The sequence below is a fragment of the Amblyraja radiata genome, chromosome 17 (assembly GCF_010909765.2).
Source record: "Amblyraja radiata isolate CabotCenter1 chromosome 17, sAmbRad1.1.pri, whole genome shotgun sequence".
NCBI lineage: Eukaryota > Metazoa > Chordata > Chondrichthyes > Rajiformes > Rajidae > Amblyraja > Amblyraja radiata.
The window spans coordinates 34,786,327-34,858,415 of record NC_045972.1 but is presented as its reverse complement, the minus strand read 5'-3'; the positions used below and the strand labels follow the sequence as shown (position 1 = coordinate 34,858,415).

At 42.3% G+C, this 72,089-nt stretch overlaps 2 protein-coding genes across 8 annotated transcripts in view; both read right to left on the bottom strand.

Moving 5' to 3' along the window:
- glg1 (golgi glycoprotein 1) overlaps positions 1-6,225 on the bottom strand; it is a 102,336-nt gene extending 96,111 nt beyond the window's left edge. For 2 of the 6 annotated variants that reach the window (XM_033036120.1, XM_033036121.1), the window contains exon 1: positions 5,666-6,221. In XM_033036120.1, coding sequence (XP_032892011.1) covers positions 5,666-6,193 — 528 coding nt within the window. In that variant the 5' untranslated portion in view covers positions 6,194-6,221. Of the gene's footprint in view, positions 1-5,665 lie in introns of all 6 variants that reach the window. The other 4 variants (XM_033036125.1, XM_033036124.1, XM_033036122.1 and 1 more) reach the window with 4 other exon arrangements.
- Positions 6,226-32,098: 25,873 nt separating this feature from the next.
- Positions 32,099-62,987, bottom strand: rfwd3 (ring finger and WD repeat domain 3). 2 transcript variants are annotated; one of them, XM_033036117.1, is made up of 13 exons: positions 62,814-62,987; positions 60,694-61,045; positions 59,619-59,821; positions 57,445-57,530; positions 55,529-55,753; positions 54,609-54,700; positions 52,374-52,488; positions 47,522-47,750; positions 45,411-45,561; positions 42,767-42,943; positions 41,714-41,928; positions 40,944-41,161; positions 32,099-33,953 (listed from the first exon to the last, which is right to left on the bottom strand). In XM_033036117.1, exons 2-13 carry the CDS (start codon positions 61,041-61,043, stop codon positions 33,810-33,812), a joined length of 2,205 nt encoding a protein of 734 aa, XP_032892008.1. In that variant the 5' UTR covers positions 61,044-61,045; positions 62,814-62,987; the 3' UTR covers positions 32,099-33,809. The 2 variants fall into 2 exon arrangements, with proteins under 2 accessions (XP_032892008.1, XP_032892009.1); XM_033036118.1 differs by lacking the exon at positions 62,814-62,987 and adding an exon at positions 62,564-62,779.
- Between the last annotated feature and the right edge of the window lie 9,102 nt (positions 62,988-72,089).

The following is a 72,089-nucleotide window of genomic DNA, read 5'->3' as shown; positions in this document are numbered from 1 at the left end:
GATAAATGTTTCTTATTTTCACTCAATCGTTATCAAATAGCAGTTAACCTATCTCCCCTCTAATCCATTCAGACAGTTCCAGAATCTGGGGAATTTATAAGATCACTCCTAAAGTATCTACTGTCCATCTCTCAAGCATCTGTTCTAGTATCCTTGAATACTGGCCAACTGGCTCCACTCATTGTTCCAGTGCCTTCCCTTGACTAGTACTGATGACTAATTCCCTGATCATCATTGTGTAGGTAAATTAAACATGTTCAGCTATTTTTCCTGATGACAACTTCTTCATGAGACCTAAATTTACGCTTGTCACAGTTTTACATACTTGTAAAAGCTCTTACATTTAAAAAAATAATTTACTCTCATCTTCTTCATGATTGATTTTTTCAGTCATTCTGACTGATTTTTCAATCTCCCAATTCTCAAGTCGTTACTCTTTATAGCAACATTATAATCATAATGTAGAACAGTGTTGCAGCTGCAGAGAAAATGCAGATTTAAAAAAGCGCAAGTGCTGCAACGAAGTAGGGTGGGAGATCAAGAATTAATCTTAATGAGTGAGAGGACCGTTTAAGAGAATAACTGCAGGAAAAAATGTTCTTAATTCTGGTGGCACATGCTTCGATTATTTTGAATTTTCTGCCCGTTGGGCAGGGAGCAGGAGGTATAATTCGGGTGTGGTGGGATCCTTAATTATATTGGCTGGTCTCAACGCTGCAATTTCTTGCTGCCTTGGGCAAAGTTGTTGCCATAGCAAGATGTGACACATCTGGATACAATACTTTCTTTGGTACATCTGTAAAAGTTGATATGAGTCATTGGGGAGATGCAGAATTTCCTGAACCTTCTGAGGAAGTAGGGTATCAGTGTGCTCTCCCGACCGTATTGTCAATGCGGTTGGACCAAAACAAATTGTTCGTGTGATTACACGTAGGAACATGAATCACATTACCCCCTCTACCTTGGCACCATTGATCAGACAAGGGAATGTACTCAACCCCACTTCCTTAAGTCAATGGCCAGCTTCTTCGTTTTGCTGACATTGAGTGAGAGGTTGCTGTCCTACCACTATGCCTCAAAGCTCTCTCTATTCTCCTTGTATACTGTTGCACCATTGTTTGAGATCCGGCTGACTATGGTAACATATGCTAGCCTGTAGATGGAGTTGGGAGTAGAATTTGGCCACACAGTTTGGGAGTGTACAAGGAAGATAATAAGGGGCTACACAAAACATATCAATGCTCTGTCTTGCATTCCTAGTCTTCACCAAACAACCTATGATTCTGGTATTGAGAATACTGAAGTTGAGGAAGAGGAAATACCAAACCTGCATAACTGCCTATGAAACAGACTCTGCATCTACTGCCCTGACCAGTTGAATAAGACTGCCACTTCACTCATTTGGATTTACACAACATAATGATAATTTGAGTAAAATTCCATTAACATCCTCAAAAACAACCAGTAGTAGAGAGATGACAAAGTAAATGTAACTAAGGAAATCAAATTTTAAAAACCTTTAAAAAGCGAAATTCAAATTGTACAATCTATAACGGGAAAGGACCTACTTTAAAAAAAAACATTAGGCACACAAATTTTAATAAACCAGATGACAGAAAGAAGAGGGATGCAAAAGAGCAAGACAAAAAAAAATTCTTAAACATATGCTGACAAAGAGAAAAATAATAAATACAGAAGACCAGAAAGTGAAAGGTAGGCTTTGTATTTATTATGCTACAAAAATCAGAGCAGCAATTTAGTAGCTATACTCCTTGGAAACAGAAATTATTTTCCTCTATTAGATATCTATTAGAATGATTTTGACCATTCTACATTTAGAATGTCTGATATCTTTACGCATGCTGTTCACTCCACTACACAATGAAAGCAGAGACCGAATCTGTAGTTACACAAAATCTAGGACGTGCACATCAGTAAATTGAAATGAAAATTGATTCACCAAATACACCTTGGTTAAAGGATGCAAAATATGCATCAAACTTCATGTGAAGATATCATGTAGAAGAGAGCAACCACCATGAAGCTGCCTGCAAGTCAAAAGTCACAGCTAATTGGGAAAAGTTAATAGATGCAAGCCAATGCAAGTGTGCCCAAGCAAGCCTGGAAAAGACAGCCAGAGGCAAGAGATAAGAGGAAAAATATAGATAACAGAAACATTTTACTTTTACTATAATGAAAATATTGATGAAAATATCAGAGCTCTGATATACTTTCTTGTGTCCCCTGTCCTTGCAGACTAGATCTTGCTAAATCGTAAATCTTTTACTCAAGATCGACTAAATAACCACGTGCCTGGTTTCACTTATAGAAGATTACTGCCCAGTTCACAGATACAGGCGATCTGCAATGAAAAAATGTGTCCACTTCTCTTAACAAAGGCAAGCAGTCAACATTATGTGGAACCAATTACACAAATGTGTCTACAACCTGAATCAGCAATCCTATCTAGATAGTTCCACACTGTGTGCAGTTAAAGGAAGGAAATATAGGTCAGAAACCATTAGAAAATTGTTTGAGGTTCGCCGAGACTCTGTTAATGATCCAAGCGACTTGCTGGCATATCAAATTACCAGGTTTGACAAATCACAAGCTTTGTTCAGGTGAGAAGAAAGCTTTCAGTTGTGTCTATGGTTCAATTTCGCATTCATCCAGTTTAAAGTAACGACGCTGCTAGGGAGTGACTCCCTGGATATCACCGCCGCCAGGTCTGTTAGTAACGAGTCTGTTAGTAACTAGCTCCTCTAGCTTATAACTAGTCCGTTAGTAACAGTCTGATGGAGGGACTAGTCACAGTAGTCTATTGGTAACTAGTTCTTCCATTAGACTCACATGGACCAAGTAGAATGTTAACCATAAGAGTCAAGAACTTCATCTGAGAAATGTACAATCTGAACAAATTGGTCAAACCCACCCCCATGCAACCTCAAGTATGTAACTTCAGAAGTGAACTTTAGGACATGTAACGTGGCTTATACTTTCAGGAATCCATATCTATGAACATTTTATACCCATGAGAAAAAAAACATCAGACTGTGTAGTCATCAGGAAAATCTGAAATAGGATTTATGAGGAACGCCTGTACTTCTAACCTTCATTTTCTTTATATCTAACTCATATGGTCCTCAATCCCAGGGTCAACAGACCTCCATGCTTTGAGCCCAAAATAAAAACCATATGTCCGGCAGAACAAAAAAGTCTCAACAAACCCCAGCAGCAAATTCATCAGATCTCTCCCCATGTTATAGTGCACAAGATCAACAATGGCCTTTTTGACAATGAATTAATTTTTTACTCACAACACAGCAGAATAGCTAAGCCCAGTAGCTATAATATCAGTTTTATATATTCAGAATTGGGGTGGAATATGCATACCACAACAATGCTATTGAATCACATTGCAAATATTTTGCAGCAAGACATAGGTCAATCTGCACCAGTGCATACAGGTAATTAGAGAAACCAACTGAATGTCAGCCTAAAATCCAAGCAGTTTTTGACTGAGCCCTGCTACCTAACACAGACCTATATTTTGACATATTCCTCCAACAACTCAACAAGAATGTGAAACACTGCAGATATCTATATGCACAATTCAGGAAGATTATTATTAGTGGTTTGACCATGTGGTTGGAACAGAAGAAATGCTGGCAATTATCTGGGATAGTCTTACTGCCTAATCAATTAAAATGAAATTCTATCCAATCCCTTCTATTTCAGCACAGACAATAAATCTTTATTAGAAGGTAGACACAAAATACTGGAGTAACTCAGCAGGACAGGCCCAAAATGTCACCCATTCCTTCTCTCCAGAGATGCTGCCTGTCCCCCTGAGTTACTCCAGCATTTTGTGCCTACCTTCGATTTAAACAAGCATCTGCAGTTCTTTCCTACCTATAAATCTTTATTAACATCTATCGTTTCTCTCTGATAATATGTCTCAATACAACATGTAATAGCGACTTCAATAAGTGGGGTGGAGTACCTGCCCCATCTGTATCAATGTTGCTGAAGTGGAGATGGTCAAGAGCTTCAAGTTCTTGTGATTATGTTCTGACCCAACCATTGAAAGCACACCAATGCCTATACTTCCTCAAATGGGCAAGGAAAATTAGCATGGCTCCAATAACTCTTACACATTTATAGAAATGCACCATAGAAAACATTGAATCGGGATGCATCACTGCGTGGTTTGCTGAACCCAAGACTGCTTAGCCGTTACAGAGAGTTGTGAATGCTGCCCAGTCCATCACACCAGCCTCCCCCCTCCCCATCTATATTTCACGCTGCCTTTGGATAAGAGCCAGCATGGTCATTTTCTCATCACCCCTCTCCCGTCAGGCAGAAAATACAAAAGATTAACAACCATACCAGATTCAAGAGCAGCTTCTTTCCCGTTGTCCGCATACTCATGAAGATACGTCTCATATGCCACTGATAAATTCCCAATCTTCCAATATATCTCACTGCGGCCATTGCACATTTTCTGTAACTGTAAAACTATTTTCTACACTTTATTTTCTCTTTTGCACAAGTTGCTGCAATAATGGATTGTATGATTTGCCTGGAGAGCACGCAAAACAATATTTTTTATTTGTATCTTGGTAAACATGACAATAATAAATCAATATCAATATTAGATCAAAGTGCTGAGGACAAAAGCTCCTAGATCTCCTTTAAGATAATACCAGATTAATCAATTGGTACTGGTCCCAAGTGCTAACATTTCTCGTTCCAACTACATCATAGCAATTTAAAAAAAATCTCAATCCATGACAAGAGCTTTGCCTAAATAGCAGCTAACTTTCTTGCCGTTCAGGTTGTCCTACCCTCAATCAAAACATAATTCAAATTGCCACATTAATTTCACACTTCTAAATATCATAACTAGATTTTTTGAAAAATAAACAGGTTGCAATTAAGGGGATTTCTGGAAAAAAGTTAAAGAATGAGTTTTGAAGTCACCTATTCCATGGAGAGTACAACAGCTAAATAAAAGCATCTGTTGTTCTGAATTTACATAAGGTGTGACTCTAGATAAATAGTGACATTTCCAGATAGCGTACTGCGTCGGGAACTCGATAAACTTGAGGCTCATATTTGAAATATCCAGGTGAAACTATTTCAAAACAAACCATTCTCTTCTGACAACATGTTTACACCATACCGTTGTCATTGATATCTAATAGATAGGTTGAGCTGAATGAATGCATCTAACTACCCCACCCAGATCTACAGTTACACGTGGCTACTTAAAATTATAAACCGTGGGAAGTTAAGGACAGTTAACAGACAAATAAGGACAGATCATTTCATTTAAAATAGTGGCCAGTAATTTGACTGTAAAGCTCCACAATGTACCGCAATACAATCAACATTCGATGTTTCGATGTCATCTGCCCCGTATGGAATGTTTCGTTGCCTCCTCGCACCGGCGAATAACCATCAACCTGAAACTTCATTCCCCACAAAGGAGTGGGGCCCGTCAGCCAGTCGGATCTCCCCGTCTGGCAGCCACGCCACTCCCCCATTCTGTCCACACGGGGACCAACAGCTAGTGAACGCCACCAGCAACAAGCCCCAGGTGCGGTATTCCTGAAATGCAACTGCCCTCACTTGCCCAGTAAAGCCCGCGGCAGCTGCTCACCTCTCGCAAGTCTTGCAAGCATTCGAGGACTGCGAAATTGTTCTGCCAGGTGTGTTTAGGGCAGACCCGGAGCACATCTTCGCGACACGCTAGGTCCTCCGAAATCCGCCAGATGTTCTTCCGCGGGGGCTGGAACACAGGACGGCCCTGCACTTGGAACGGGGGGACCGGAGGTTTCCCCTGGCCCTGCGGTGGCTGCTGCTGCTGCTGCTGCTGCTGCTGCGGTGGCTGCTGCTGCTGTTGCGGCTGCGGTGGCTGCTGCTCCTGCTGCTGCTGTTGTTGCTGCTGCTGCTGCTGCTGTTGTTGCTGCTGCTGTTGCTGTTGCTGCTGAACCTGAGGCAGGTCAGGCCCCTCCGCCTTCTTCGGGTTCTGAGGACGATCCAGGTTTCTCGGTGCTTCCGCAACGCAGAGACACGAGCATAGAAAAGTAAGCGCCATTGTCGTTGCCAGCATACAATGCAAGGCCCGCAGCCATTGCCGGCCATCAGCCGCCCCCAACACAAGGCTCCCACGTCCACACGCCGCCATCTTGTTGTGGCCGCCGCAGCCTCTGCGCACCTTTATAACGTGCGGCGGAACGACGTCAACACGTTGGCGTCAATGCCTTGCGTCATACATTTCATTCCATCCCCGCCCCGACCTCCTACCTCTTGATGGCCGTTCTGCGGCGAACAGCGACCCAGGATAGGAAGGGGTTCAGCTCGTGGCCTGAGCAACCAGAATCAAAGATCCTGAAGGGTTTCGGCCCGAAACGTCGCCTATTTCCTTCGCTCCATAGATGCTGCTGCACCCGCTGAGTTTCCCCAGCAATTTTGTGTACCTTCAAAGATCCTATAGATTGCTATAGGATCTTTGACCAGAATTACCCTGGATTTACACAGAACTGTACAAGTGGTTGAGCTCCATATATACGTCTCTTTCACACCATTTCCACACTTCAGAATTCAGCAAAGGATAGCTTGGAAATTGATAAAGGAAAAAAAAGAGTGCAAACTCGTGAAAAGACATAAATACTGCAGGTACAGCAGGCAGTGAAGAAAGCTAATGGAATGTCGGCCTTCACCTTCATAACAAGAGGATTTCAGTATAGGAGTAGAGAGGTTCGTCTGCAGTTGTATAGGGCTCTGGTAAGACCACTTCTGGAGTATTGCATACAGTTTTGGTCTCCTAATTTGAGGAAGGACATCCTTGTGATTGAGGCAGTGCAGCGTAGGTTCACAAGATTGGTCCCTGGGATGGTGGGACTGTCATATGAGGAAAGATTGAAAAGACTGGGCTTGTATTCACTGGAGTTTAGGATGAGGGGGATCTTATAGAAACATATAACATTATAAAAGGACTGGACAAGCTAGATGCAGGAAAAATGTTCCCAATGTTGGGCGAGCCCAGAACCAGGAGGCCATTTAAGACTGAGGTGAGAAAAAACTTTCACCCAGAGAGTTGTGAATTTTTGGAATTCCCTGTCACAGAGGGCAGTGGAGGCCAAATCACTGGATGGATTTAAGAGAGAGTTTAGTTAAAACAAATGTAGGTCCCTTGCAGTCAGAAACGGGTGAGTTGATCATGGGGAACAAGGATATGGCGGACCAATTGAATAACTACTTTGGTTCCGTCTTCACTAAGGAAGACATAAATAATCTGCCGGAGATAGCAGGGGACCGCGGGTCAAAGGAGTTGGAGGAATTGAGTGAAATCCAGGTTAGCCGGGAAGTGGTGTTGGGTAAATTAAATGGATTAAAGGCCGATAAATCCCCAGGGCCAGATAGGCTGCATCCCAGAGTACTTAAGGAAGTAGCTCCAGAAATAGTGGATGCATTAGTAATAATCTTTCAAAACTCTTTAGACTCTGGAGTAGTTCCTGAGGATTGGCGGGTAGCAAACGTAACCCCACTTTTTAAGAAGGGAGGGAGAGAGAAAACGGGGAATTACAGACCAGTTAGTCTAACATCGGTAGTGGGGAAACTGCTAGAGTCAGTTATTAAAGATGGGATAGCAGCACATTTGGAAAGTGGTGAAATCATTGGACAAAGTCAGCATGGATTTACAAAAGGTAAATCATGTCTGACGAATCTTATAGAATTTTTCGAGGATGTAACTAGTAGCGTGGATAGGGGAGAACCAGTGGATGTGGTGTATCTGGACTTCCAGAAGGCTTTCGACAAGGTCCCACATAAGAGATTAGTTTACAAACTTAAAGCACACGGCATTGGGGGTTCAGTATTGATGTGGATAGAGAACTGGCTGGCAAACAGGAAGCAAAGAGTAGGAGTAAACGGGTCCTTTTCACAATGGCAGGCAGTGACTAGTGGGGTACCGCAAGGCTCAGTGCTGGGACCCCAGCTATTTACAATATATATTAATGATCTGGATGAGGGAATTGAAGGCAATATCTCCAAGTTTGCGGATGACACGAAGCTGGGGGGCAGTGTTAGCTGTGAGGAGGATGCTAGGAGACTGCAAGGTGACTTGGATAGGCTGGGTGAGTGGGCAAATGTTTGGCAGATGCAGTATAATGTGGATAAATGTGAGGTTATCCATTTTGGTGGCAAAAACAGGAAAGCAGACTATTATCTAAATAGTGGCCGACTAGGAAAAGGGGAGATGCAGCGAGACCTGGGTGTCATGGTACACCAGTCATTGAAAGTGGGCATGCAGGTGCAGCAGGCAGTAAAGAAAGCGAATGGTATGTTAGCTTTCATAGCAAAAGGATTTGAGTATAGGAGCAGGGAGGTTCTACTGCAGTTGTACAGGGTCTTGGTGAGACCACACCTGGAGTATTGCGTACAGTTTTGGTCTCCAAATCTGAGGAAGGACATTATTGCCATAGAGGGAGTGCAGAGAAGGTTCACCAGACTTTCCTGGGATGTCAGGACTGTCTTATGAAGAAAGACTGGATAGACTTGGTTTATACTCTCTAGAATTTAGGAGATTGAGAGGGGATCTTATAGAAACTTACAAAATTCTTAAGGGGTTGGACAGGCTAGATGCAGGAAGATTGCTCCCGATGTTGGGGAAGTCCAGGACAAGGGGTCACAGCTTAAGGATAAGGGGGAAATCCTTTAAAACCGAGATGAGAAGAACTTTTTTCACACAGAGAGTGGTGAATCTCTGGAACTCCCTGCCACAGAGGGTAGTCGAGGCCAGTTCATTGGCTATATTTAAGAGGGAGTTAGATGTGGCCCTTGTGGCTAAGGGGATCAGAGGGTATGGAGAGAAGGCAGGTACGGGATACTGAGTTGGATGATCAGCCATGATCATATTGAATGGCGGTGCAGGCTCGAAGGGCCAAATGGCCTCCTCCTGCACCTATTTTCTAAGTTTCTATGGATATGTAAAAAACGGAAATGACTAATGAGTGTAGTCCAGATTCAGATTACAATACAATACAATACCATTTATTTGTCATTTGAACCTCACATGAGGTTCAAACGAAATTTGGTTTCTGCAGTCGTACAAGAAAAGAACCAAGACACACACCAATTTACACAAACATCCATCACAGTGAATCTCATCCTCACTGTGATGGAAGGCAAAGTCTTGTCTCTCCCCTGCTCTCCATTCTTCTCCCGATGTCAAATTCAAAGCCCCCGGCGGGCGCTAGCAGGTCCGCGGCCATTTAAAGCCACGCCGGGCGATGTAAGGCCCTGCTCCGGGTCTTGATGTTGGAGCCCCCGGCGGGCGCTAGCAAGTCCGCGGCCATTTAAAGCCGCGCCGGGCGATGTAAGGCCCCGCTCCAGGTCACCCTCAACCCCGCAATTCGGGCGGGAGAAGTCGCCGTTGCCGGTGCCCCGCAAAGCGGTCTCCCACCGGGGACCCGCGAGCTACCGGTGTCACCATCCACCGGAGTCGGGTCGCAGCCGCGCGCCACCGCAGCTCTCCACGCTCCGAACTCTCCACGCTCCGAAGCTGGCCAGCTCCATGATGGTAGGTCCGCAGCTCCGCAAGCTCCTTGACTTGAGCCCCCAGGTCGTTCCGGTTGGAGGCCGCTCCACGGCGCCAGGCCCCAACGACAACGGAGACCCGACAGGGAAAAGGTCGGATCCCCGTGCAGGGAAGAGATTTAAAAGTTTCCCCCGCCCCCCACACATACACATTTAAAAGCCCACTACAAACTATACCCTCAACGGGACAGAAACATAAAAAAAAGACAGACAGACTGCAGAGGCCGCTGCGACATTGGTCGCGCCGCCCACCCACTGTTTATTGTCATATACACCAGGATATAATTAAATTCACTGCACAAACTCCATTGTATAGACAGAGATGAATTTATAATGGAAATAGCAGGGGAAGTAAACATATCGCAAAACATACATTTCTGGAGGAACATAGCATGCCAGGAAGTATCTGTGGAGGTAATGGACAGGCGACATTTTGGGTTGAGACACTTTGTAAGTCTGAGGAAGGAACTCAGCTGATTCGGCAGCAACTATAGTGGCAAATGAGTTGATGTTTTGGGTTGGGATCCTTCTTCATACTGACGAAGGGTCCTAACCCATAACATTGAATGTCCATTCTTTCTTCAGACGCTACCCGTCATGCTGAGTTCCTCTCAGACTTTGTGGTTTGCTCAAGATTCCAGTGCCTGCAGTTTCTCATGTCTCCAAAGTAAACATATACTTTGTGTCTGCGTTGAAGGAAGAAATCACAAGGTTAACATCCCAAAAATACTGGAGAATCAAGGGTCGGGTGCAAGACAACAACCTTTCTCTCAATGTCAGCAAGCCAAAGGAGATAGTGATCAACTTCAGGAAGCGAAGCAAGACACATAGCCAGTTTTGCATTGATGGTGCCGAGTTGGTTGAAAGCTTTCTTCTTATCGAGTCTACACACACGATTAGAAGTTGTTCAGCCAGAGCTGAACACGCTTCTCGGTATCTGCATACAATGGTGTCTGTCTTGCCGCTTCTTGTGTGTGGTGGTGGAAACAGGGCTGTGATGTGAACGCTATTTCCTTGACCCCGCTGAAAGCTTTAAGGAGTAAATATCACCAGCAACTTGTCCTGGACCACCTATATCAAAGCAATGGCCAAGAAAGCACACCAACATCTCTACTTCCTTAGAAGGCGTAGGAAGTTCGGCATATTTCCAACAACTCTCACTAACTTCTACAGATGCACCGTAGAAAGCATTTTATCGGGATGCATCACAGCATGGTTTGGGAACAGCTCTATCCAAGACCGCAAGACATTGCAGAGAATTGTGGACGCTGCCCAGATCATCAAACAAACCATCGTCCCTTCCATTGACTCCAGTTTACACTTCACATTGCCTCGGCCCAGTACATAGATAAGGAAGTGTAAGGTGTGAAAACAAGACAAAGGGATTGAAGTTCAAGGAAAATGTAGAATAGATCATTGTTAGTTGGGAAAAGGTAACAACAAAGCAAACAGAAATATAATGTATTCGGAGACAGTAAGATTGGTTGGAGAACTGAGAAAGGGGAGGCGATGGAGAGAGAGGGAAAGCAAGGGTTACTTGAAGTTAGAGGTCAATGTTCGTACCACTGGGGTGTAAGCTGCCCAAGCAAAATATGAGGTGCTGTTCCTCCAATTTGTGCTGGGCCTCACTCTGACAATGGAGGAGACCCAAGACAGAAAGGTCAGTGTGGGAATGGGAGGGGGAGTTAAAGTGTTTAGCAACCGGGAGATCAGGTAGGTTTATGCGGACTGAGCGGAGATGTTCAGTAAAACGATCGCTGAATCTGCGCTTGGTCTCACCGATATACAGAAACATAGAAATTAGGTGCAGGAGTAGGCCATTCGGCCCTTCGAGCCTGCACCGCCATTCAATATGATCATGGCTGATCATCCAACTCAGTATCCCATCCCTGCCTTCTCTCCATACCCCCTGATCCCTCTAGCCACAAGGGCCACATCTAACTCCCTCTTAAATATAGCCAATGAACTGACCTCAACTACTTTCTGTGGCAGAGAATTCCAGATTCACCACTCTCTGTGTGAAAAAAGTTTTTCTCATCTCAGTTTTAAAGGATTTCCCCCTTATCCTTAAGCTGTGACCCCTTGTCCTGGACTTCCCCAACATCGGGAACAATCTTCCTGCATCTAGCCTGTCCAACCCCTTAAGAATTTTGTACGTTTCTATAAGATTCCCTCTCAATCTCCTAAATTCTAGAGAGTATCCAAGTCTATCCAGTCTTTCTTCATAAGACAGTCCTGACATCCCAGGAATCAGTCTGGTGAACCTTCTCTGCACTCCCTCTATGGCAATAATGTCCTTACTCAGATTTGGAGACCAAAACTGTACGCAATACTCCAGGTGTGGTCTCACCAAGACCCTGTACAACTGCAGTAGAACCTCCCTGCTCCTATACTCAAATCCTTTTGCTATGAAAGCTAACATACCATTCGCTTTCTTCACTGCCTGCTGCACCTGCATGCCTACTTTCAATGACTGGTGTACCATGACACCCAGGTCTCGCTGCATCTCCCCTTTTCCTAATCGGCCACCATTTAGATAATAGTCTGCTTTCCTGTTTTTGCCACCAAAATGGATAACCTCACATTTATCCACATTATACTGCAGTCCACACCTGGAACAGCGGATACAGTAGATGAGGTTGGAGGAGGTGCAAGTGAACCTCTGCCTCACCTGAAAAGACTGTCGGGGTCATTGGGTGAGTAGAGGAGGGAGGTATACGGACAGATGTTGCATCTCCTGTGGTTGCAGGGTGAAAGTACCTGGGGAGGGGGTTGTTTGGGTGGGAAAGGACGAGTTGACCAGGGAGTTGCGGAGGGAACGATCTTTGCACAAAGCGGAAAGGGGTCTAGATGGGAACTCCAACCGGATCCCACCACTTACCACATCTTCCCATCTCCACCCCATTCCGCATCTATTCTACATGTTCCTTGATCTCCATTCACTTTGTCCTGTTTTCACACCTTACACTTCCTTATCTATGTACCTCCCACTACCCTGACATTCGTCTGGAGAGAAGGGTCGACCCGAAACATCACCCATTCCTTCTCTCCAGAGATGCTGCCTGTCCCGCTAAGTTACTCCAGCATTTTGTGTCCATCTTTGATGTAAACCAGTATCTGCAGTTCCTTCCTACATATTTAAATCTTCAGCTACTATCTACCTCATTAGAGACCCTCAGACTATCTTTAATCAGACTTTACCTGGCACTAAACATTATTCCCTTGATCATGTATCTGTACACTGGATGGCTCGATGGCAAACATGTTTAGTCTTTCCGCTGGCATAAACGTTTTTCACTGTACATCGGTACACTTCACAATAATCTAAACTAAAATGAGGATTCAAATAAATTAGTATTTGTAAAACAACGCTACTAGAAAATTGAATGAGTCTGAAAACTACATCCCTGAATTTTGGAAAAGGTAGCAATGGAAATGGTGAATACTCTGGCTATTATCGTCCAAAATTCTACAGATTCTGGAATGGTTGCTGCAGAGATAACATATAGACCCTTTGTTAATGAAGAGAGAGAACTTCTGACTTGTCAGGCTGACATTGGTAGTAGCAAAAATGCTGGAATCTATCAAAATGCATATGATAGCAAAACACATTGAAAATAAAGATATGGATTTACAAAAGTTTGACTAATCAAGTGGAATTCTTTTTGAGCGTATTTCCAGTAAAGTAGGTGATGGAGAAATGCCTGTGGGGTATTTGGAATTTTTCAAATGGCTTTCAACAAGGTCCCACGTGGCACATTGGCAAACAAGATTAAAGAACATGGTTGTTGGGATAATAAACTAGCATAGATTGAAAACAAGAAAAAACAAACGTGGAAAATCTCAACAGCATCTGTGGAGCCAAAAAGTGTAAGTCAATGATTCGGGTGTGCAGGCAACAATATGGAAAATGTAGAGTACAAAGAAAAGCAATGCTGAGTTCACTGGGATCCAGCATAGCACTGCCATGTGGAGTGCTGATTCAGTAATACTGTCTTAATACTGGAGTGCAAACACTCACAGGTTCATAAAGACCTGTACTTTTAAAAATGTCAGATCAGGTTCTGCATTCCTGCCAGGAACCTAGTGTAGACCCCTTCCCACTGATGGTACTGCCAAGGTCATGAAAGGGGTGTCACATTTGATGCAACGTATGGAGGCTGCCATTGAGAGCATGTGTTGGACATGCTGGAGTGAGCAAGTCAGCACAGTGGTGAGGGGTCAGGGCTGCACCTCAGATGACCTGGTGAGTGAGTGAGGGGCTGTTGCTTGGGTCTGAGAGCAACCAGATCCCATGGTCTCTCTCATCTCCTCCTATCAGATGTGATGAATACTACTGTCTTCCCTGTTTGGTTGCACAGTTCTGCTCATTGCAAACTCAACGATAGTGGCCACCTTTGAGCTTATTACTATGGAAGGATCAGCAGAAGACGCACCACTCACACTGGCCTGCCCTAAAGCAGCCCTCACAGGCAGTCTTTGCACATTGCCTGGTGGTTCAGTGCACCTGTCACCATAGCAATGAGTAATTGTAAGCATATAATTAGCGAGTTCGGTATTCCGTAAAATGCAAGGAATCATGGGATTTGTCCAAAGTCATTCGCGATAAAGAAAAAGCGAACAAAGCACTGGCTGTATAAAGTATATACATTCTTATCTTTATTCATAATTTATGTGTAAAAATATATTTAATCTGAGGAACAGGGTTGCCAGGTAGCGGGAGAGTGGGGTGTAACAGCGAGGAAGAGGGGGCAGATGCTATGGGAGACAGGAGGAGAGACTAGGCTGGTGGAGAGACATTCTCGGCAGCTGAACTGCTGCGTGTGTACAGACCTGCGTTTTATCCGTAGTCAGGATCGAACCCGGGTCTCCGGCGCTACAAGTGCTGTTAAATTGCTACTGGACCGTCCCCGTCCCTTCCCTAGTGTCCCATCCCTGTCCGGAGGCGGCCGGAGATGTCAGGGGTGACCCTGGCCTGACGGGACATCGGCCCGGAGCAGTGGCGGCTCCAGGCTTACAGCCAGCACGGAGAAGAAGCGCTAACTCCAGCTCAACTCTGCCTGTCCCGCCGGGTTAACCAACAGCCCTGGACTGACGGTCCGCGTTAGCTGTAAGCCTGGGGCCCCGGCACTGCTCTGGGCCAGTGTCCCGTCTGTCCAGGGTTCGATCTTGACTATGGATGAAATGCAGATCTGCATACACGCAGCAGCTGAGCTGCCGAGAATGTTTATCGCAAATGACCTCTGACCTGGGCATGCGCAGTCAGAATACCGAACTCGCTTATTTATGCAGAACAGCCAGGGAAGGGCTACATTCTGAACTAGGTTCCTGGTGCAGGAGCATGCAGCAGCTGACAAAGCATGAGTTCCAGCCAGACTTCCAGCGGAACAGTTACATATCTCTCCATATTTAATGCTATATATCTTTATATGTGTCTTTCCATATATAATGCAATAATTACCCTTTTTAGCTATGATTGCGTCAGTAGACCTATTCCTGGGAACACATCCAGAGCACATAACAAGTCACTGAATGATAACATGTAACTGCAACAGGCAATTAGGAAAGAAAATGGTACATTGGCATTTACTACAAAGGAGTTAAGTACAGCAGGAAATATGTCAGTGCAATTAAGAACCATATCTGGAGTGTACAACTTTGCTCTCCATTTATAAAAGGATATACATGCAAAATCGTGGAGCAAAGGTACACCAGACAGTTTTGTCGGATGGTAGAGAAGTTTAGTGAGGAAAGTCAAGAGTGTTTAATTGTCATTTGCACTGGCAATGGAATAATGAAATTCTTACTTGCTGCAGCTTTAATGACCCATTGACTCAATAACACACAAATAAATACAGTAATCAATAATATAATAAATTAATAATCAGTAATACTAGGTAATCACACCATAATAGTGCAAAACAGAAGTCCAACATGCAACCAAAACAAAATCCATAGTTAATCATAATTGCTTGGGTGTGAGTGGTGTTGAGCAATGTTTAAGACCATAATGGTTGCTGGGCAGAAGCTGTGCTTGAAACAGGTGGTCAGTTTTCTGGATTTTGTACTTTCTGTCCAATGGTGGTGGCGAGATCCAAGTGTGGCCAGGGTGGTGTGGGTCTTTGATGACATTAGCAACCTTTTTGAGGCAGCGCCTCCTGTAGATCCCTTTGATTATGGGGATGACAATATCTGTGATGTAATAACTACCACATTCTGCAGCTTCCTTCATTCTTGGGTGGTTGATTTACCACGCCAGTCCACGATGCAAGTATGTTTCTTACCACACACCTGTAGAACTTCAATAGCGTATTCGGCAACCTTTCAAATCTTGTCAACCTTAAAAGAAAGCAGAGGCGTGGATGAGCTTTCTTTGTGATTGCATAAATATGTTAGGCCTAGGACAGATCTTCAGAGATATGCATGCCCACAACTTGAAGCTGTTGACAATCTCATCTGCTGGCCCAACAAGATAGACAGGTTTGCGGATCCTCAGCTTTCCCTTCCTTAAGTTAACAATGAGCTCCTTGTTTTTGCTAATGTTGAGAGCAAGTTTGATATTCTGGCACCATTCATTCAGATTATCAACTTCCTCCTGTACTCCAATTTATCGATCCCCATTGTTTGTCCAACAATTGTGATATTGCCTGAAAATTGAAAGATAGCATTGGAATTGTTACAGAGTCACAGATATAAAGAAAGTTAAGCAGGGGATTTAGCACACATCCTTGAGATTCTCCTTTGCAGAGGAAGTGTTATTGCCAATTCATGTGGTCTATTGGTGAAGAGGTCAAAGATCCAATTGCGTAGGGACAAGCAGGCTCCCAGTTCCCCGACATGATAGGCTTATCAGAGATGGTGTTGAATGCCAAGCTGTAGTCACGAACAACAGATGGATGTGTATATTTTTATTGTCCAAATGGCCAATGCAGAGTATTGTCTTGTCTACCTTTGCACTAATGGTTCAGATTAATACTTCACATGTATAGTTCTATTTCACAAACATCTATCACCCTTCAACAAACAATACCAATACATTAAAGCACAGAGTACAATCTAAAAACATCTGATTCAAATCGCACCATTTTAGTAATGATCACAGTATAAGGTTACAATGTGGACATGCATCATGAGTATTATGTGTCCTGACAGAATATCTGTTACAGGCTTTTATTTACTAATCAATGAAACACGATGACTCCCAATTAGGCACAACAAGGTATTAATATTGAAGACAAGCCTTCAGCACGTCATTTTATCAATCATGTTACCTTTCTTCCTGATAGATTCCCTAAATTACATGAAACTCTGTAACTTATCTTATTGTTGCTATTTGATGGGTTTTTTCCCCATGTTAATTTTATTTATTCATTTTACCTTCAGTGGGTGGTGGAAAGCTGCCTTCTTTACTGCAATGAAGACACTGCCATAATGTAATTGTTATTTATTAATAAGTTACATGTGCTATTCAGTCTCTGTTCTAGGTAACTTCACGTAATATTATGTCTCAATTCACAGCTGACAATATAAGCTAACTTTTACACCAAGAGACATAGAAGTTTCAAGAATGCAGGCATATAATTACATTGGGATAGAATACTTAACAATCCTTTTGCTCCACTTGAGGTGACCGTGCAGTTGAAAAACACTTGTAATGTGGATGTTGTTTTTAAACAACCCCATTCTGGATAACTTATTAAATTCCTCAACCCTGTTGCCCATACATTGAAAATGATTAATTTCATTTCAAGATTCCTTTTCTAAGTTTCTCAAATCAATTCATTGATCTCAATGGTTTTCAATTGCAGCATAACGCTTTCAATCTATCAATGTTAGAGTTATTTTGCTATCTGTTTTACCAAATAGCAACACCCACCAAAACTAATCTACAAATCTTTAACTGCTCCTTCTGTCTCAGTTGTTTTCCCTACATTACTGTCAGTAAACTGATATTTGGTTTCAATACCAAGGTTATTAAATGTAGATTAGAAACAACAGGAGTTCAAGTGACACTCAATTAGTCCTACAGTCTGACACTTTACCTTTTACAAATACTCATTGTTCTTTATGTCTAGATCAAAATGTCCCTCATTAATTTTGACAAAATCCTTGCCAGGATGAAAAGTACCTACTCCGAAAGCTAAACCAAGTGCAAACTCTGTGTTATCAAATGGAATGGGACGCATAAACAATGACATAAAATCACGTTGTTGGCTATTGTAATGCACAGCTATATTTTTATGCAATAGCAAAGTACTGCAGATGCAGTAAGCGTGAAGTAAAAATAAATAAACTGGAATCATGTAACATCATGGAGAGAAAATGAGAATTAAAGTTTCAGATCATTGGCCATTCATCAGAATTAGGAAACATTAGAAATGAAGCAAGTTAGAGAGGATGGAAGGCATGAATGAACGTTAAAAATAAGAGAGTAACCAGGGAGAAGGTAGGACCACTCAAAGATAAAGGAGGGAGTCTATGCTTGGAGTCAGAGGGTTTGGACACACTAGAGGCAGGAAACATGTTCCCGATGTTGGGGGAGTCCAGAACCAGGGGCCACAGTTTAAGAATAAGGGGTAAGCCATTTAGAACGGAGATGAGGAAACACTTTTTCCACACAGTGAGTTGTGAATCTGTGGAATTCTCTGCCTCAGAGGACAGTGGAGCCGGTTCACTAGAAACTTTCTAGAGAGAGCTAGATAGGGCTCTTGAAGATATCGGAGTCAGGGGATATGAGGAGAAGGCAGGAACGGGGTACTGATTGTGGATGATCAGCCATGATCACATTGAATGGCGATGCTGACTTGAAGGACCTGCTCCTATTGTCTATGAGAGGCATAGTTAGGGGAGGCAGAACCTTTTTCCCAGGGTGGAAATGTATTTTCTTTCATTTTCTATTTATTTTTTGGTATTTCAGGTTCCATTCATCTCCTCCTATGTACCCCCTTCCTACCCTCTCAGCCATCATCTCCACCAGTGGCATTAAACTGTCTTGTTGCAGGGTTGACACGAAACGTCAAACATCCTTCTGCCTCCACAGATGATGCCTGATCCACTGAGTTCCTCCAGCAATTTGTTTTCTGCTCCAGATTGTAGTATCTGTAGTCTCCGATCTTCACTCTTTCTCTCCCCATTCATTTTCTTTCTCTGCAGCTGAAACCTTGTTTTATTTCTAACCTTTCCCAATTCTAGTGTAAGATTATTGATGTGAAAATATTCACTCTGCTTCTCTTTTCAGTCGTGCTGTCTGACTTTTAGTGTAGTTTAGCTGCTGAGCATTTACAGCATTTTCTGTATTTATCATTTGATAAGAAAATAAGAAACAATAAGCAGTACGCTGCTCACCTGATGACCAGAAACGTCACCTATTCACTGTACCTTGGTTGGTGCATGTGACGAATAAATTTGACTTTATTCATTTTCTCGAGATGCTGCCTGACCCGCTGAGTCACTCCAGCATTTTGTGTATCTTCAGTGTAAACCAGCATCTGCAGTTCTTTCTTACACATGCGACTCAAAGTTCCTGTGTATAAATCAGACTTACTGTAGTGTCCACTCATGCTGTTGAATATTGTGACAAGATCCAAGGCAACGACCAGAACAACTTGGGAGGGGGGGGGCTACTAGAGTAACTTTTGAATGTAAAATTATTCTCATGGAAAGAACACATTTCATCCAGGTACTCGGTGGAATTCAGTAAGGGCATAAATAAGAAATAGTACCTCGAGTAGGCCAGTCAGTCCCTCGAGCCTGCTCTGCCATTCAACAAGATCACGACTGATCTTCTAAGTACTCTGGTTTTCTTCCACATGTCAAAAATATGTGGGTTGGCAGGTCAATTGGCTACTGCAGATTATCCCTAGTAAATAAGTGAATAGTAGAATCTGGCAGGTGGAAGAGAGGGAGGGGGAAAATTAATGGGAATGTGGAAAGGATAAATGGGTTAAGGCAGGATTAGTGCAAGTGGGTGCCTGATGGTTAGCACAAACTCAGGGGGCCGAAGAGCACTATTTCCATGCTGTATTTCTTTCTATGACTGATTATTTTCCTAGCCTATCTCTCCAACCTTTGATTAATTTAATTTCAGAAATATGTTGATCACTGCTTTGAATGAATTCAGTGACTGACTTCCGACAGGCCCGAGGAAAACCAGCGTTGTGGCTTGTGGAAGAGTCAGAAGTTAACCATCAGAGCTTGGGTTCTGCTGATGAGACAGGTGGAACATGTGCAGTCCATTCTTTTGACGAGACTGTATACTGGGCCAAACAAAACAGGTCTCAGGTTTTATTGACAGTCTCTTTTCAGTTGACAGAAGTGGTGCAAGGCAAGTGTAATTGGCCTCATGGAGTGCCGAATGTTCAAACTATGACTCAGCATTGGCTGAAAATATGTATTGAGTTTCCCGTTACCAAATACATGGATATATATATATATATATATATATATATATATATATATAAAAATATCAACTGCTGGAAGAACTCAGTGGGTCCAGCAGCATCTGTGGAGACAAAGGGTTGCTCAAGGGGCTGAATGGCAAACACAAGCACCTATTCCTCACATGCTTTTATTGAACTTCCCTGAGTGTATGGACGAAAAATGTTCTTGCACTTTAAGCAATGGAACAATTTTATAGCTAAGTCTTCCTCTACTTGACCTCCATGATCTTGGTGGTCTTATTCTACTTATCCTCCATGGTCCAGGTGTACGGTCTTGACCCGAAACGTTGACCATCCCTTTGCCTCCCGGAGCCTTGCCAATCGTAATCCCCAGTATAGTATTGTGAAATGTGGCATTCAGTCATTGAGTCAGCACTTGTTCAAATATCTCCTCTGGCAAGAGCATTGAATGTTTCTGCCTGAGACTACATCAAAGAGCAAAACTACTGCAGAAGCTCCAAATCTGAAATAAAACAGGAAATATTGAGGATACACAATGTCAGGCAGAATCTGTGAAAAAACAGTTACAATTCAGATCAATGACCTTGCATTAAAATCCCCTATAAACATTATCAATTTGAAACATCAACTTTCTGTTTACAGATCTTGCCTGACTGGCTGAGTAATTGAGTATGTTCTGTTTTTCCATTTTGCTTCATAGACAATATCCAGACATTGGACACAAGAGTAAATGGTCTTTCCGGCCATTCTTACAGTGCCTTTTATTGGCAGGATTCCAATGCAGGACTGAAGGAACGGATATTTTTTAATCCTGCTAGTATCATATATACTGTAAGAAAGCTCAGAAATGCCTACATTTATCGGTGACCAAAGTATCAAACAGCAGCTACTGGTAACTGGGTCAGCAGCCTGAATTTATTTCAGGGTCAAGCATAATAGTTAATCGTTCAATATTTGACGCAAGTATCTCAGAGGCCTAAGTTAACACCTAAGGCTGTGAGTGGAAGTTTCCACTCATCTGTGAATTTAGTATGTACTTAGCAACAGGAGCTGGCTACAAAGTCACACAGAAAATAAATGTAATACGAGTAATAGATTGTGAAATTAGATTCCCTGATGTTAAACAGAATAATTTAGACAGTGAAAGCATCTAAGACAATGAAATGAGTCATGCAGTCTGAAACTCAAATTGAAAACTCATTTATTGAAAAAAGTACCCTGTTAGAGAGGTGTATATTTTTAATTTATTTGTCACTCCTTTTATATTTCTCACTTTCTCTTGTAGCCTTCCCTTTGTTACGATTTCTCTGTACCCACAATGTGTATATTTAGACCTTCTGGGCTGCCATAGCTACTGTCTCCAGTTAAAAATACTTGATAGACTCATTATGGCTACGGCATGTATGAAAATACACTCTCTGCTTCCTGTGATACCATGTTTAGTAGCCCGAGTGTTTTGGAAGATTCAAGAGTTTATTGTCATATGTCCCAGATAGGACAGTGAAATTCTTGCTTTGCTTCAGCACAACAGAATATAGTAGGCATAAATAAAAACAGAACAGATCAGTGTGACCATATACCATTGAATAGATATATACACACACACACACACATAAATAAACAGATAAAGTGCAATCGGCTATTTAACGATCAGAGTTTTGTTTGAGTTGAGTTTAATAGCCTGATGGCTGTGGGGAAGCAGCTATTCCTGAACCTGGATGTTGCAGATTTCAGGCTCCTGTACCTTCTACCTGTAGGCACCATCGAGATGAGTGAGTGGGCAGGATATGGGTCTTTGATGATGCTTATTGAGGCAACGACTGCGATAGATCCCCTCAATGATGGGGGGGGGGGGGGACACACACGCGCGCGCACACACACCCTTGAGGATGCTGGCTGCCTTTGAGGCAGAGCCTCTTCAAATGGTGGGGAGGTCACCTGTAGAAGTTCAAGAGATTATTTCTCAACATACCGAATCTCCTCAATCTTCTAAGGAAGTAGAGGCATTCATAGGCTTTCTGTATGATTGCAAGGTGCTAAGGCCAGGACAGATATTCAGAGATATGCACATCCAGGAACTTGAAGTTGTTGACTTTCCCCACCACCGACCCATCGATTATGTCAGGTGCGTGGATCCTCAGCCTTCCGTTTCTAAACTCAATAGTCAGCTCCTTGATTTTACCGACGTTACGAGCAAGGTTCTTGTTCCGACACTATTCAATCAGCCAATCAATCTCCCTCCTTTACTCGACTAATCATTATCCGTAATTCATCCAACAGGGGTGACATCAGCGAATTTAAAGATGGGAGTTGGAACTGTGTCCATGGTTATATGGGCATGGAAGATAGAATACAAATTAATGAACCAAACAGGCTTTTGAGAATTAATTTTCAGAATTACATGGAAATTACCTGTCATTTGACCCACTTAATAAGCAAGTCATTTGACCCACTTATGCTCTCCTTGTATCCCCTCCTATCTTTCCTAATCTAGGTCTTTCTACTTAATCCTTGCTCTCTAGCCTCCCTTAATTGAATTAAACAATTTGCCAAAGACTTCCTTGCTGTAACGAGTTCCACATCTTACTAATTCTGTAAGTAGTTTTCTGTTTAATGGGATGTTTAATTTTGACAGCGTCATGTTCTATTCTTCCTCAGTTTCCATCCAAATACATTAACTATCTCCATAAAAACATTCATGATGTCGAAGTTCTATTAGATCACCTCTAATGCTTCCCTTTACAAGCCGAGTTGTAACCTTGCATCTTTGGTATTATTCCCAGAGCTTCTTGGCATTTTCTCCAGTGCCATGGTCCAGTGACCACAATGGTGCCCCATAGTTCAATATTTACCCAAGGTTCAAAGTGATTTCAGAATAACCTTCTGATTTTATGTTGGTATTTCACTGGAAAGTAAAGTCTAATGCTTGCTTATTTTGTTTGATTAAATTGTGTCTACTTATGATAATTTCTGTACGTGTTTCTAGATCATTTTGCTGCTGGGATTAGTTTGAATGGCATCATGGGCAGCAGAGACATGGTAGGACAAAAGGCCTGATCCTGTGCTGTAAATGTTTTACGTTTCTCCCTGCATAATACACATTCTTAATGTTCTTTTCAGAAGGAAATATCATACATTCACCTGTGTTGTATTTTAGTAATAAGCTTGCAGAATAGACAAATAACTAATGTTTCCCTTTTAATTATTACAATCTCCTGTCATATTAAGTTGTCTCCCATAACTCAATGTGATCTGCAAATTAAGAAATTGATGCCTTCGATTCTAAGATCAATATTTTATACTTTAGGAACAGATGCGTCTTGGCACTAATCCCTCTAAATTCCACCTGTTTTCTGCTTCATTGGGTTATGCTTTAACCCTTTTCTCCAATTTCTATTGAAGCTGTCTGGTTATCCAATGGTCCTCAATTCAGATGCTCAGCCTTTACTTATTAACCTATCAAGTGGCACTTTATTGGGAATCTTCATTCGTATCTATTCTCTTGTTACTACAGGTACTTCAAAAAATTTAAAGCGATTATTCGTGCAAGACCTTTCCCACTGAACATTGACCACCCCGCTCTACTGGCAGCACTCAGCTCACAAAGGATTAACCTTGACATCCTCATCGTATCTGCTGACATGAATAGTGCAGTAATGACTTGGTAAACTGACCTCTACCCCACAGAGGTCAAAAATCAGATATCCGAGACCACCTTATACCTCCCTCTGGGAATTCATCACTGAACATCATACTATTGTCTGCCAATCAATCCCATTTTCTTTTCGAAGAATTTCCCTTCACAGCCTCCAATCTCAGGTCTCCAGCCACACATAGTCCACTCCTATATCTTTCCCATGATCCATAAACTGAATTATGGTGACACCCCCATTGTTTCAGCCTGTTCTTGCCCCACAGAATTTGCTCATCTTTATCACTCCCTTCCACTTACATTCAACACCTCCGATACTCTTCGCCAATTTCCAGTTTCCAAACAGAATATCTTCACCAGTTCCTATACATCTCAATTACGAAACAGGATGGTAGGAGGACACTTAATTTCTTCATTGAACAGAAGCCCAACATTTCCCTCCACCATACTCATTCATCTGGCTGAACGTGTTCTTAAATTGAATAACTCTTCCACTTTATTCAGGTCAAAGATGTAGCTAAGGGCCTAAGCTATGCTTGTCTTTTTGTGTATATATAGAACAATCTGTTTCAGATCTATTGAGATCTCCTACTGCAATTTTACCCCACTCCACTACATTATGATTGTATCAGCAATGCTTCCTTCACTGATACAGAATTCAAATTTATTTACTATTGCTGCTAATTTCCACCCTACGCTTTCATGCGGTCCATAACTATTACATCCCTTTCTCGTATCCTGGGATTATGCTATGATGCTGTCTGACCTATTGATTCTACAAGTATTTTGTTTTTGTTTTGGGCTTCCAGCCCCTACAGTTCTAAGACAATTCCCATATTGATTTTTCATTTTTAGAATCTAAGTATGACTATATTTTCACCTTGTATAAGGGATCCAAGTGTAGTTGCTACTACCAATGTTAAGATGACCGGTCGATGGTTTCATGAGCACATTTATTTTCTACTCTTAATTGCATCAGCTTATTCTTCGGTCTTGGCACATACCATTTTCTTGCAAATTAACCAAAGTGTGTAGTAGTGCTCCGAGCTTCTATTTAAAACGCACAGATGCAATTTTCCATAACAGATCTGCTTTTTCTTTTAGACACTGGCAATTATATCTAGTCTTTGTATCAGACTGCGTGCATTTGCAGTTATTTACAATAATGAATGGTGCAGTCATATACTACCGTACTGGTACCAAGCGTGACGCACGCAGAGTTCTTGCAAAAGCATCCACCTGGAACATTAACTAATTTTTCTTTCGGATCCTGACTTGTTCATTTCCAGTATAATCTGATTAAAAATCACGCTTGACATTGTTTCTGAGTTTCACTGATTAAATCTCAGAGGTCTCAGGTTTAATTAACGTTTAATTAACTCAGTTGGCAATGCATCTTGTAATATGGATAAATTATTCCAAATAAACATTTTTTCCTTGCCAATTATTCCTTTCTTCCCCACACCGAGTTGACTTGTATTATTTCCATAATACCGATGCCCAAGAAGAGTAAGGTGGCAGGCCTCACTGATTACCGACCGCTGACACCAACGTCGGTGGTGTACTTTGAGTGGTTAGTTGGGGTGGTAGATTACAACCTTCACGTGGTCCGCCCTGATTCGACTAATGCAATCAACTCGACGTGCACAAACGGAAGATCAAATAGAACAAGTTGTCCAACAACTTTAGGCTGTGCATGCCACATGTAAGAAGAAGGAGTAGTTAGTTATGACGTAGTTCAATATCTGCTTTAGTGGAGCTTAACGTATTACAATTCGCCATTGCCACAACAGATCAACAGGGAATGCAATCTCACTGGCTCCCTGCATTGCTCTGGACCATTTGGACAGCACATTAGATGTAGCTCAAGTTAGATATAGCTCGGAGGGCTAACGGAATCAAGGGATATGGGGAGAAAGCAGGAACAGGGTACTGATTTAGGATGATCAGCTCAAAGGGCCGAATGGCCTACTCCTGCACCTATTTTCTATGAACACATACATCAGTCAGATTTTCATCAACTACAGCTCGGCATTCAATACCATCATTCCCAATAAACATGCTAGCCATTACGTAGGGAACTGGCTGTCTGCTCATCCCTACATAATTGGATCCTCCTCTTCAGAAGACTGAATGGTGCCTGAACAACAATCTTGCTCTCAACTTTAGCAAGATCAAGGAGCTGATTGTTGACTTCAAGAAGGGAAAATATTGGAATCCATGAACCTGTCCATCAGCGGTATTAGCAGTGCATAGTCAATAGCTTACAGTTTCTGGGCATGCACATCTCTGAAGATCTGTCCTAAAAAATTATCACATTGGTGCAAACACAAAGAAAACTCATCAATGCCTCGACTTTCCTAGATTGAGATTTTTTTATTTTTCCCGAATACTCTCTAGAACTTCTACAGGTGTACAGTAGAGAGCATATTGACTAGTGGGATCATGGCATGAACATTGGAAGCTGCAGTAAGCAGTTCATCACAGGTACTGATCTCCATACCAATAAAGAGATTTGCAGGAAATGCTGCATCAAAGGCAGCCAATACCAAAGACCACGCTTTGATCTTGCTGCTACCATCGGAAAGGTACAGGTTGCCAGAAATCTCGACTTCCCATCAATTATCAGGCTCTTGAACACTGCACAATACTAACCACCATCTCAGCAACTATGATCTACTGGGGACTTAGTTTTGGATGCACTATAGACTTTAGTTTTGCACCATCATGATCTGGTTTGTATTATTAATTATTGCATATTAATGCAATAGCATAAATAAATAAGTCTGTTAAGCTACAACAAGAATCACATTGTTACATTGCTAGTACATATGACAATTAAATTCTCTTGATTTCACCAACACAGTTACTACTTCACTCAAACCCCTTCAAATGATATTCAAGGGCAGCACGGTAGAGCAGTGGAAGAGTTGCTGCCTTACAGCACCAAAGACGCGGGTTCAATCCTGGGTTTGGGTATTTGTACGTTCTCCCACACTCCAAAGACGTACAGGTTTGTAGGTTAATTTGCTTGGTATAAGTAAATGGTTTTTTTAATTGTCCCTAGCGGAGGACAGTGTAAATGTGCGTGGATAGCTGGTCGGCGCGGACACGGTGGGCCGAAGGGCCTGTTTCCATGCTGTATTTCGAAACAATAAACAACAAAAGTGAATTGATGGGGGGGGGGGGGGGGGGGGAAGACATAGAACAAACTTCACAGCCAGTCCAACCTGGTCTTCAGTAGAGCATTGGATTGCAAAGGAAACAAGCTAAATTTTGCTGCCCCTGCCATGAGCCCAAAGACTTGCACGGACATTTACCTGGAATGACAGTAGCAATCCTTTAAGACCAGTGTCCCAAACCCGGGGATGGATAGAACATGAAACCGATTTTGTTTTTTATGATAGAACTAGTGATCGAACTAGAACAGAACATTCTGTCAATATCATCAGCACATACAGAGAAAAGTTAACATTTTGGAGTCCAGCCCTTCATCAGATATTATCTTTGCTCTGCAGGTGGCCATTGAATAGGCCTATGCTGAACTTTAATTTCAGACTTTTCCGATTTCAATATACAGTGCCCTCCATAATGTTTGGGACAAAGACCCATCATTTATTTATTTGCCTCTGTATTCCACAATGAGATTTGTAATAGGAAAAGAAAAATCACATGTGGTTAAAGTGCACATTACCAGATTTTATTAAAGGTCATTTTTGTACATTTTGGTTTCACCATGTAGAAATTACAGCTGTGTTTATGCATAGTCTCCCCCCATTTCAGGGCACCATAATGTTTGGGACACATGGCTTCACAGGTGTTTGTAATTGCGCAGGTGTGTTTAATTGCCTCCTATACGAGAGCTCTCAGTACCTAGTCTTTCCATCACCTTTGGAAACTGTTATTGCTGTTTATCAACATGAGGACCAAAGTTGTGCCAATGAAAGTCTAAGAAGCCATTATGAGACTGAGAAACAGGAATAAAACTGTTAGAGACATCAGCCAAACCTTAGGCTTACCAAAATCAACTGTTTGGAGCATCATTAAGAAGAAAGAGAGCACTGGTGAGCTTACTGATCGCAAAGGGACAGGCAGACCAAGGAAGACCTCCACAGCTGATGACAGAAGAATTATCTCTATAATATAAAGAAAAATCCCCAAACACCTGTCCGACAGATCAGAAACACTCTTCAGAAGTCAGGTGTGGATTTGTCAATGACCACTGTCTACAGAAGACTTCATGAACAGAAATACAGAGGCTAAACTGCAAGATACAAATCAATGAATAGCTTCAGAAAATAGTATGGCCAGTTTACAGTTTGCCAAGAAGTACTTAAATGAGCAACCACAGTTCTGGAAAAAGGTCTCGTGGACAGATGAGATGAAGATTAAATTATATCGGAGCGACGGCAAGAGCAAAGTATGGAGGAGTGAAGGAACTGTACAGCATCCAAAGCATACCACCTCATCTGTGAAACACGGTGGTGGGGGTGCTAAGATCTGGGCATGTATGGCTGCTGAAAGTCTGGCTCACTCATCTTCATTGATGATACAACTGCTGATGGTAGTAGCATAATGAATTCTGAAGTGTATAGACACATCCTATCTGCTGAAGTTCAAACAAATGTCTGAAAACTCATTGGCCGGCAGTTCATTCTACAGCCAGATATGATCACAAATATACTACTAAAGCAACAAAGGAGTTTTTCCAAAGCTAAAAAATGGTCAATTCTTGAGTGGCCAAGTCAATCACCCGATCTGAACCCGATTGAGCATGCCTTTTATATGCTGAAGAGAAAACTGAAGGGCACTGGCCCCCAAAACAAGCAAAAGCTGAAGATGGCTGCAATACGGGCCTGCAGAGAATCACCAGAGAAGACACCCAGCAACTGGTGATGTCCATGAATCGCAGTCTTCAAGCAGTCATTGCATGCAAAGGATATGCAACAAAATACTAAACATGACTACTTCATTTACATGACATAGGGGAGGTAAGGTCTCACAAGTTTTTTCAGGAAGTAACCAATTAGAGCAAGGCAATAGATGTATTCTATATGGACCAGAAGTCTGCTTTGAAAGATTAAATTGATCTAGGGGCAGTTTGCTAACTGGATACAGAATTAGTTTCATTGTAGGAGGTAGAGGTGGGTGGTTCAAGATTGTTTTACAACTGGAGGCCTGTGATTAGTGGAGTGCCTCTAATGCTGGACCCATTGCTGTAGGTAATCCATATCAAAGATTTAGATGATAATGTACAAAGGATGATTAGTAAGTTTGCAGATGACACTAAAATAGGCGATATCATAGTCAGTGAAGTAGGTTATCAAGAATTACAGCAGATACAAGGAACTGCAGATGCTGTAATCTTGAGTAGAGCACAAAATGTTGGAATAACTCAGCAGGTCAGTCAACATCTTTGGAGGGCATGGACAGGTAACAGTTCAGGGTCAATTCTGAAGAAAGGTCTCAAATGTCACTGTACCTTAATTGGTACATATGACAATAAACTGATCTTGAAACCTTGACACAAAATGTTGCCTATCCATGTCTGCCTGACCCTGCAGTATAAAGATGCCATTAAGCTGGAAAGGATGCAGGGAATATTTATGAGGATGTTGTCAAGACTTGAGGGCCTGAGACACAAGAGCAGCTGGGACTTTATTCCTCAGGGTATTTTTCCCTAGGGTAGTGGAATTAAGAACTGGAGAGCATAGGTTTAAAGGTAATAGAAGTCAGATCTAATAGAAACCAGAGGGGTATCTTTTACCACAGAGGGTAATATTGAACGAGCAGCCAGAGGAAGTAGTTGAGGCAGGTACAATAATAAATTTAAAATACATTTGAACAGGTACATGGATAGGATAGGTTGAGGGAGATATGGGCCAAATGCAGGTAAATGGGTCGAGCTTAGATGGGGCATCTTGGTTAGCATGGATGAGCTGGGCCAAAGGCTTTCTTTCCATTCTGTGCAACTTTAAATGAGTTGCAGTTGGGATAGGGTACAGTAGGTGCTAGAGTGACATGGGAAGAGGAAATACAGTATGGATTACTATAGGTACAGATTAGGACAGCTACACCTGGCAGTAAAATGTGATAATAATTGTATCTGTAAATGCAATAGTTACAGGGAATCAATGCAAAGGGGATTGTAGTTGTACAAAATATTATTCTTGGAGAAATATGCATAATGCCTTGGCACAATTCTGCAGTAATGTTTTCCAATTGATACTTCATATTTCAAAAATTGCTCAGCTGATTGGCAATCATGCACAGGTTCTCCCCAGTGAACATGCTGAACAAGTGAGCCTCCTCATTTGGACGTATTCATATTTTCACAAACATCCTAGTTGATTTGCGAGCCAAAATGGTCAATGCGACATGTTCTGCTTAGCTTAGATATCAGATTAAGTGCAACATTTAAACAAGTTGACTTTCAGACATGATTAGTTGCTGATCCCAACTTGTAATCAACCTTGAGCTGTTACTTTACGTGGAAGGGAAATGCATGCAGTTTAAGTAAAACTCAACTCCTATTGTATAAAGATACTCAATTCCCTGCTGTGTCTCCCTCAGTATATAGAAATTACATGCTACTCATCAGATTATTGAAAAATATCAAAGCTTTACGGTAGGGGTCCAGTTTAATGTCTTAGAAATGAAAGCTGGTTCAGGTGTAACTGGTTCAGAGCCATAGATTCAGGTGTACTATCAACTAGTTTCAAATGAGACAGCTGCAATAACATGACAGTGTGTTCATAGTGTAATTGATCTGTATTACAGTACTCTCATTTTACAGCATGCTGTTTACAGGAAGTGCTGCCCACTTGCTGCATGAACTGACCTTAGGCGTTTGAAGTCCCAGTGGATTACAATACCCTTCAAATTGTTTTGTTATCAACTTTCAGTTCTGCGCTGCACTCAAAAGTAGCAACTGTTCATTCCAGCTGGCTGACCAAAATTCTGAGAATCAGTATTTACTTTGGCTCAGAATTAGAACTTAACTCATCATTTTTCTTCTACCATCACGCTCAACCTTAGGCTCTCTGCCATCCCCACTGGTTCAATTTCAAGTGGGGCTTGCTACCATGTGTCTGATCCACTGGTAGTCTGGGGGGAAAAAAGCTCTCATGCTCACCCAATCCTTTCCACTCTCACTACATCTATACTCTCTTCATCTATATTAATTCTGCCAAGGATTAGCTTCCTCTGCACTTGGCTTGCTTCTACGTGGCAGTGATTAAATTACTGGCCTGATGACCCAGAAACCTGGATTTGTGATCAAGAAACACAAGTTTAAGTCCCAGCGCAGAAGCTGGAAAATTTAAGAGTCATAGAAGTGAACTGGAGTAAAGCCAGTTACCTGTTACTAAAAGAATTTGTAACAGGTAACCACTAAACTACTGGATTGTCATAAAATTCCATCTAGTTCACTAATATAGAGAGAATAAAAACTGATGTGCCTACCTGATCTGGCCGGTATGACTTTAAACCCAAAGCAATATTGCTCCATCTTTCTGCTCTTTGAAATAGCCACTTTGTTTACAGAAAAGTAGAGGTTTAGCTTAGTTTATTATTGTGTGTACCAGGTACAGTGAAAGGTTTAGTTGCGTGCTATCCAGTCAGCAGAAAGACTATACATGATTACAATCAAGCCATTTACAGTGTATAGACATATACTAAAGTAATAATGTTTAGTGCAAGGTAAAGCTAGCAAAGTCCGATCAAGTATAGTCCGTGGTTCACCAATGAAGTAGATAGTAGTTCAGGACTGCTCTCTGGTTGTGGTAGTTGAATGTGCTTAGCCGATAACAACTGGGAAGAAACTGTCCCCATATCTGGAGGTACAGAAGATACAAAATGCTGGAGTAACTCAGTGGGACAGGCAGCATTTCTGGAGAGAAGGAATGGGTGACGTTTCGGGTCGAGACCTTTCTTCAGACTCATCTGAATCTGGAGGTGTGCGCTTTCACACTTCTATACCTTTTGGCTGATGGGAGTGGGGAAAAGAGGGAGTGGCCGGGGTGCGACAACTCCTTGATTATGGTGCTGGCCTTGCCGGGGCAGCGCGAGGTGTAAATGGAGTCAATGGAAGGGCAGTTGGTCTGTGTGATAGTCTGGGCCCCATCCACAATTCGCTGCAATTTCTTACCGTCTTGGATGGAGCTGTTCCCAAACCCAAGGATGGAAGTAAATGGTAATCTTGTCAGAAATCAACACATCCATGAAAAATTTCCAAATAATATTTCCTTTTACAAAAATTCTAACCACTTATCACTCGCATCCTTGGTATGAGTTCCAGTGCATCAATGCAAAATCATAACTAAAGTTCTACCCTGCCCCAACACATTTATTCTGGTGCTTCTGGAGGCTACTTATTATTCTTGGTTATTATCTGCACCATCCTAATTGGCAAGGCTTACAGACATAGTAATGGGCACAGTTCTGTTCACCATTTTATTAGAAGAATAAACGGGTTTGGGAGAATGAATAGAAAAGATTTACAAATATGATACTAAATCCAAGAGATTACAATAAATCAGAAAAAGTGGCACATACTATGGACATTTCAGTACAAAATGAGGGAGATTAAACTGAGATCTTTAAAATTATGGGTTTGATAGGATCAAAGATGGTTCCACTTAGGCATATTCCCCAACAGTTCACTAAGAAAGATTCATATCCCCAAAATATTGTCTTCATTTATTATTTTCCAACTTTTTGTACTTTGTGCAAGTAGGTATTATTTATACAACTTCAATTTCATCCCCAGATTGATCAAAAATCCAACGCAGATGACCTATTGCTTTAATGAACAAAATTAACAAAGGATAAAATCTTTTGATGCTGAGAGTACTCAAGCTATTTGCTGCCAGAGATTACTTCAAAAAAGTTATCTCTGGAACCCATAGGCTCACCCAATACCAAACAGAAAGTGCTAATGGTTAAAGCCCAGGTTGAAAATTCCAACACACAGATTTTGCTCACGACCAGATCTGATGCAACATGGCAACAACCCAGCTATCACTTAATCAGCAATTATGGAGAGTAAAACATCAGGATTTCACATGCAGTTAATTTTTTTATTTCAATGTAATAGTAATAAAATGACATTTATATACAAACTGCAAGTTGTTATTGCATACGAGCACATTTTCATTCAAGCGCAGAACCAGAAATCGGCTTCCATATCTCCCATCATGGATTTTCCAACTTTGTACATCAAATTAACGATCAGATTCTCGTAACATTCTTGGGCCTACAGACTCAATCATGGTTACTTCCCGTCAATCATTATGTTATCAAAATCAACTTTCAGGTCTCATGCAACAAGTCAAGTTGCTTTTGTCCATGAGAATCAACAGATCCAAATATTTTTCCTCCTCAAATCAAGTGATATTGGCTGTGCAATCTTAATCATTCTCTGAAGATCCAGCATTCCCGCTGGTGGGAACTCACATTCCTGTCTGAACAGGTGGAATTTTGAATGTTGGTTTTAAATAGCAGTGCTGGGGGGCGGCGGCCCATAAGCAGGTGACAGCGATTTCCCACCCTACTGAGAGTTCCTTCACTGTTGCCCTTGTGCAAATCAGTAAAGGGGAGATTATAAATCCTCCTCACCTGAAAGCAGGGAAAGGCGAAGAGATAAAGTGAAGACACAGGCTGCAGATGCAGAAAAAAAGATAAAGCGAGTTGGAGGAGCTGCTGCAGGCCTCTTGGGGTCTCCAGGCAACCAGAATCAGATGTGCATCGATGAAAAGCAAACAACACTGTAAATGCCATGCAAGGAGAGGTATAGTAAAGGGGGAGGGAGGGTGTGGGGGGGGGGGGGGGGGGGGGGGGGGGGGGGCAGGAAAGAGGAGGAGAGATGGTACCAAAATCAAGTTCTTATTCTTATTCAAAGATTATCTTGTTGGAAATGTCACAATTCTTAATAGTAACATTTGTCAGCAATGGAATAAATTAAAGGCCACAGCTTGTAGCAACAGGAATATTTTGATAATTAATTGAAATGGGTAGATCTGGCACACATCAAGACCTACATACGACGAAAGTTTTTATCAGGTGTCGTGATTCATACCTAACAGCAGATTTGGCCTTACGAGTTCCATCCTTGCCAAGTTAATGTAAAAAAGGTCACAAATACAGTTCCATCAGGCCCACTTGTAGATCTTCACCATTTTCTCAGTCAGAGTTCCCAGGAAACTGGTTTGATTCACCTCGAACGGACAGATATCCAGTATTGGTTGGTCGGCTTGAAGCTTCTGGATGAGGGAGCCAGTCCCCGCATTCCATAACTGTTATAGCAAGAGAATGAAAAGAATTACTGAGTCTCAAATTTGTGATTAAGGCTTTTAGAGGCGTATCCATAAAGTGGCGATTTTTAAAGATCCCTTAGATCTTTGAATATTTTAACAGAATGGAAGGAAGCAAGTGTGACATTACTGTTCAAAGACAGAAAAAGGGTAATGAGTAATTGTAAACTAGTCAGGCTGACAGGCAAACGCGTAGCTGACAATTAAAGACATGGCAACAAATAAACATAGAAAACCATTACATGATTAGGCAGCAACAAGTTAATGATGGGCATAACATATGACAAATCTGATTTTTGAGAATGTAACCAGCAAGGCAGATAAAGGAAAATCAGAGCATACTGTATCTTTAGGGTTGTTACATAAATCATGATCATGCCGTGTTCATTAAATGACAAAACAGGAGTAAATGGGTCTATCTTCAGAACGGCATATTACTCGTGGGTTGTCATCAAGATCCTTTTCACTTATTAGCTATTCACTCATTGGGTTTGTGACATATCAAAAGAAAGTGAAACATATCTAAGATTACTGCTGAAGCAAGATCATGTGGGAAATTGTACCAAGGATAATACAATGAGTCTACATGGGGAACAGACAGGTTGTGAGAGCAACTAATGCAGCAGCAGATGAAATATGTGGGAAAATGTTGAGGTTACCCATTTTGGCAGGAAGGATAGGAAAATTATATATATTTTAAATCATGAGAGATTAATAAATAAGAATGTAGAGAGAAATCCCAGTGTGCTGTTTCAGGCAAAGAATGCACGCATATTCAGAAAGTAATTATAAAGGTTGACATGTTGGCCATAATTACATAAGAATTAGACTGCTAAAGATAGAAAGTCTTGCTGCAAATACTATACAAGGATTTGGTAAAATCATAACTAACATACTGTATAGTTTTTAACTTTTTTCCAACTTGCTTGCAGTTGGTGCAGTGTAATTAACTAGACAGATTTTTGGAAGGTGCGGTTTGTCATCAGAAAACAAAACAAGGCTCACTGGATTCCAGAAAGAGATGATTTCATTGAAACAATTATGATTCTGAGATTTAGACAAGGTACCTAGAGAGAGACTGTATTCTCTGGGTGCAGAATCTAGAACAAGGAGACAAAGTATCAGCATGCAGGGCCAGCATTTGAACGGGTTGTGGACAGTTATCTTTACTTTGGTTGGAATTTCTGAACCCAGTCAGCTATAGGTGCTCAGGCTCAGTAAAAACTGTTAATCCAATATGCTTAGGACTTTTGTTCCGCCAGACTGACAATATACTCCAGTTATTCCAATTAATACTCCAACACTCTTAAATATCTACAAGACGTTCACCATACAGTCATTCTCTCTACGACTCTATAATACATTTTTCAGTATCCCATTACGTTTAGAGGGAACAGGGGAACTGGGGCCCTGATGCATTATATGAGGTGCAGGATCTGGGTCTCCAGTGAGCCAGATGCCAAACCATTGGGGTTTCCATTCAATCAGGGGTTTTACATATGATTTTTTTTAGAAACAGTATTTAATAATATGGTTCTCAAGTGAAAGAGTGGGGAACAGGATCAGCCACCGTCATAGCATTGTTGGAACAGGCTTGAGGGGTTACAGGGCATATACCCATTTAATTTTTTATATTCTCTTGAAACGACGCAGTTTACAGTACTTCAGAGATCAAACAACCAGCATGTCTGTCTTTGTTCGCACCACTCAGAAACCTTGCATTGTCAAGTTCGTCACATATCAGGAGGGTAAAGAGGAAAGAATGCATACAAGTATCAGGAACTAAAAATTAAATAAAGGAACCACACTGAAGATTCATTATCGTCTGGTAAATAAAAAGGTGCAAAATTCCTTTTCATACATTGAAAGGATCAAACACATGAACATTTAATTTAAAAATTCTGCCTAACATCTGAGTCATACAATCCTTTCTACCAGGATATCCTTGTGCAGGCTTCTCTTCACTTGTCAAAGCCAATTTCTACTTCTATACCCTTCTCTCCGTTCATACAGTGATTATCCCCAGCACCCAAGGCTCACATTTGCCTAGTACTCTGTAGTCATAGTTTGCTTTTCATATGTCATTCTCAGCTGACAAACAATAGAAACTGCAAACCACCAAGCTCTTTGGCCAAATAAAAAAAAATATGGAGGCATGCTGGTGTAATGGAGATGTTAACAACTTAAAAATGAAGCTTACTGGAACAGCAGTTTTCACTATGCTTTCATTTAAATCCAGTTTACAGAGTCTGAAACGCAGATATAATTAGAGGAGGAGGATACATGATACCTTAATTGAGCTGACCAAGAATTAATAGCCACGTCTATTCCCTGGCAAAGCAGACATTTCAAAGATACCTGCTGCCATCATGTGGGTGAACTCAGCAACACGCACAAATCACTAAAATAGGGTCACATATTTTGAAACCTTATAGAAACACAGACAAGACTTACTCGCCCATCCAGCATCAGCAGTCTAAAGGGCCTGTCCCACCAGCATGCGATTGCATGCGTCTGGCGCGACAAAACGTGGTCGCTTGAGGCATACGGCCTCGCGGGGCCGGTCCCAATTCGAACTGCTGAGGCGTATGGAGTTGTGCGGGTCTGGTCCCGACATCATACTCACCAATCAGCTGGGCAGGAGGCGGGCCGACTGAATTTGGACGTCGCATGGCGTCGGGCGGTGACGTCATCACGCAACGGCACGCCGGGCGGTGACGTCATCGCGCAACGCCACACGATAGGCATACGCTGTCAAGACGCTGCGTACGAAGTGAAGACGCTGCGTACGCCCTCAATGCGCCTGCAGGCCGTTGGCGCACGGGATTTTCAGACAGTGCAAGATTTTTGGAGCCCCACGCGATGTCGGGACCAGCCCCGCACAACTACAAATGCCTCCGCCGATTGAAGTGGGACCGGCCCCGCGAGGCCGTACGCCTCAAGCGACCAAGTTTGGTCGCGCTAGACGCATGCTGGTGGGACAGGCCCTATACAGTGGCTTGCAAAAGTATTCATACCCCTTGAACTTTTCCACATTTTGTCACGTTACAACCACAAACGTAAATGTATTTTATTGGGATTTTATGTGATAGACCAACACAAAGTGGCGCATAATTGTGAAGTGGAAGGAAAATGATACATGGTTTTCAAATTGTTTTACAAATAAAAAACTGAAAAGTGTGGCGTGCAAAAGTATTCAGCCCCCTTTACTCTGATACCCCTAAATAAAATCCAGTGCAACCAATTGCCTTCAGAAGTCACCTAATTAGTAAATAGAGTCCACTTGTGTGTAATCTAATCTCAGTATAAATACAGCTGTTCTGTGAAGGCCTCAGAGGTTTGTTAGAGAACATTAGTGAACAAACAGCATCATGAAGCCCAAGGAACACACCAGACAGGTCAGGAATAAAGTTGTGGAGAAGTTTAAAGCAGGGTTAGGTTATAAAAAAATATCCCAAGCTTTGAACATCTCACGGAGCACTGTTCAATCCATCATCCAAAAATGGAAAGAGTATGGCACAACTTGCAAACCTACCAAGACATGGCAGTCCACCTAAACTGACAGGCCGGGCAAGGAGAGCATTGATCAGAGAAGCAGCCAAGAGGCCCATGGTAACTCTGGAGGAGCTGCAGAGATCCACAGCTCAGGTGGGAGAATCTGTCCACAGGACAACTATTAGTCGTGCACTCCACAAATCGGGCCTTTATGGAAGAGTGGCAAGAAGAAAGTCATTGTTGAAAAAAATCCATAAGAAGTCCCGTTTGCAGTTTGCCACAAGCCATGTGGGGGACACAGCAAACATGTGGAGGAAGGTGCTCTGGTCAGATGAGACCAAAATTGAAGTTTTTGGCCTAAATGCAAAACGCTATGAGTGGCGGAAAACTAACACTGCACATCACCCTGAACACACCATCCCCACTGTGAAAGATGATGGTGGCAGCATCATGCTGGGGGGATGCTTTTCTTCAGCAGGGACAGGGAAGCTGGTCAGAGTTGATGGGAAGATGGATGGAGCCAAATACAGGGCAATCTTGGAAGAAAACCTGTTAGAGTCTGCAAAAGACTTGAGACTGGGGCGGAGGTTCACCTTCCAGCAGGACAACGACCCTAAACATACAGCCAGAGCTACAATGGAATGGTTTAGATCAAAACATATTCATGTGTTAGAATGGCCCAGTCAAAGTCCAGACCTAAATCCAATTGAGAATCTCTGGCAAGACTTGAAAATTGCTGTTCACAGTCGCTCTCCATCCAATCTGACTGAGCTTGAACTATTTTGAAAAGAAGAATGGGCAAAAATTTCAGTCTCTAGATGTGCAAAGCTGGTAAAAGACATACCCCAAAAGACTTGCAGCTTAATTGCAGCGATAGGTGGTTCTACAAAGTATTGACTCAGGGGGGGCTGAATACTTATGCACGCCACACTTTTCAGTTTTTTTATTTGTAAAAAAATTTGAAAACCATGTATAATTTTCCTTCCACTTCACAATTATGCGCCACTTTGTGTTGGTCTATCACATAAAATCCCAATAAAATACATTTACGTTTGTGGTTGTAACGTGACAAAATGTGGAAAAGTTCAAGGGGTATGAATACTTTTGCAAGCCACTGTACATACCACATTTTTTGTTCTTGTGCAGGGGAGCAAAATTGATAAGAAACAGTGTACAGAAAGGAATTGTGCATAAAAATGAGTGTAAACCTCCAATTAAAGTCAGAGCAGGAAAAATAGCACAAAGGCGAAATTGGAAGCACTTTATCCACGTGCACGCAACATTTGCTACAAGGTAGGCATGTTAATGGCATTGATCAAAACGAATGAGTATATGGGTATATACAACTAAATGTGTGTAAAGTAATAAAGATTGGGAATTACGTATTCCAGGACATTTACAGTGCATTCAGAAAGTATTCAGGCCCCTTTACTTTTTCCACATTTTGTTACGTTACAGCCTTATTTTAAAATAGTTTAAATTATTTTTTTTATCACCAACAATCTACACACAATACCCCAGAATGAAGAAGCAAAAACAGGTGTTTAGAAATTTTTGCAAAGTAATTAAAAATAACTGAAATATCACACTTACTTAAGTATTCAGACCCTTTTGCTGGGACACTCGAAATTGAGCTTAGGTTCATCCTGTTTCCATTGATTATCCTTGAAATGTTTCTACAAATTGATTGGAGTCCACCAGTGGTAAATTAAATTGACTGGACATGATTTGGAAAGGCACACACCTGTCTATATAAGGTCCGACAGTTGACAGTGCATGTCAGAGCAAAAACCAAGCCATGAAGACAAAGGAATTGTTCGTAGACCTCTGAGACAGGATTGTATCGAGACACAGATCTGGGGAGGATATAAAACAATTTCTGCAGCATTGCAGGTCCCGAAGTGCACAGTGGCCTCCGTCATTCTTAAATGGAACCACCAGGACTCTTCATGGAGCTGGCCGCCCGGCGAAACTGAGCAATCGGGTGAGAAGGGCCTTGGTCAGGGAGGTGACCAAGAACTCAATGGTCACTCTGACAGAGCTCCAGAGTTCCTCTGTGGAGATGGGAGAACCTTCCAGAAGGACAACTATATCTGCAGCAATCCACCAATCAGGCCTATATGGTAGAGTGACCAGACAGAAGCTAATCCTCGTAAAAGGCACATGACAGCCTGCTTGGAGTTTGCCAAACAAGATTCTCTGGTCTGATGAAACAAAGATTGAACTCTTTGGCCTGAATGCCAAGCGACACGTCTGGAGGAAACCAGGCACCGCTCAACACCTGGCCAATACCATACCTACGGTGAGTCATGGTAGTGGCAGCATCATGCTGTGGAGATGTTTTTCAGCGGCAGGAACTGGGAGTCTAGTCAGTGTCGATGGAAAGATGAACGGAGCAAAGTAGAGAGATCCTTGATGAAAACCTGCTCCAGATCATTCTGGACCTCAGACTAGGGCGGAGGTTCACCTTCCAACAGGACAATGACCCTAAGCACACAGCCAAGACAACGCAGGAGTGGCTTTGTGACAAGTCTGTGAATGTCCTTGAGTGGCCCAGCCAAAGCCCGGACTTAAACCCCATCGAACATCTCTGGAGGTACCTGAAAGTAACTCTGCATCGACGCTCCGCATCCAACCTGACTGAGCTTGAGAGGATCTGCAGAGAAGAGTGGGAGGAATTACCCAAATACAGGTGTGCCAAGCTTGTAGCATCATACCCAAGAAACTTGAGGCTGCAATCGCTGCCAAAGGAGCCTCAACAAAGTATTGCGTAAAGGTTTTGAATACTTATGAAAATGTGATATTTCAGTTATTTCTTTCTAATTACTTTGCAAAAATTTCAAAACACCCATTTTCGCTTTTTTATTATGAGGTATTGTGTGTAGATTGATGATTTTAAAAAAATTAATCCATCTTTAAGAGAGTTAGATGTGGCCCTTGTGGCTAAAGGGATCAGGGGGTATGGAGAGAAGGCAGGTACAGGATACCGAGTTGGATGATCAGCCATAATCATATTGAATGGCGGTGCAGGCTCGAAGGGCCGAATGGCCTACTCCTGCACCTATTTTTTATGTTTCTTTATCTTAGAATAAGGCAGTGGAGGCCAATTCTCTGGATGTTTTCAAGAGAGTTAGATAGAGCTCTTAAAGATAGCAGTCAAGGGATATGGGGAGAAGGCAGGAACGGGGTACTGATTGTGGATGATCAACCGTGATCACAGTGAATGGCAGTGCTGGCTTGAAGGGCCGAATGGCCTACTCTTGGCCCAATTGGCTATAAGACAAAATTACTTGAAACGCTATTTTCAGGTTTTTATATGGAACATAACAACATGATAGATGTATCCATTATCCTATCCAGCAGCGTGGTTGCAATCTTTGATCACGGACATGCATTAAAATGGAAATACAGGAAGAGGGATGTCCAAAATACAGTCAATGATAGGATGAATGCATCAAACTGACTGGCATCACTCACCATTGCACTGTTGGTTGCTTCATCTCCTGCGCACACCAAGACAGTGCCATCTCTCTCAGGACTTGTGAAAATGGCATTTTTCGTTAAAAGTTTGCATGTAGGGCCAGCGTTGAACGTTTGCACCGGGTAACAGGTGCAGATGAGATTCTCAAGCGACTCTGGAGAGGCACTGCTTGACAACTCCATCATGATACACCGTAAAGAACTGTGCGTTTTACCTTTAAAAATAAACAACTTCGATTAATGCTACCTGGGAAAGTTTGTGATTTTTGCCACAAACAAATGTCCATCTTACAAGTGAGGATTTTCTGAGATCTAGTTCCATAATCCCAACAACTACACAAGTATAGGAAAACATACATATAGGCAAATGTGACCCAGGATTATCCTTTATATTTCCTCATTTACGCTATACATGCCAGCCCAGCCCCTCACGATTGAAGATAATTTATTGAAATTAATAGGATTGCTCATTCGAATGGTTAAATTACACGTTAATCAATGGAACTTGATGAATTTTTGCCTTTAATCATTAAACTGGAGTCAATTTTGTGACCACTGCAATTTACCAGCCAAGCCAGACTGTCCAGTGAACATATTAAAAAGAGAAAATGCTGAAATACTTTCTCTACAGATGCTGCCTGATCTGCTGGGGTTTTTCCCAGATTTCCAGCATCAGCAGCTTTTTGATTTTATATTATCGTTCAATACCCACATTGTGCCATTAGATATGCATTACCATCATATTTCCCTCAAGCTCATCCACATACCTGGCCTGTAGGTAACAAGGCAGTGTCGCATCATGGGTTCGATCTGTATATCTGTGCAACTCCCAGCCTCCAGAGGCAGCAAATGTGCCTTGTAGCTGTTTGTAGATTTCTGTTCCCAAAAGCAACCCCCTTCCAAAGTGCCAGCCACTAGTCCACCACATGGAAACGCTGCAGATGCCGTTCGAGGGAGATAGGAAAGTGATGTCACAGGACACCTGAACAATAAAAGTACAAGTGGAGTTGGGAAAGAGGTTGTTGCAGGAAGAACTGGTCATTGTCTGCAGCAATCTTGCAAGAGGCAAGGGAAATAAATACATCTCCACATTTGTTATTGTAGTACGAGGAGGAAGAATGTGAGATACACGGATTACATGACTAAAAATAACCGAGGAGGATCCAACTGATGTGTAAAGGACAGTTTTTCTAGGATACTAAATACGTTGCTCACCATTTTACCTGAAGAGATTAAGAAATAGCTATCCAAATCTCTCTTCCACTTCCTGGTTTCTTGACCTATCCAGTCTAGTTTAGAGATACAGCACGGAAACAGGCCCTACAGCCCACCGAGTCCACACCGACCAGCGATTCCCGCACATTAACACTTTCCCACACACACACTGGGGGCAATTTACACATATACAAAGCCAATTAACCTACAAACCTGTACGTCTTTGGAGTGTGGGACGAAACGGAATATCTTGGAGAAAACCCACGCAGGTCAAGGGAAGAACGTACAAACGCTGTACAAGCAGCATCTGTAGTCGGGATCAAACCGGGTTCTCTGGCGCTGCGATTCCGTGCCATCACTATCTTTCAATCCAGATTTCAGACACATTTTAATTGACCAAATTGCTGCTGGTGGAACAGGCGAGAAAGATTTCTCATTGGTCCATTAGGAAGTGTCATCCATCAGTTCCCATAAGAACTTGACCACAATGTATGTGCTGTTGCTGAGGAAGTGGCCAAGCATTCAGGTGACAGAAGGGACAAAAGGTGGTGAAGAGTACAATAGCAAAGAAAACAACAGCTGCCATGTGTTGAAAAATACCCTACCTAGAACCCTGTGGCGGGAGCTCCTGAACATGTGTAGTGGTGTCCCTCATGTCGTAGATCAGGATAGAGCCATTTATCAATCCAGCATAGATGTAGTTGGTGTTATCCATGCACCAACAGCAACTCCATACAGGGCGACCAGTGTTGTAGGTCTGCACCACAGTATTGGCAAGCAAGCTAGAGAGATTAAAAAAGGGTTAATTTTCAATGTAGGTTAGGTCATGCACAGAGTGATGAAGAATGATATGGCTAACATTCCAGGCAGTTAGGACCAAGCAGCATTAGAAAGCACTCAGCATCACCTTTCACAAGAATGAAATCAAAAGTCAATTCAGCTGATGAGACAGTGCAGCAATTCATGATTGCTCCCCCAATGAACCAATGCTAGCAAAGTAATTGGCTTTGAGCACTGGGCAATTTCAAACTGAAACAAGTTAAGAGTCCTGCAAATTCCCCAAGCTACTGTCTGCTGCTATGGCTTACTGGGTTGTCAAATGTTGACAATACCATGCAAAATTAAGATGATACTTCGCTGCCTTTTATACACACACGCGTGCGCGCACACACACACACACACACACACGCACACATATTTTGCAAGATAATTCTCAGAGCACATTAAGTATTTAAGCAACAGTTCCACTTTAGATTCAAGATTCAATTTAATTGTCACATGTACCAATTAAGGTACAGTGAAATTTGAGTTACCATACAGCCATACTAAGTAAAAAAGCAACAAGACACACAGCACATAAAATAAAGTTTAACATAAACATTCACCACAGTGGAATCAACATTCCTCACTGTGATGGAAGGCAATAAAGTTCAGTCATCTTCCTCCTTGTTCACCCGTGGTCGGGGCCTTTGAACAGGGTCGTTGCCGACGGTCCACTGTTCAAGCCCCCTTGTCGGGATGATCGAAACTCCGGCAGCAGGACGGCCCGGAACGCTCCGCGGCATGGAGCTCCCATGTTGGCCGCTTCTTACTGGATACCACTGCTACACGGTGTTAAAGTCCACAGGCCAGCTCCTCAGCAAAAGATCCCAGGCTCCACGATGGAGACTGGCCCGTGGCTTTAAGCTCCGGGCCGGTCTCCAGGAAAGGAGGCACCACTCCACATTGTAGGCCACGTTGCAGGAGGGGACGGAGATGCGACATGGAAAAAATCCCATCTCCGTCGAGGTAAGTGACTGAAAAAGGTTCCCCCCGATTCTCCCCACCCCCCATACCCTCTCCCATAAAACATACCAAGAAACATTAAAACAAATATTCAAGACATACTTAAAATAATAAAAACAGAGAAGGGACAAGACAGACTGCTGGCGAGGTGGCCATTACCTCATCATTTATAAAATTATTATAGACAATTACAAGTCGTGGCTTTGACTGGACGGTAAACCAGGTAACCATCCCGCAACTTCTTCCCAACTAGCAACACATTGCACCACTTACCCAACCAGACTGTAGGAGTGCTGCTACAAATTTTAAATGGCCAATTACATCTTGGTCTATTGCCCTGCTTCTCTAACATATTCTTCACCACACATCTCATGTTGTTCCACCCCTCTTGCCGCCAGTTCAAAATGGCTATTCCCCATCACCTATCTAGGTACAAGAGGTCTGCACATACCTTCACCGGTTTTCTCATTTAGTCCCTATTATGCCATTCACCTTCAGAGATTTCAGCTTCCAATTTAATCTGCCTTATTTTTGTATCTATCAGTGCATCATTCTCCTTTCTTCCCCAATCACGCCCTTCACATTAATTGCACAACTCATTCTTGGTTACCTGCTTGAATTTGTCATCTAACTTGGTCTCAAAACTATGACCTCAATCACAGACTGTAGAATCTTTAATCATTTTATTTCTCCCAATCTCATGTTCACATCTTCGGGAAAAATGTATCTGCCAATTCACCCACAGTTACACAACAAAACATTCAACTGTCAGCCTTGCTTTCTGCATAATTTTGCAGCTAAATATCTGATCAAACTTATACCACCACCTTTGTTACCCTGATCCGCATTAAAATGCATTACTCTTTCATGCCTAATGGATGCGAGAGATCCATTAATCCTAATGGATAAGGACTTGAATGGAACAGACTCGAAATCAACGTATGCTGTTCTCCATTTCTCATCTGCATGCTATGGTGCATATAGTGGCAGCACCTAGGTTTCCCTCACCAGCTGTATTCTTAAACCCTCCTCTGTCTGCATGTTATCAGAATGCTAACCACCCAGGATGGGATGAACAGAATGCTCCCGAAATTATATAAGGAGACTGGCATGATCATTTCTATGTCCCCCAGCCCTCCACCTTGAAGACTTTATTGCCTAACTACTGACTCCAACACTTCCTCGCATTTATCTGGACCAGGAGTGTATACCAAGCTCAATTTTTAACCTCATACCATGTCGTCTCAAAAGCATACAATTTCCAATTCGCTCCCCATGTTAGATCATCTACGTTGGAAGAACTCAATTTTAAAATCTCAATCTGATTATTTCATTTGGTTTCTCTCATTCAACATTGCCATAAATTTAAGGTTGTCCAAAACTTTGCTACTTGTGTTCATGTTCCCAATGGACAAGTTTGGAAGAGGTGCATGTGAATCTTCATAACCATCAATACTCATTTACCTGGTTAGTTTGATAGTGTTGTCTAGTGACGCAGATAAGAGCACACTGTCATGTCGATCACTGAATGCCAAACCTCTGATTTGTTTAGAATGAATTGGGATGTACTGGGTACTGCGGAAGTTCACTCCACTTATCTTCTTCACGCCACATCCTGTAGGCCAGACAGGAAAAGGTGAAAGAAAGTTAAATCATAGGGACTTTCATTTAAAATGCGACAGAGTTACAAGCAAACATGACTCCCTGCCCACCCCGCCCAATCACAAAACAAAACTCATGTCCTGATAAGGTCAACTCTGGGAGTCAAACGATGCACAAAAGAGTACAAGTTGTCAACAGATGAGAAAGACTGAAGAAATAACAATGATCTGCTGCCAATGTGATTAAGTGCTGAGTGAAAAAAAATTATTGATCATCATTGGTTTGTAATTTCTGGTCTAATGTTATACAATCTCCTTAAAACACCTATAGATTGCATTATACAAGAACACCTTCAAAAGTAGTGAGATATCTCAAAGCATCAAAGACAAAAAATGTTTTTAAGATGCTGCAGTTATTCAGCGAGTCAGGCAGCATTTTGAGAGATCATGGGTGAGGTGATGTTTCAGTTCAGAATCCTTCTTTACACTGATTGTAGAAGGGGAAGAAAGCTGAAGGGGGGGGTGTGGTGGGGGAAGAGAAGATGAAACCAAACCTGGCAATGGAAGGGTGGATACTGGCGAGGAGGGCTTGATTGACATGGCCTCCACAGTTTCACCACCCTCTGCTTTGACTGAAGAAATCCCTCTTCGTCTTCTATCTGAAGGTATGTCCTTTTATTCTGAGGGTTTGGCCTCTGGTCTTACAAGTTCCCGCTAGCAGAAATATCCTCTTTACATCCACTCTATCCACGCCTTTCACTATTCAGTAAGTTTCAATGAGGTCACCCCTCACCCTTCTAATCACCAGTGAATATATTTGCAGTGCTGTCAAACGCTCATATGTTGACCCAATAATTCCTGGATCATTCCTGTAAACCTCCTCTGGATCTTATCAAAACGTCAGCACATCCTTCCTATATAATGGATGGGATTTATATAGCGCCTTTCTAGAATACTCAAGGCGCTTTACATCGCATTATTCATACACTCCTCAGTCACACTCGGTGGTGGTGAGCTACTTCTGTAGCCACAGCTGCCCTGGGGCAGACTGACGGAAGCGAGGCTGCTAATCTGCGCCTACGGCCCCTCCGACCACCACCAATCACTCACACACATTCACACACAGGCAAAGGTGGGTGAAGTGTCTTGCCCAAGGACACAACGACAATATGCACTCCAAGCGGGATTCGAACCGGCTACCTTCCGGTCGCCAGCCGAACACTTAGCCCATTGTGCCATCTGTCGTCCCAAATGTCGTATATGGGGTCACAAAACTGTTCGCGCTATTCCAAATGTGGTCTGACCAGTGCCTTATAAAACCTCAGCATTACATCCCTATTCTAGCTCTCTCTAAATAAATGCTAGCATTGTTTTCACCTTATTTACTAGCGATTAAACTCGCAAATTAACTTTTTAGGAATCCTGCCCCAGAACTCCCAAATCCCTTTGCATCTACGATTTCTGAATTCTCTTCCCCCATTTACAAAATAGTCTACGCCTTTATTCCCTTTATGATGAGTGGTTAAAGGATAGAAATCAAAAGGGTGTAAGAGAAGAAGGATGAAATGTGAAGCCATAGGGAGGGATAGTGGAATAAATGAGTGTACATTAGGGTGGAGCACAGTGGAGAGAGGGGAAAAATGGCGGGTTGACCTAAAATTAGAGAACTCAATGTTCATACCGAATGTAAGCTACTCAGGCAGAATAATAACAGGGAAGTCATAGAGAGGCAATTAACATAAACATTAGATTCATTGATTAAGGGAAATGAATGATTAAAAGTTAAAGTGAGATGTAGACACCAGAGAAGGGAGGCATGGAATCTCAAACATCAATCAACAGGTTGAGCATACTCAGTATATGGGTGAGATGGGAATGAACTGTCGACTTTTCAGATGGAAATTAAGCATGTTGTGTTCAAGATAACATGTCAACATTTCAATTTTGTTAAAAGAAAGACCCTCAGAAGCTTACCAGGAAGGTATACTGTTTGAGGAGATGGCTGGGACACAACAAGACAGCTCATTGAAGCACAGTAGGCCATGACTCGACAGTTTCCACTTTGTGAAATCATGATGCCTTTTTCAAACTGATATTTGCACTGACTTTGGCTGGAACCGATGTGGCCACTCAGTGAGTTACCGGAACACGAGGGACCTTGTGAAGCATTTGGACCGTGCTTGGCCATCAGGCATCTCAGTTCCTGCAGCAATGATGGTGAAATTAAATATCACTCTTACAATGCAATCCAACACACAACTCCAACCTATAGCGACATATGCACATCAGGAACTCAATGAAGAAAATATTGTAAATACAGCTATACATTCATAAATGGAGAATTTAATACATTCACACATGCACAATATTCAAACCAAAGCTTCACAATCAATGCACACATCCAAACACCACCCCCCTCCAGTAAAGCTACGTGCTAAAGAAGTCAGTTCAGACTGCTGTCTTTCAATCGTTATCCAATTCAGTCTGAAACCCTGCATCTCACTTGCCTACAGCTCACTTGCCATTCAAATACATTTCAATGTTTTCCAACATGCAAGCTGTGATGCCACCCATTATGGCAGCAGTGATTCAAACATGATGAATCCAGAATTCTGTGATATGAAAAATGGAGAGGAATAATGAAATCTTGTTAGAGCATTCCACCCATCCCTCAAAAGCAGCATATTAGGTTGATAGACATATGGGATACCTGGCTTAATTTACTTGGAAAATAATATACAAAAGGCCAATCCAGACCAGTGGTGCACAACATCTATGCAGTGAGACAAAGGCAATCACAGGATGTATGTTTGGCCTGCCTCTGCCGAGTGGTAAAATCTGGGGGGAGTTAATAGGAATGCAAGGAGAATAAAATGAGATCAGAGTAAATTCTACACCTCTAGCATTTTCTGTTCCAAAGAAAGCGACCTTGGCCTAAAATGCTCCAGTCCTGGCAATACTTTCAAATAACATCCCTACCCGAACACATTCTAATCTGTAATGCTGTATGCTAGTCCGAACTGCATGCAGTGCAGTTTCTGTGGCTGAACAATTATTTTATATAGATGTAGCACAGTGATGTTGAACACAATGTTTCTGCAGGGAGGGCAGATTGACATGGATAGATCATAAATAAACATGAAAATCTAAAAGTTCATGAATGGTCCCACAGCCTTCATTGTTCATGAGCTCTAACATTGGCGACTTTAATGAGTTCAGCGGCAGAGCACTGATTTCTCCTGCAATTACTTAGCAGAAACCTGGGGGATCTGCCCACTTAACCTGTGCCAAATGACATGCAATGACCTAATCAGTCAAGAGAAATGACTGGTAATTTAGAATTGTTAATTGACGTTATTTAAATATTTCAATGCATTTAAGTTTGAAATGTCATGAATGGTATGATTATTTTAGGTATATGGTATGATTAATTAACTAGTAGCTTTTAATTATTTTTCAAAGTGAAATGTCAATTTGTTGGAATTCAGCCATGCCAAAAGACGAGGGAGAGTGATTGGCTTTGACATCAAGGAAGAAGTTTATCAAGTATGGCTTTGTAAAACAGACGTCACCAGGCAAAGGGAATACAATTCAATGGTTGAAGTCACATCTCACCCAAAAGGAAGATGCTTTAGGTTTGGTGCCAAATGACCCTATCCCCCGGCTATCATTGAAGGAGTTCTTCAGAATAGTGCCCTTAGCCCGACCATTTTCAACTGCTTTTTATCACCTTCTTTCCTTAAAGGTCAGAAGTGCTGTTTGCCGAATATTCAATTCCATTTCCAACTCGTCACTAAATGTGCTTGCATGACCAAAAACTCAACTGACGAGCCATATAAATATGTGGCAAGAAGAGCAGGTCAGAGACCACAGCAAGTAACTTGCATCATGATGCTGCAAGGCCTTTCCCTGTACAAATCAGGAATGTGATGGCATACTCTTCTATGGCCACAAAGAATGCATCAATACTCTTAAGGGAAGTAGAAAGCAGAAATCCAGGAGACACCAATGCACTCGATAATCATGCCATTAACAACCGTAAACAGTCAATCTTTTCAGCATCAGCACATAACAGCCCAGCAAACATTGGCCTCAGCAGTGAGTACCATAAACAAATTGCACTTTTAAGTTACTTACATCGACAACATCTCTCAAACCCATGATTCCTACTACCAAGAAAGACAATGGCAGCTGGTTCATGAGAACACAATTACCTAAAGATTCCCCTCCAAGCCATCAGAACATGGAAATACATCACCGGTTCTAAGTCCTCAAACCTTTCACCCAACTATACGACCAACGATATGATCAGAAAGGCTACTACAACTTAAGGCGACAGCTCAGTTTCAAGGGGGAAAAGGGATGCACAATAAATGACTTTGATGTTTGTGCCCAGAGATTCTTGCACATACGCCAGTCAATACAGAGATTACACAAGGTTGTTTTGTTCTTATGAAAATAAACTCTGAATTTTAATTCAAGTATTATCCAAAACAAGCATGAAAATAATTTTAATTTATGTTTATACACAAGGGCAGTGCAGTTGTAGGCTAATTAGCATCAGCTTACTCTTTGAAGATTTGGCACTTCATGTAAGTTTTTTTTACATTATTTGTATTTAGTACTGAATTGCACCATAAACCAATTGTTTAACAGGTGTAGGGGCTTGCAAAGAACTGATGGGGGTTAGTTTAAAAAAAGATGATTACCTGTTTGAGAACAAGTTTGTGGCAAAGAATAACTTGTGAATTAAAGGTAGCAACCGATAAGAATCTGGGACAATGGTCCCTTAGTACACAGTACAAGGGTGCTGGACATATCCTAATCACTATGTAGATAAGGAAGCCTGTTTTTTCAGAAGTGTGTTGTGTGAAAGTTCTGTGTGAATATTTTGTCTACTAAGCCGCTACTAATCATGTTCAGTTGTCAGTCCTTTAGTGGCAATTAATTTCTTTGTTTCGTTTGTTATGATATATTCAGTTTTTAGCTAGGGTCTGCAGATATTTTAATGCTTTGCTCTGATGCCATATACCCATTGTGTTTGAATAAGATGTTTAAAATGCTATTACTGGATTCGGCAAATCATTGAGAAGTGAGTGATCCTACAAAAGGGTAAGAAAATGACTTCCAGCAATTTAAATGTTTATGTATAAAATACTACTGTGTAAAGTACAGCAATTTATTTTAAGCCATTCTCATGCAGCTGGCATCCCTCATTGTTCATGTACATCTGATGGCAGGGACTATACCATATGTGCCAGTATTACATAACAGAGCCTCAGCACTCCACAAAATCAATACAGAGATCAGATGATAACTAGCAAGTAGAATAGCCTCTTACCAGTTGGACAGTGGCAGCTTCATTTGCTATACACAAGCAGATTTGCTGTGAGCATAATCATAGCTCACTTTCAGTGTAAATATTTACACACAAAGGAGCCATCGGTATGCACAGTAAAGTACCTTACAGGAAGTAACCCAAAATCCATGTTCTCAATTGCACCAACTCCTCTCTCACATGATTAAATCACAATTATAGCTCCTCTTACCAATCAGCTCCCTGATTTTACTCTGGATCTGCACAATGTTAACTAGAATCACCATATTGCAGAAATTTTAAGGACTCTATAAACTCATTTGCCAATGAGTTGATATGTCATAGAAGCAGAATTAGGCCATTTGGCCCATCGAGTCTTCTCCTCCATTTAATCGTGGCAGATGTATCGTTCCCTCTCAACCCCATTCACCTGCCTTAGCCCCGTAACCTTTGACACCATTACTAATTAAGAACCTATTAATTTCTGTTTTAACAATACCCAAAGACTTGGTCTCCACAGCCACATATGGCAATGAGTTCTCAGATTCTAGCCCTCTGGCTAGAAATTGCTCCTCGTCTGCTTTCTAAAGGAACGTCCTTTTGTGCTGAGGCTGTGCCCTCTGGTCCCAGATTCTCCCACTATTTGAAGGCATCCTCTCCACATCCACTCTATCTGGGCCTTACATTATTTGGAGATTTCAATGAGATCCCCCTTCATCATTCCTAACTCCAGCGAGTGCAGGCCCAGAGCTGTGAACGCTCATCCTCTGGATCATTCTCACAAACCACCTCTGGACCCTCCCAAACATTAACACATCCCTCCTCAGATATGGACAACAACAGTGCTCACAATATTCCAGATGTGATCTGACTAGTGCCTTATAAAGCCTCAGCATTACATCCTTGCTTATATATTCTAGTCCTCATAAAATGAATGCTAGAATTGTATTTGGCTTCCTTACTAGCAATTCAGCCAGCAAATTAACCCTTTAGGAGAACTGCAGCTGCCCTCCCAAGTCCCCTTGTCCCTTGAATAATCTCCAATTTAGAAGTCTACGCCTTTATTCTTACTGCCAAAGTATATGACTGCATATTTTGCTACGCTGCATTCCATCTGCTACTTCTCTGCCCATTCTCCCAACCTGTCCAAGTCCACCTGCAGGCTCCCTGCTTCAACACTACCTACCCACCCCCCTCCCCCCTCCACCTATCCGTATCATTCAAAAACCTGGCCACAAAGCCATCAATTCCATCATCCAAATTATTAATATACAACGCGAAAAGCACCCGCGGGATATCACTAGTCACCGGCAGCCGACCAGAAAAAGCCCCCTATATTTTCACTTTTTGCCTTCTGCCATTCAGCCCATCTTCTATCCATGCTAGTATCTTCCCTCCAATACCATGGGATCTCATCTTGTTTAGTAGCCTGACGTGGATCATCTTATCAAAGGCATTTTGAAAATCGAAGGACGTTTTTTTGAAACAGAGGATTTGAAACAGCCTTACCTGTAGCTGTTTACGCAACTTAGAACACTCATCTGTCAAGAATTGCAGTTGGAGACGACACTGTGCAGATTCCAGCTCTGCCTTACGGCGCAACATTTGTTCCTTATCCAAATCACTGACCAGGAAAGGAATGGGAAAAAGTCAACACCAAAGGAACACGCTTTAAGAAAATCCAAAAAGAAAAATTACATTTACATGGCGTACAGGCAAATGTGACAAATTCATAATAAAACTATTTTAATTCATTACTTTGGACTGGGAATGCGCAGGTGAATTTATTATGCTTTCATGATTTCAGATTATCCTAAAGCACTTTATAGCCAATTAATTACTCAAAAAGTGTCACTAAAGTGGAAAATACAGTAGCCAATCACCACAAATTTGAAAATAACGAAATTATCTGGGGCTGGCAATGTTAGCTAAAGTGTAAAGAGCAGTGCAAATATTGGGGATCTTTTGCATCTATCTCCAACTGGCTAATGCGGCTTTTAAGCAAATTAGAGAATCATGATTAAAAAAATCCTTCAACATTGGCTGGATTGCATGCACAAGTCCCTGGAGCAGAGTTTAAATCTTCAACTTTCAGGAGATGAAATGTGATATTGCACAGTCATTCATTCAAAATGTCCTACAATAACAAGGTAGGTTCTTCTCTCAGAAGGGAAGATAGAAAAAGAGAAAATATGTTATCAAAACGGATCAAATTAAAGAGTCCTGTTATTATATTTTCTTTAAGTGTATTTTGATTAATATTCCCCAAAGTGTGGGAATCATTGCTCAAGGTCATCTTGCACTTGGCCCTCTTTGATGACACATAATAACTAATGCAAATATAGGGGCTGCAGACAGATGGAAAAAATATAAATGCAATAAACAGTATCTGAACCACACAAATACCTGAAAAGGGAGTGGTAACTGAGGAATTTCAAAGAGCAGTTAAGGATTAATGACACTGCTGTGGAGCTCAAGCCAAAGGTTGGACCTTTAACCCAATCCAGTAGGTATGGTACTTTTAACATCTATATTACTAAAAGTCTGTTCTTGACCGGTTTTGGCCATCTGTGCTGCGATTTCCGAGAGAACGCTGCCACCTACGGCCGTCATTTTTGGCCACGTTGCTCAGAGCCCCCCTCCGCCATTTGTGTGCCGAGGATTTTTCCCGTAGATGAAAAATGACAGAGATACTAATGATTTTACAAAATTCCCCATTCTCTCTGCTGCCCCTGCTGGCGGCAGGGGGGAGGGACTATAACACCAGGAAGTGGTGTGCCTCAATCAGTGTCTGCAAGCTGGAGGAAGGCAGAGGGTCACGTTTCTCTGAGCTGTGAATAACACTGAACACATGTCTACTCAAATGTAAGTGTCCTTAGTGGTTCTAAAACGCTTGCAGAATGTGTCTTTTTTGGTTCTAAAATGTTTTTTAGGTTCTCCCCCCTCTCTCCTCTCCCTCCCCCCCCCCCCCCCCTCCTCCTCTCCCCTCATTTTCTCCCCCCCCCACACCCCTTCCCTCCACCCTCCCTCCCCCTTCCTGCTCCCCGCCTCCCCTCTCAGCACACCCTCTCTCCCCTCCCCCCCTTCCCCTCCCCCACCCACCCTCCCTCCCCTAAACCCCCTCCACACCCTCTATCCTCTTCCCTACCTCCCCCTCCCTGCTCCCCACCACACCCCCTATCAGCACCCTCTCTCACCCTCTCTCCTCCCCTCTCTCTCTCTGTCTCTGCCCTCTGTCTCTGCCCCTTCTCTCTCTACCCCCCCCCCCTCTCTAGGTGTGACTGCAAGTTGGGGGCTATGCGTCAGTAGATAGGGTGTTTATGGGGTAAAAGGAGCAAATTAATAATATTAATATAATATCAAGGGGGTAATTAGCGTGAGTGCGGGGGGGGGGGGGGGGGGGGGGGGGGGGGGAGATAGTTAGTGTGTGTGACGCTGCATGCCGCCTCCCCCCCCACAACCGCACGTTGGGGGAACAGATCCAACGGGTCTGCACTTGGTCTAGTATTTTTTTTAAATGCACATATTTTTTATCAAATTCTCACCCTGTTACAATAAAAGTTGAATTCAGCCTCTATACTGATCTACTCGGGTAAGTACTACAACAAGGCCCAATTTGCATTTTATTTAGACACTAGGCCATTTTGCTTAATTACTGCACTTGGTGGCCCTGGTGTGGAGGAAAGGCAGCCTTTGGTCTCTGCATTTGGAACAAAAATAAATTTCCCCACAACTGGTGTATACCTCTTTAATCGCTCCTGTTCACTGGTATCCACAGCTGTCAGTACTCGGGCGTAGAGTAACACCACATCTGATCTCTTAGCTTTCTTATTACACTGCAAAATCCAAAAAGAGTCTTTTAGCATGGTTGTGGTTTAGTAATTAAAATTAGTCTCAATTTTCTTTGCAAACCAAGTTTGTCTTTACAGGGAAACAATCAAAAATGTCTTCCCTCACAATCTTTCTTTAAATATCCTTTCCCAATAACCCATGTGAAATTTATAATTCATCTGGCTATTTTGCCACTCCAATTTTGATTTTCTTCAAATTACATTCTCATTTTGATTTAAAAAGGTGCAAGAACCTGAATAAAGTAGTGCACATTAAGCTGGAGACGTGGCCCAATCTGGCATGATCACAAGAGACCTTCCGGCTACATTTCATTTATCAATGATTGCTCCATACATTCATATCTCTCCCTCTCAAAATCTATAGATCAAGATTTTAACAAAGTACGATGTAACGTAATGTAGTTAAGAACAGAAAGGAGAGGAAATCACAATGCTTGTTTTGTCATTCAGTGGGTTCATGGTTGAACCTTCACCCCAATTCTTCTTTTTGGCTCTATTCACGTTACTCAATGATCTTGATATCCCAAACAATCTTCTTTGAGTAAACTCATTGCATGAAGGGCCACTCCTTCAGACAGACAAAAACTAAGATAGGCAGTTTTGCATTTCAGTTCATAAAGTCCAACGCTCCATGGATCTATTTTTACCATCCAGGTGAAAGTCACTGAGAATCTAACACAACCACCCAACAAAATTATTTCCTTTGTTTATAAAAAATCAAAAAAAATCAGAACATAATCCCATTGTACTCCCTTGGAAACTTTAAGATGCTAATTTTTGCTTTTCATCCCCAATATCTTGCTGCAGAATTACCTGTGGACATTTTCCTCCTTGTCCCCTCAGCCATCGATCAATGCAGGTAAACCCAAAAAGATGGCCACATCGCAGAGCAGCAAGACGATGCTCTCCTGCATTCGTCCATGGCTCAAAACAGATGGAGCAAGTATCTCCTTCTTCATCGGAGACCATACTGGTAGCCTGTGGACTTGGGTCATCTTTTTTCACATTTAATACTTCTGAATGCATGGCCAGGCTTTCCTAGGGTAAAATATCACGAGATAGACACGGTGAATACTCTTTACAGACCCATTTTATTTCCAAAGTGTAAGATAGTATATGAAAGTACAAAAAATCCATTTGTGGTGGCAAAGAATCCTATATTGATATCCTTCAACCTACCTCCATGTCCACTATAAGCGAGTGAAGAGGATAAATATTAACTAGTTTAACCCAAGGCCAGTTGGGAAGAAACGTGGTATTGGGATGGCGCACTTTGCATCTGCATCCAACACCTCGGGACATCACTTTGTGGCAGTCGCTGCAAATCCGTGCCCAATGCAATGCTCTGTAATCAGTCGACCCGAAACGTTGCCCATTTCCTTTGCTCCACAGATGCTGCCTCACCCGCTGAGTTTCTCCAGCATTTTTGTCTACCTGCAGTGCTCTTCAAGAGTGTTTTACTGCTGGCTCTCTACCCACCGCCCAACGCTGCACTCCCGCCGCCTGCCAACAACCAACAATAATGAATGCCTCGGTTCACTATAACCAAAATCCGTTATACAGAGATCCATAATAGCAATGGTTTACTGTATATTAACCAGCTAACTAGAGTGGTTGAAAAGGCATGGGTTTTTTGTGCATGCAAGAAGGAGTTCATGGAAAGGGGCAGAATTACAGGCGATATAGCAGTGAGGAATAAAATGCAACTAATTCATAAATTCAAAACTTTTAACATCTTTACAAGTTATGCAATTCCTACTGCAGACACTCAAGTATAAATTCCAGTATTAAGGTAAGTGGGAATGACCTATAGAAGGGAAATTTTCTGCCATCCAATTTAATCTGCACCAAATTAAATAAACATCTACATCGTTAAATGCACATAATTAAAGTGGTTTGTTTCTAAAATTGAACTGATAACAAAAAACCTTGATAGCAAATTCAAGATTTACTGTAATAAACCTCTGGTCAAACTAGCTGTTAGCAAAGGGTCATTGCAATAACTATATATGCGAATTAAACTTAATAGTAAAGCCAAATGCTGATATATCTGTGGAATGAACAATATCTCAGGAAAGTGGATATGAAGAGAGACTTGGGTGGGGGAGGGATACCCCGGCATTCCCTCTCTATCTATCCCTCCCCATCCAAGTCTCATCAGCTTCTCGTTTTCACACAACAGCTAACAATGGCCTGTTTCCTTTATCACCGTTACTTTTTTTGCACATCTTCCATTCATTGTTCTTTCTCTCTACATCATCGTCTAGATCTCGTTTCCCTTATCCCTAATTAGTCTGAAGTGTCTCAACCTGAAACGTCACTCATTCCTTCTCTCCAGAAATGCTGCCTGTCCCACTGAGTTACTCCAGCATTTTGTGTCTGTCTTCAGTGAAAAATTATTAATATGATCAAGATCAATGTCACAGATCACAAGCAGACCAACTAAATAACTCAATCTACAGGAACAGGAGGCTATTCAATCCTGTATTTTCCCCACCCAATGTAGAATATGGCCAGTGTCTACTTTAATTTTATTTAACTGCAAAAAATTCTAATTTCTTTGCCCCATTGATTTTACGTTCCAATTGGTTATTCAGAGAGATACAGCACAGAAGGCACCCATTCAGCCCACCAATTCCATGCCAACCATTACCTTTCATTTACACTAATCCTACAAGTTAGAGGTATCATCTTTAAATCTGTCGGCAAAATTAGCAGAAATGTCTGACCTGCTCTTGATGTAATGACTGCAAATCCTCATTCTCAATACCCTGCGCTGGTGTAGGATTCACCACTGCCACAGTGCTAGCTGGAGCTGCAAAAGCAGAGGGAAATATATTTAAAGCAATTCTTTGCATGTAAAAGAAAATGACACTTAACAGATTGTGTTATGAGCGGGCACAGAAATAAATCCGACTGCAACAAATCCCAACCATTGAAATATACCGTTAGTTCTTTTTCTTCTGAGCATTGTAGCACACGGTCATCGAACACGCCTGTGAGCTACAATTACTTTCACACAAATGGAAGTGAACTTTTGTGCCTCAAAAATTCTCTCCATTGTAAAGAATTCACATCAATGATGTGAGAATTGCAGACAAACCAGGTATTTGTTGCCCATCCTAGTTTGCACTGGTACAACTGAGTTACTTGATCAGCCTCTTCATAGCCACTGTGGACTGTAGATACACATCGATGAGAGCAGTGAATCTGTTGAATTGTTATAACAAACTGCCATCTTGTTGGTTATTACGAAAAAATAATAATTCTGGCAAGGTCCAATTTGAAAGCAATCCACCAAATAAACTAGGTAAAGGGCAGAGAATTAATTCAAAAAAACATTTCTAATCTGGTTTAAACACCACAATCAAACATGAACCTTTTGCTGAAGAAACAAGGAATTGCACATACTGGTTTATACCAAAGATAGCTACAAAGTGCTGGAGTAACTGAGCAGGTCAGGCGGCATCTCTGGAGAAAAAGGATGGGTAATATTTCGGGTCGAGACACTTCAGTCTGAAGAAGGGTCTTAATCAGACACATCACACATCCTTTTTCTTCAGAGATGGTGCCTGACCTGCTCAGTTACTCCAGCACTGTAGCTATCTTAAGAACCTTTTGCTCATCTTTAACTTTGTGAAAGTAGATCAGTTCAAGTAATATAGGAAAATGTAATAGCGCCATTCAGATACATTTGGAACTAATGAAAGGTATATTTTTATTTTAAAAGGGGAAATGGGTGGAACAAGATAATTACTTAAACAAAGTGCAGGGTGCAGGAGTCTGAGGAAGGGTTTCGGCCCGAAACGTCGCCTATTTCCTTCGCTCCATAGATGCTGCTGCACCCGCTGAGTTTCCCCAGCAATTTTGTGTACCTGCAGGGTTAGTATGTCAGACGGTGTGGCTGAATAAAGAGCCATGGGGGAAAAACAAGGGTGTTATATTTGCATACAAAATTGAAGAGTGGAGAAACAGAGGGCATAGCTGATTACTTAAATTTACATTAAAGTTGAATAAATAGCAAATCAAATTTAAACACAAGCATTGGGTTTTAGAAGTCAAACAACCACAATACATGTTTATCACAATTTCAGCATCCTCAGCTTGCCTTAAAAGCAAACAAATGAATTTGAATAATTTACTAATAAACACTGATGTATTGGAAAACAAACTGAATTCTGCATAGTCCTTCTACAGCTTGTCTTCTGCGAGGACACTGATGTGTTACACTACTACCATAATGAATGTAGGTGATGCAGAACAGATCCAGGAAATCAAAGCAGTGCCATGATGAGGATACAACAGTAGAACTGTATACCACCATTAATTGGTGATTAAACAAACCTTGCACCATCATTGCCATCAAGCAAAGGGCACAATCTAGAGTTAATGAAGGTTACAGGCCAGATGCAGCATCAGGACTATCAAAGGTTGGATGCCAACTTGGCATTGCAAAGCACAGGAACACATAAATGCTGAATTGAAATTATGTGCTGTAGCTAAAACTACATGATTCCATTAACAACTGGATCATTTGAAAGTGCTGCAGTTGTGAATGACCCATCATTGGACACTTAAATCATCATCCTCATTGAGTTGGAGGCAAACAAGAACATGTAAGAGGCTTAAGCATTTACAATCACCTACAACAGTATACCCAAATGGATGAATCCAACTTGGCTTTTTCCTTCCCCAATTACAGAAGCCAGTCTTCAGCCAATTTTATTTAGTCTGAAGAAATGTTCATACTGGTGAAAGGCTGGTAATTAAATGCAAACATGGAATAAAGTTCAATGGATAAAAGTCCCATCCCCACTGAAAATGTATGCATTATTCATTAGCTTTACCCTGCTATAAGTGAAACAGTTTGACATTAACAATGACACAAAGCTCCTCAACTCACCAGAGGTTGCCACAGACTCATTTCCTCCATAGTCATCTTCTATTTCTGTGCTGCTACCACTCTCCTCTGATTCACTGAGATCAGTGCTCTGATCAGTGCTTGAATCTTCACTGCTCACCTCATCGGCTCCATATTGCACAAGTCCATCTGTTACTGTGCGCTGTTGCCTATTAACCCGAAAGTAGTTATCTAAAGCTCCAGACCTATAATTAAAAGAATTGCATATAAATTTTATTCCGTCATAAGATATCAGAATCGTGAAGGCAAATGTCAAACAAACACACATATCAAATCAAAATTCAATCTGGAAGAATTTTTCTTCAACCCTCCAGCCACCAGAAAGATTTGTCACCATGACACTTAGACAGTGTCATCAGTTCTGAGTTGTACTCTACTTCAATCAGGATATGCCTTCAGGAAATTGAAGCTCCCTAATGAAGTTAGAGGAGCATCTTAGCAAAATGTATTCATAGCGCCAGTCAATAAAAGTTGCTTGCAGAATAAGATAACCAATGGATTATCATATGAATTCCAATGATCATATTGAATGGCAGTGCTGGCTCGAAAAGCCAAATGGCCTACTCCTGCACTTATTTTTCTATGTTTTGTAAGAAACACACTGGGCCGGAGCTTGATTATTGGAGTGTTTCTTGATTGTTTGAGGGTGGCAGAGTCAAGCTGCGTGACAAAGCAAGGCAATAAAGAAAATCTCTAAGCAGCAAAACCAAGTACAAATTAAAATAATTTGGTGGCCTTGAGATCTTGTCAAATATCCATACATGGACAGCAGCAAATTCTCAGAAATCCCAAATTCACCTAACCAAATAGTCTGAAGAAGGGTCTCAACTCAAAACTTAGCCAATTCCTTCTCTCCAGAGATGCTGCCTCACCCCACGTCTCCAGCATCAGTCCTATCAGATCTGAGAACAAGATTGAGAGTGCAATATTCAAAAACACTGGCAGAAACTCATCTAAAGTATCAAAATAAATATGATTAATGTTTCTTATTGTTAGAAAAATTAAAATTACAGCCATTAGATTCTTAATTCTTTGTCATTTCCCAGCTATAGATTACCTGGATGAAACTGATCTCTGAGAAGTACTTGCACTTGATTGGCGACGATTTTGCCTCCTTAACTGTCTACGTTGACGACCAGGTCTTTGCCCAAGTGAAAAATGCTGGGCTACTGTCCTCAATGCTCCTTGCAGTCTCTGAAGTTCCTCAGTTAGTAATGCAGCTTCCAGACCACCACGCTGAGCACTTGGAGCTCCTGCTGCTAATGGCAGCTCTCCCGACTCCATGCCACCAGAGACGTCATCAGGGCTGGGCGCTGTTGACCTTGAAGCTGGGCCATGGAGTCTTAACTGAGGTAAGACAGCTTCCTCCTCAAGCTGCATATCCACATCGATTACTTCTTGAGCCATTCCTAGGAAAAACAGAAATAGTTAGTGGCAAGGGGAAATAAACACAGAATACTCCTGTTATTTAAAAAAATAAAATAAACTCTTAATATGGGAAATCACATGTGTTGAAATGAGCATAGGAAGATGAAGTAAACCAAAAACAGCATCCCAATAAGAGCTCAACAGCAGGAGATACAGGGGGTCCCAAGGGACAGGCAGAAGAGAACAATATGCAACAGGAAAAGTGATACAATGGAACCATGGAGTGCAAGATTGCTAAACTGCAGAGAAAGAAAGAAATGGGGGAACATATTGAGGTCTCAAAACGGAAAGTTAACTGTCCATTTCATAGAAACATAGAAAATAGGTGCAGGAGTAGGCCATTCGATCAGCCATTCAATATGATCATGGCTGATCATCCAACTCAGTATCCTGTACCTGCCTTCTCTCCATACCCCCTGATCCCTTTAGCCACAAGGGCCACATCTAACTTCCTCTAAAATATAGCCAATGAACTGGCCTCAACTACCTTCTGTGGCGTTCCAGAGTTTAGAGTTCCAGAAATTTACCACTCTGTGCGAAAAATGTTTTTCTCATCTCGGTCCTAAAGGATTTCCCCTTTATCCTTAAACTGTGACCCCTTGTCCTGGACTTCCCCAACATCGGGAACAATCTTCCTGCATCTTGCCTGTCCAACCCCTTAAGAATTTTGTAAGTTTCTATAAGATCCCACCTCAATCTTCTAAATTCTAGCGAGTACAAGCCGAGTCTATCCAGCCTTTCTTCACATGAAAGTCCTGACATCCCAGGAATCAGTCTGGTGAACCTTCTCTGTACTCCCTCTATGGCAAGAATGTCTTTCCTCAGATTTGGAGACCAAAACTGTACGCAATACTCCAGGTGTGGTCTCACCAAGACCCTGTACAACTGCAGTAGAACCTCCCTGCTCCTATACTCAAATCCTTTTGCTATGAATGCTAACATACCATTCGCTTTCTTCACTGCCTGCTGCACCTGCATGCCTACTTTCAATGACTGGTGTACCATGACACCCAGGTCTCGTTGCATCTCCCCTTTTCCTAATCGGCCACCTGCAAACACCTTGCCCTGCAAAGGCCTTGCCTGAGCAGCAGAGCTCCTCCAACTGCTCTCTTTATTTTGCTCCAGATTCAGCATATGCAGTCTTTTGTGTCAAGCATGAAAGAAGCTGGGAAGAGAAAGAAAAAAAACTGCAGGTGCTGGAAATAAGAAATAAAAACAGAAAATGCTGAAAACACGCAGCAGCTCAGCATTTATGAACAGAGTAAACAAAAGTAACACTTAAGATCGAACACTTTTCGTTGGATGTGAGGGATTGGGGATCAGAGAGAAAGAACATAAACATAAGCTAAACTAAAATAGACAAAGTGAAAGGGGAAAGGGAACCGAACCGAAGAAGAAAATGCAGCAGAGATAAGGAGGGGGGGGAAGCACATAGCCTAGGAGAGGGGGAGACAGAAGTGCCACGGTTTGAAGTCCTGTTAGTTTAGTGTGCACCAAACCGTCGCTGAGAGGCCTCGCTTGCTTCGTGATTCCGTCGGCATTCGAGCACGGCCCGAGACCGCCGTCTGACCCAACCGCCAGACATGGCGCTCGACCAAGGCCTTGGCCACCGGGAGAGGCGGCCTCTAGGCTCAGACTCGCTGCAACACCAGGTCGCGGCTTCAGAGGCCTCTGCCGCAACTCTACGTATCGACGAGAAGGCGAACCCACCCCCTCCCTCCTTTATTATTGTCCAAACTTGGCACCCACCCGTAAGCCACGGGGCCCGCGGCCTATAATTCACCCTCTTCCTTTCTCAGCTTCTAACTGAAAACTCCGCGCCACTGACTCACAGCGCCGCTCGCTGCCCCTCGTAATGTTCACATAAAGCCAATAAGCGTGCGGCTGTACTTGCCAATCAGCGCTCATTGCCCAGACAGACGTGTGATCTGCTCGTCAACCAACGGCATTTGCTCCGAAGGGAGGCGCTAAATGCTGGAGCAACTCGGCGGCACTCGGCTGTATCTCTGGAGAGAAGGAATGGATGACGTTTAGGATAGAGACCCTTCTTCTTCAGCCTGAGAGAGAGTCAGGGGGAGTGGGAAACGAGAGATATGAAAAGGTACAAAGAACAAAAGAATGAAATGTGTGCAATAGGACAAATCAACGACAGCAACGATGATCAAGGAAAGGCGGAGCCCACAATAGTCAATTGTTGGCTGTGGGGAAGGTGATAACGAGTGATACAAACAGTGAAACTCAGCAGGACCACAGGGAGGGATGAAGAGAGAGGGGATGCAAAGGTTACTTGAAGTTAGAGAAATCAATATTCATACCGCCGGGTTGTAAGACAGCATTTGCTCCACGGGCAGTGAGTGCTGAAGGGCCGGAGGTGAAGGCTCCTCTGGACAACCCAAACGATTCAGGCCATCCGCATCCAGTGGCGGAACTCTAAGTCACCATGGCAATCTGTTGTAAATTATATGACAATAGACAATAGGTGCAGGAGTAGGCCATTCGGCCCTTCGGGCCAGCACCACCATTCACTGGGATCATGGCTCATCATCCACAATCAGCAACCCGTTCCTGCCTTCTCCCCATAACCCTTGATTGCGCTATCTTTTGTAGCAATGTTACAAAATTTTGAGATTTTAAAAATCAAGTCTGCAATTTATCCCATCAGATAAAGCATAAAAAGAAGTTTAATTTGACACCTAATTCACTTTCATATCTTCAGTATTAAAAAGGTTATGGCCATTTTCATACTCGGAAATTAGCATCTTCCCTATTGATTTTCCATTGACTTACACAAAAGCTGTGATCGAGGACAGTCTAAAGCCCATAACTTTATTAAAAATTAAGAGAACTGACAGAAATTTTCAGTTATTATAGATTGAAGCATTCTGAAACAAATATTAAACAATCTTACTTGGATGACCTGAAATTAAAGCATATAATTAGTTAGTTACCCAATTGTAGCTAATTACAAAATTCAATTTCTATATCTAAACATCTATCCATTTCTTAAGGAAAGATTAATATTTTTTAATAGCCTAAGTGTCCAAAGAACATTCAGACAAGAATTCATAATAAAACATGATTTTTAAATCTCATTGACATTAATTTATAGGCCAAATGGAAGGATTTTAATGTTCAATTGCTGTAAATTAATGGCCATTTAAATCAGCTTTCGAGTGGGATCGTGTAGAACGCGCTGGTTTGGAACGTTCCCATTGCGGTGGATTTGTACCCCATATGCCCAGAAAAATACTGCGGGATTTAATGGGCCACCAAATTAACTACTCGCAACATAAAATTTTGTATAAAGGGTCCTTAAAAAGCGCTTTTTAATGTAACAATAAACAGCCTACCTTCCGTTGTCCCCGAAATGAGATCCGTCCCGTTGGCGGCGGTCGCGGGTTTAGAGGATGATTTTTAACCTACTATAACAATTAAATTAACCAATATAGTTTAAAAATACCTGCAGCGAACGAACCTCGCAGCGATTTTTCGTCAGCAACTAAGTAGGCTGAACAACCTCGATTTGAATAGCCTAGAGAAAATCGCGTTTTAAACCCGCCCCCCTGTCAAAGGCGCCAAAATCGCGCACACGGGCAGCGGCAGATCTGCAGCGCCGCTGAAGGTAGGTTTTGCAACATACCCATTTTAAGAGCTCTATCTAACTCTCTTGAAAGCATCCAGAGAATTGGCCTCCACTGCCTTCTGAGGCAGAGAATTCCACAGATTCACAACTCTCTGGGTGAAAACGTATTTCCTCATCTCCGTTCCAAATGGCCTACCCCTTATTCTTAGACTGTGGCCCCTGGTTCTGGACTCCCCCAACATCGGAAACATGTTTCCTGCCTAGCGTGTCCAATCCCTTAATAATCTTATATGTTTCAATAAGATGCCCTCTCATCCTTCTAAATTCCAGTGTATACAAGTGACTGGATTAGTGAGAGATAGAGAAATAAATGGGTGTGCACTGGGCGGGGGGGGGGGGGGGGGGGGGGGGGGGGGGGGGGGGGGTAGATGACACAGGCAGGAGAAAGTGGGTTGGGAATCCTTGCTCAAGAATGGAGCTCAAAACTGTGTACTGTTCTCTAAGTATTCATTATTTTTGTATTCCAAACCCCTTGCAATAAATCCCTGCATTCTATTAACCTGTTATTTGTGTGCTGCTTCTGCTCATCTACTTTCTGCTTTTTATGAATGAGTGCAGCAAGATTGTCATAATTTTCAATATCTCATTACTTTAATAAGAGTTCTATTCTTCCTTCAGTCTGAAGAAAGGTCCTGACCTGAAACGTCAGCTATCCACGTTCTCCAGAGATGCTGCCTAACCCGCTGAGTTATTCCAGCACTTTGTATATTTTTTTAATAAAGCAGTGGCAACAGTTCCTGGTATTTCTGCATTTCCTTCTCAAAATAAATAACTTCATCATATGCCATCTGCCAGCTCTGTGCCCACTTATTTCACCTGTTTATATCCCTCTGGTAAATCTTTGTATCCTCTTCACAGTTCACTTTTGCCCCTCCTCTGAATCATAGGCAAACCTGGATATGTTGCATTCTGCTTTTTTAATAATTAATGTTAACTATGAAGTAAACAAATACTAATCCCTGTGGCACCCCAAGAACAATACCTTGTTTATTCCTAGTTTGTTTCCTGTCCTTTAATCAATTCTTATTCATGTTGCTGTGAAATCTTCCAACCCTGCTAATTACATTCTGAAAACCTCTCATAGATTAACCAGATGATTTTCCTTCATAAAACTATATTGTCTCTGCCTTATCATGTTATGATTTCTAAGTATCTTGTCACCATATCCATGAGAATGTTTTGCCAACAATTGATGCCAACATAAACCACATTCCTGAAAGTGATGCAATGTATAAGGCAGTTCCATGTAAGGCAGTTCACGATTTAGGACATTTAGGAAGATTAACACTAGTCCATCCACTACTTGTGCAGCCATCTCTTTTAGAATGCAGGAAATAAAGCTGCAACTCTAGGGCGGCAGAGTGGTGCAGCGGTCGAGTTGCTATATTCCAGTGCCAGATACCCAGGTTCAATCCTAACTATGGGTACTGTCTATATATTCTCCCTGTGACCGCTTAGGTTTTCTCCAAGTGCTCCAGTTTCCTCCCACACTCTAAAGACGTACAGGTCTGTAGGTTAATTGGCTTCTGTAAATTACCCCTTGTGTGTAGGATAGAACTAATGTAACCAGGTCGCTGGTCGGCACAGACTCGGTGGGCTGAAGGGCCTGTTTCCACGCGGTATCTCTAAAACGAAAAACTAAAACTCTTTATTGTGTTAAAAGTTTTGGTTCAACTCTGTTTCTGGCATTTTTATTGTACAGTTAAGATAAAAAATATTTGCTTCATGCCTTTCCCATTTGTTTATTCCCCAAATACATTGTTCATGCCTCCACACCTAAGAAACCTAGGATAGACACAAAATTCTGGAGTAACTCAGCGGGTCAGACAGCATCTGTGGAGAAAATAGATGTGACATTTCGGATCGGGATCCCTCTTCAGCCTAATTGTAATAGAGAGAGCAGGAAATAAACTGGAAACTAATAAAAGCAGGATAAATCAGGGCTGGTAACAGATGACCTCAGGCAAGGAGGTTCCCTGATAAGCTGATTATTATTTAGAGACAATTTGTTTAAGAAGGAACTGCAGATGCTGGAAAAATCGAAAGAAGACAAAAAATGCTGGAGAAACTCAGCGGGTGAGGCAGCATCTATGGAGAAAAGGAGTAGGTGACGTTTCGGGTCGAGACCCTTCTTCAGACTTATCAGACCCAGTTCTGCGAGTTTGTTAACCAGCTTGGAGGGGGTGACGGTATTAAATGCCGAGCTGTAAACAATGAATAACAGCCTGACAAATGAGTTTTTGTTGTCCACGTGGTCCACAGCGGAGTGGAGAGCCAGCGAGATCGCATCCACCGTTGATCTGTTGTGGCGGTAAGTGAACTGCAGTGGGTCAGGTTTTTGTCGAGGTAGGAGTTGATTTGCGCCATGATCAACCTCTCAAAGCACTTCATCACCACCAACGTTAGTGCCACTGGTCAATAGTCGTTGAGGCACGGCACCTTGCTCTTCTTGGGCACCGGTGTTATTGATGCCCTTTTAAAGCAGGTGGGAACCTCAGACCTCAGAAGTGAGAGGTTGAAAATGTCCGTAAAAACTCCAGCCAGTTGGTCCGCGCAGGTTTTTAGAACACGACCGGGTATGCCATCAGGTCCAGGCGCTTTTCGAGTCAAAATTCCATAATGGGATCAATTATCAGCACACTAAACTTCTTCGGTCTGTGCAATGAGTTGTTAACGGTAAGATGGGTGGGACACGCCTCACAGGCTAGATTTATGCTTGTAAGATAAGGGGAAAAAAACCCAGAAAATCGTAAATGCCAAAAAAAGTAATACCCGCTAACATTCACTTCAAGGGTACAAGCTCCCACGTCGATCCTGCACTCTCAAGCTCTGACTCACAGGCCAGATCAACGAGTAAATCAATGTCCAACCATAATATTCCAAACAATTTGATGCTAAATTATCAGTTTTACCCTGCACTCTTTCTAAACACATCTGGTGATCTTGAGATACAAGGACTGCCAATGTTGGAATTGCAGATCTAGAACACAGAAAACGTTATAGGAACTGAGTGGGTTGGGTTGGTTGGGAAGGGAGGGGGGGGGGGGGTAGAAACGTTCGACATTTGGGTTAAAGCTCTGCCTCAGGACTGATAGTAGAGAGGGCGGATAGCCAGTATCATGAGGAGAAGGAGAGCTGGAGGGGTGAAATGGGATGAGTAGGTGATAGGTGGACAAAGAGGGGTGGAGGACAATGGAAAGATGGATCTAGGTGGGTGAAAGGAGTGGAATGGAGTTGGCAGACACAGGCAGGTGGTGATTTATACCAAAGATACACACAAAATGTTGGAATGCTTGAAACTCAGCGGGTCAGCCAGCATCCCTGGAGAAAATGGATAGGTGACGTTTTGGGTCTGAAGAAGGGTCCCGACCCAAAACATCAACTATTCATTTTCTCTAGAGATGCTGCCTGACCCGCTGAGTTACTTCAGATTTTATGTCTATCATAGGCAAGTGGGTGATAGATGAAAGTAGACAAAGAAAGAAAGTCAGACACAGGAAACTGCAGATGAAAGGATCTTGAGCAAAGCACAAAGCGCTGGAGGAACTCAGCAGGTCAGCCAGCGTCTATGGAGGTAATGGACAGATGATGTTTTCGAATGGGAAATGTTCTTCAAACAGATGGGCCTCCAATGATCTAGTCTCTACAACCATCTCACGTGGAAGGTCTCAGGGATGATCAAATCACGCACAATTAAACAAATAGCAAAACATACACCATGCCATGGTACCATTTGGGAATTGAATGATCCTCACAGAGACATTGTTTTATAAGCACTGTTCATTTTTATTTCCTGATACTTTCACCAAGGAAATAATGATAAACATCACTGACTCGATGCATTGTGCACAACTCTAAATATTGCACCCTTGCACAATTTGCCTTGGAAAGTATAAAATAATCCTGAATTGATTAAGGCTGGGCAGTCACTGGTCAATTATGTGATGTCCCTGTCATTTCCTACTGAACCTGTATGGTTGCTATGAAAACAATACTTTATTGGCACTGACTAGCTTCCCAACAGCAGCACGTAGAAGAGGTAGTGGTTGTGAGTTCGGGGGATAGCTGCCATTTGTTAACAGAAAATTCTGATTGTACTTGTAAACGGGAAATAAAATAGACCAGTGATTTAAAAAAAGATATGTGATTACTTGAAGCAAAAAAAAAAAGTTTTGTAGGAGGTTTCTGATCTCACCCTCAATATTGTGATCTCTATCCCTCCATTCCCTGAATATCTATGTGCCTATCAAGAAGCCTCTTAAATGCCATTAGGAAAACTTTAGAACTTCACTATGATGGAAAATAAAGATCTTATTTTGAGCCACTGAATTTATAAATCAACTAGACTAAGTGGTACCAATTGGGTCCCTGTCACACCCGTTCCCCAACACAATATTCCACCACTCACCCATAGCCCCCAACTCGCAGGCCCGGCTCATTTCCCCATATCCCCCAGCACTCCCTCCCCCTCCTCTTCATCCTCCATCTTCTTTCCCCTCTCCTCCTTCCCTCCCTCCCTCTCCTTTCCCCTACCCTCCATAACTCATCTCCCCTCCCTACCCCCCTCCTATCCTTCTATCCCCCACTCACCTCCCCCACTTTCCCCCCTCTCCGTCCCTACCCCCTCCTCTCCCTCAATCCCTCTGCTCTCCCTCCTCACCTCCCCAGGTATTCCCGTTCCTACCCCCCCTCCCCCACTCTCCATCCTTACCTCTCTCACTTTCCACCCTTTCCCTCATAACCCCCTCCTTTCCCTCAATCCCTCCACTCTCCCTCCTCACCTCCCCAGGATCTCGAGGTTGCTGCTGCGGCCCACGGCGGCAGATGTGGCCACCCCCTCCGGCCGCCTCCGGCCGACTGGCTGTGTGGCTGTGGCCGTGCAACCGCTGGCAATGCTGTGCAAGGCGGATGCCACCAGTGAATGACAGGCCAGGAGACCAATATGCGCATTCTCACTGACAGGAGAAGAGACCAAAACTGCGCATTCGTGGTTTTTAAGATTTTCAAACCTTAATAACTTTGAAACTATACCATCGATTGGAACAAAACTTGGTGCACTTGAGCACAGGAGAATGGCGAGTAAGGTGGTGAAATATCATAGCGCTATCTTGTACCGTTGTAGATAGATAGAGGATAGAGGACTACAAAATTCACAGAATTATAAAATCTTACATCGGAGGTATCTGTTCAACATGTCATGCATATCTTGGACCTTTGGATGAGGAACCCGATATTGTATCATGATGACTTCCCTTTTAGCGTCCTGCAAACTGGATCTGTCGTGCCCATGTATAATCGCCCTTTTCTTTGAAATCTTCATTCCTTCATCCTTTCAGATAGTGTGTAGCAGATCTTAACAATATTTCTGTGTTCAAGGTGTTCTCATTTTGTCTCTAGTCCATTCACCAATTAGAGCCATAGTGTTATGCAGCATGGAAACAGGCAATCTGACCCAACTCAGACCCAATGTATTTTAAAAGTCACAATTTTACCTGCCTCTAACAACTTCCTCTGGCAGCTCATTCCTTAAACGTACTATTCTCTGAATGAAGAAATTGCCCCTCAGGTCTCTTTTAAGCCTTTCCCCTCTCACCTTAAACCTATGCCCTCAAGTTCTGGGCTCCATTACCCTGGAAATAAATTACCTTGTCCATTCACTTTTTCGATGCCTCTCATTATTTTCTATACCCCTATATGAGGTAAAGATCTCCTGTGCTTCAGACCAAAAGATGTTGCCTATCCAGCTTCTCTTTATAACTCATGTCTTCAAACTCTGGTAACATCCTGGTGAATCTATTTTGTACCCTTCCCAGTTTAAGGATATCCTTTGAGTTGTTGTTCTCCTTGATAAAGGAAATAGTTTTTTCATTCTTGCTTTAAAACATCTTTTAAGGTTTTGAACCTGTGTTGTACTTTGCCTGAGCCTCCCTTGTTTCCAGAACAAGCTCAGGATCTCCAGTTTCCAGATAACAGAACTCCCTTGTGTCAAGAATCATCGCAGTATACTTCCCCCTTTATCTTGCAAACCAAATCTTGCAAGACACCAAGTGGTGTCTTAATCCTTCCCCATTTCACTTCCCTGTTATAAAACCAGCTTTTATACGTTCCCTTGCTTGCTGTTCCTCCTTTAAAATTTGTAAACACCATACAGCAAACGTTGCTCTGGCTTCACAATCCTTTGAGAATAGCTCTCAAATTGCATTGCTTCATAAATTTCTCCATTAAATAATCTGTCATGTATCTGCTCTTTTCACCTGATATTTTCCCCTTCTGCGCTTATTAACGGCGAAGTTGTTGACTTACTGGATTTGTGCAGACATTGAAGTTTATGTCCAATATCCAAGCTCATTTAAATATGACAAGAAAAGTAATGGGGCTGCATGGATGGGACATAATCCATTCAACGTGATTGCATTCCCACTGGAATCACTCACCAGGTTGGGGCAGACCATTGGGGAGGAAGACAGTGACATTTTGGGTCAAGTACCTTTCATCAGAGCTAGAAAAGTAAGTTAATTTATGTTTCAGTCATAGATTCATATAGCATGGAAGCAGACCCTTAAGCCCTACTTTATCCATGCCTATCTAAGCTTGTTTTGTTTACATACATTCGACCCATGTCCCTTTTCCCAACCCATATGGCTGTCCAAATGTCTTTTAAATGTTGTTAATATAAGAGGGGGGTCAGATATTTCCACTTTTCTCTCCACATCCCTTTCTCTGAGGGAATTCTGACTTCTCACACCCCTGACCCCAGATCACCACAGAAATGTTTCCTGCATTTTGTTTCTATTTGAGTAATAAGAAGTTCCTTTTTTTTTTGTTTTGACATTCTTTTAGGAACATTCTGGTCCTCATTATTTTGCTTTTATATCACTCCTACTTGTTGGACACTCCCAGCAAGCAGCCCACTGGATCACTCCCGGCAAGCGGGCCTGGCTTGCCGTGGACCGATGACGGAGGACCCGCTCGGTAGGCTCAGCTCGCTCACTGCGGAAACCGGGATAGATCTAATCAGGTCTCATTAAGCATTAACCATACATTGATCCCATTTTATCCTTCCCAACTATTTGTCACCATCAATGAATCATACCAATCACCTCCACAATGGGAGCAATTTACAGATGTCAATTAGCCTACTTACCTGCATTTTCTCTGGGATGTAGGAAGAAACTGGGGTAATCGGAAGAAACTTAAGGGCCTGTCCCACTTGTGCGTCATTTGCGCGTCACGCAGGTGGCCACCACGTCTCACCGCCGCGTACAATGCGCGCGTAAATAACGCCATGCGCGCGTCACGACGAGTGCGTGACGCATAAATGATGTCGCGTAAATGACGCGCAAATAACACCCAAGTGGGACAGGCCCTTGATAGTCACGGGG

Coding starts and splice junctions, on each gene's coding strand:
- rfwd3 (XM_033036117.1), bottom strand. CDS start 61,043: ATGGCTCAAGAAGTAATCGATGTGGATATGCAGCTTGAGGAGGAAGCT. Junction 54,701..55,528: donor AAGGAGGAAAATGTCCACAG/GTAATTCTGCAG, acceptor TGGATTTTGCAG/TGTAATAAGAAAGCTAAGAG. Junction 45,562..47,521: donor TCAAACAGTATACCTTCCTG/GTAAGCTTCTGA, acceptor TCTGGCCTACAG/GATGTGGCGTGAAGAAGATA.